Source organism: Stegodyphus dumicola, chromosome 6, assembly GCF_044657685.1.
Source record: "Stegodyphus dumicola isolate Sdum_Otavi_A_Nest chromosome 6, ASM4465768v1".
In the NCBI taxonomy this organism is placed as follows: Eukaryota; Metazoa; Arthropoda; class Arachnida; order Araneae; family Eresidae; genus Stegodyphus; species Stegodyphus dumicola.
Window position 1 is genome coordinate 30,036,989 of NC_140773.1, and position 72,089 is coordinate 30,109,077.

Consider the following 72,089-nt stretch of genomic DNA (forward strand, 5'->3'; position numbering starts at 1 on the left):
CGAGTACGTACGTATGCACAGATGCTACAAAAAATTCTCTTTAGAATTCATTTTAAATCGTGTTATAATTTTTTGGGGGAAAAAGAGTCCTTTATTTTGACATTACTTGCACATGCTACGCATGAATATTGTTAAATTGCATTGAATAGCTGTCAAAATGGATATTTTCGTTGAAATGTGAGACCTGAAAATTTCGCCATTACAATATTTCCTTTTTACTTTGTACAACGAAGTAAAAAGTCTGCTATATCAATTAAGCACTGTTAAAATCCTTGGAAATAAGTACATACGTCCTGACGCCATTCACTGAAGCATTAAACTGAAAGCTCTTCTGTTTATGTAACATTTCGTAAAATTGCTTTAATTCCATTATCTAGGACTCTTCGCAAGAAAGCATTAGGGTTATGTTTGTATACCACATTGTTTGCTTTAGACAATTTGCAGTTTCTTGATCCTCTACAGATCATTCTTCCTAGCCATAATTTTCATATATTCAAGATAAGAATTACCTAAAGAATTCAATAGCATGGATTTTACTGTTATATAAGAACAAAAATAATAATAATAATAAACTGCAGTTTACTTTGTTCAGTTTTGGTTTCGATTCATAAAAACTAAAACGAAATATTTTTGAATAATAGAAACAAATTCAATTCTCTCTAAATTACTTTCCGAAAAGGAAAGTAAAGAAAAAGGTATTGCTAAAGCATAAAAAACTTGTAAGGATTACGTATAGAAAGTACGTTAAGATAATGAATATTACTGCAATTTTTCTTTAAAAAGTGTATCAAATTCATTTTAAATAATGAATTTCGGAATCGCTTGTTTATTTTTATTTCCCCTATGGAAATATTCGCATGAGTAGTATGTTTTTATACTGTCTGGTTCCGGCAAAGTTGCTCCAGAGGGAAATATAAGACTTTCCCTTTCATTAAAATATACAATCAATTATTCTCTGTCTGAAATGAGAAATTTTTTAAGTTGGTGGGTGTAAATTTACTTTACTTAGTCCATGCAAACTATGCATCATTAAAATGGCTGTAATGAAGATGAGTAAGAAATTTTTATCTAAAAAGTGCTCTTTTAAATACAATTTACGATTTTCCATATCGAATATTCTATAAAGTAACAAATTGCACATTAAATTTATATCTTATAGCTTTTAAACTATTGATATTAAAGAAGCTAGAAAATAAAATTCGGTATATTCACATCTACTAAATTAATAAAAAGATAAATTTAAAAAAATTCAAAAAATTTTCATATAGGGCATTACGCCTAAAGGGGCACTTTTTAACGTTTTGTGGGTTACCTTTATTTATTAAATACCATGTTCTTCGCACTTAAACCATAAAAATTCGGTTCCACAGCAATATCGCAAAATAATTTTAAAATGAGCATAACTTTAGAATTTCCGATAAACAGTCTCGCGCGCTGGAGATAACTTTTTTTCGTACAGTGTTGCCATTGGTCGCTTTGAAATTGTTAATCAAAAATTTGTTAAAGATTTACAAAATATGAAATAGATTATAAAAAAAATCCTAATTTGGGCTTCCAGGTGCCCATATTCGTGTGAAACCGCAGGTTATTAAAAATTTGATGGCTCAAGGTAACGTTGTTTTATCACGATGTGAGAAACATACACATATAATTTTACATAATATTTACATAATATAAAAACGTTGTTTTATCACGATGTGAGAAACATACACATATAATTTTACATAATATTTGGTGTTTACATAATATATAACATATATATAATATTTGGTGGCAATGGTGTGAAAAGTGAACCAACATTCAAAGTTTTCAACTCAAAATGCTAAAACGAAATTAATAACCTTTGGGTCTAACACCTTTTGGGCTAAAAAAATATACAAAAAATGGTTAATATTTTTATATTAGTTAACAAGTAAATTAATTCTCTGGATTGGTGTATTGCCTCCCCAAGGAGAAGCTCTCGAATTAATTTGCATTATATATCATTCAGTTATACACAGTATTTTCATTGATAAAGGATTTCCTTACAAAATTTCGTAAAACCCTCTTAGTCTGAACAAAATTTGCAATTGTGAATTATCTCTAAATAACATCATCAATGTATTGCGTGTTTCAGTTTCATGAAGGAGACCTTATATTTCATTTAATGATAATAAGCAAATTAGTACTACTAGTGTTCAGTGATTTTACCACTTAACAGCTAGTGGACCCTCAAAATTTTATGAAAGGTAAAGTAAAGCTCTGCACTCTTTACGAGGAAATTTTTAGACAGTTGCGTCACTCATTATCCCAAGCAAAAATCGCACTTTTTTTAAGTAACTGCATCATGGACATATTTGATAAGCAGAAATATAAATACTTTCAATTAACAGTTTTTTCGTTTCATACCCTTGTTTTACTTACAACTATATTTAAGTTTGAATTTAAATAATTCTCCGACTAACGATTATTATAGGAGTTAATGAAACAAAAATAACTGTAATTTTCACAAATTTGCAGGGTTAGATTCTAATTTTTAAATACAGAACATTCTTCTTCAACCACAGAAGAGCAAATTACAAAAGAGAAGTCATTGATAAGCTAAGATAAGAGATAATAATGAGAGGAAGGACGTCAAGTTACTTGTGCTATCTATTAGTGAAAAGTGAAAGCAAATATGAAATAATTTCCATAAAAGCTGAAGGTTAGCTGGATTTCAAGTGGGATCCTTAATTAGAACTGAAAGAATTTTATGAATGCGAAACGCATCTAGAAAATGTAATTCGCCAACGGAAGATGTTTTCGGAAAAAAAATATCAGCAGAAAATAGGAAAACGTAATATTCGGACCAAAAATTGGAAAAAGAGAATTGTACTCGCTTAGATAATATACTGTGTATGTTAACATTTTTATTGGAAGTTTCCATATCTGTTGATCAGCATATTTCAAGAATCTGAAAATTGCAGCAACCTGATGCATAACTACAGCTATTGAGCTATTTTGTGCCATTTGTCATTAACGGGAAGCATTCTGGACTATCCATGATTTGCAACACTGTAAGAAAAAAAGTAGAAATAGAAGGATTAGTTTTAAAATGCCTAACGTTTGCTAGGGCTGGATAAATTATTTATAGTGGTTCAAAGACATAACATGACAACTGAAATTTTTGTTGGAATATTGTGAATTTAGAATTTAATTTCCCTGTTTTTTTCTTCCTGCATTTTGGCTATTAGTGCTTAAGATGAGTGAAAATCGGGACTTCGATTCTAGCCTGAACTAAAGCATCCGTAATTCTTAACTAAGGTTGTAGAGACATTGGGATTTTTGGACGTAGGCAAAATGAAAACTTAGCAGCTGCCTTCGCCAGGAATCGAAATACGGACCTCTGGAGTACCGGTCCAGTGTACAGAACCACTACACCACGAAGGCATGCTAGGAAGGCGAGAGAAGTACCTTATATACTCCCCCTTTTAAAGGGCGACTGGGGTTTTTTACGGGACCTAACAATCGAATCCTGGGTGAGGAGATCATCATCCAACACCCTTTTAGTTCAGGCGCCACTGCAGAGACATTAGGATTTTAGGAAACAGGCAAGATGAAAGATTAGCAACCGCCTTCGCCGAAAATCGAACCACGGACCTCTGGAATACCGGCCCAGTATGTAGAACCACTACACCACGAAGGCACGCTAGGAAAGCGAGAGAAATACCTTATAAGGTTTTATTTTGGAGGAACAGCTTGTAGAAAAAAATTTTTTGGAGTAGAAAACATGCAAAATCAATGTTCGTGTCAGAATTTTCAGTCACGAATCTTCTACTTCTATTCGGCCATGCTATCAGTTTCAAAATGAAAGCAATCTCTTGGAATGCACTAATTCTTTATCTTACCGACATATGTACTGTACTGACAATAAATAAAGAACTCTAATATGCCATGTAATGAACATGATTAGAAGAAAAGCTGTAAAATATAGAATTAAAGAAAATAGCTCTAGATTGGTGAAAAATTTATGTAAAGTTTTATTTTGTGTTTTATATGAAATCTATGACAGTCTAAGACTCATCGTGTTACTCTTATTACTATTATTATTTATAATTTTTAAAAATAAATATATAACTGGTTAAACTATTGAATAACAGACAACACAATTGGTGAAAGTAAAAATTTAATTATGCTGTTAATAATATACCATGATTTACTTAGATCATAAATATTAATTTAAAAAACGTGAAAAAATATGAATCATTCTTATCATGTAGTGATTAAGCTAGAGAGCTTTTCCGATTTGCACAAATAGTTAGCATTGTAGAGTCATTAGGTGGGCTTTGAAGCAGGAGATGTGACAAATGTGGGATGTCCTTTCCGTGACTCGAACCTGGACCTTCGAATACGCGTCGAATGTGCTACCTTTACACCACGAAGGCATGAAGAAAGGAGGGATAAAATACCTTATAGCATTATGTTCGCTTTCTTTTCTTCTATCAAACTTATAATTTTTTTCTGAGATTTGGCAGCTGAGACTTTTAGGTTACTATAGAGACCTTGTATTTTTGTTTACAACTGTTAGTTTATGATCAATTCTAGCATGAGCTGCAAACGTAAATATTTTCGAAACCTTTGTTTTTTTCTGTTGAATTTTTATAAATGCAAGAATACGTGTGAGGCTCACAATGACATATGTGAAGTTTATGGCTTTGATTGCTTAATAGAACACCATAACTGAATCGAATCATTATGTTAATGTGCAAGTGGATGAAAAAAACGTTAAATTGTATCACACAATTGAAAAAAAAAACATAAAGTATCTTAAACTCGTTAAAAAGCTCGCTATTTGTGTTCCGCATGAATTGAAAGAAATTCGTTTAATGGTATCAAACGTAATGCTGTCGACCTTTTTACGAAGAGAGTTGTCACTGTTGATTAAAGATAGACCGTCTATAATAACACTAATCGAAAAAATCATCGCCCAAGCATGATGAATCAGCACATATAAAATCTAAAGCTTAGTTCCATCCGATTGCATCATGCTGTCCTGTCAATTTGATGGAATTTTAAAAGTTTGTGCATTTTGAGCTGCTTTCAAGCATCCAAACGATCAACTGAAATGTTTAATAACATAATATAGGAAATCCGAGGCAGAAGTCAAAGAGAAAAGGGCAGAATCGGCAATTCATAAACGGATCATATTCCCCCACAACAATACCAGGCCTCATACACATTTATGAATATGTACCAAATTATTGGAGCTTGGTTGGGAAGTGATGGCTGATTCCCCATACAGCTCCGAACTTCTACCTAGGGATTACCATTTATTTAGAAAGTTACATAATTTCTTAAAGGGTAAAAATTTCAGTAATAACGATAACTTCAAACCGCCTTGTTTGAGTTATTAGCTGATAAAGACCAGAAGCTTTATTAGGGCGGAATCACGACGTTACCAGAAAGATGGCAGAAGAGCAACATAATGGAAGATATTTGCCTAATTAAAGTTCATTTCTTGTATTGAAATAATGAGTTTCCTTTCAGATTAATATACCGAGTTACTTTCTTGCCAACCCGATACATTTATGATTACCTTAAATTTTATATTTATATCAAAGCTATTATTCATAATCATAAAGCATACATTTTTATCGGTAACTTCTTAAAAAACTGTTTAAAAGCATAATTTGTTTAAAATATATTTTATACTAAACTTTTTTTGCCTTTCCTTTTATTGTTTATTATTTTTCATTCTTACCCATGCTCTTTAAGCTGACTAATGTAATTGTTAAAATAAATGATAAAAATAACCATAAATTAAAAAAAAAATATGTTAGAAACTAAATGAGAAATTCCTGCAAGTTGGAGTATGCCCATGCATGTCTTTTAGAAGCATGTGAAAACCATTATCTTCGGACATATGACAAATTTCTCTAACTTTACGTATTATCCACACCAAATAGTCACGTGTTTTATAATTTGAACCACTTTTGAAAGTGCAAGTGTTTCGATAACCAGTATTCTTTTAACAATAATTTAGATTTTAGGGAGTTAAAATTTAGCAACTTCGCAGATTTTGCTGATTTATTGCAGTTGAATTTTTGTGCATTTTTCATGTGCTGTTACAGCCTTTTTTCGCAGATCAGAATCGACCTATAATTATGAAAAAACTTAGTAATTACTTCAAACTTAAAAATGTAGTCAATATCATTAGTTTTCTTTTGAACTTCTATATTATCAAAATGTAAACAAAAGTAAATTTTTAAGTTATCAGTTTATCAAGTGGTAACATTTGTTTACTTTTAAATGCAAATTGCTCTTAACACATTTTCATTGAAAATTGATTTTAGACCTATCAAATTTGCTGTTATTCGGATTGATAAAACTGTACATTTATTTCCAATAAATGATTGAAGAGTACCTCTGAAATATAACTAATTCGCTACTGTTTCTTAAAATTTGACGCAAGTGTTCATGCTGTAGAGTTATTATGTTTTTATGAAACAGGAGACGAGAAAAATTAGCAGTGCCTTCGCCGGGGCTCAAACCACACACCTCTCCAATACGCTCCGAGTGTGCTACCGTTATACGATGAAGGCGTGCTAGAAGATGGAAGAAAATACTTTATGTACTCCCTCATTTAAACGGCGACCGGGGATTAGGGAACCCAATCGAAAAAAACCCGGTGGTGACAAATTATTTTCCGCCATCTTTTACTTTTACTACCTTTCGTATTTCAATACTATAGAGGCATTATGATATTTTGAAGAGGGGATGCAAAAAATACGCAATGCCCTCACCGGGACTCGAACCTGCACTTTTTGCATGCGAGTAGAGTGCGCTACTGTCACACCATTAAGGCACACTGGAAGGAGGTTGAAAATAATGTGTATAGTCCCAATGATATGGCAGTTCAAAGCAAGAAAACATAAAAATATCACATAGAGTAATTTTAATACAAATACATTCAGTTTGATTTCATCTACATGGTGTTGTGCAAATAAATTAATGCATTACGCAATCTGATAATTTAATAAAATGAAAGTATATAAATCTTTCTTATAATGCTCTAATTAAATAGTAAAGAAACTAGTGAAAAATAAACTCTGTAATATATTTGTTTAACTAGAAAAATAAAGTCTTAATTATTCATCAGATAATAGAAACGTCTGATTAGACAAACTCTAAAGACAAAGTATTTCTTTTCTTTGGTACAAGTGAGCTCTGTTTGGAAATATAATATTTTTAAGTTTATGGCTTTGAATAAATGAATTACATTTACTTGTGCAACAGATATTAAATTCTTCGAGCGAAGCAAACATTTGAATATTTTACATCTTTCGCTTTTCTGCATTAAAAAAAGGACCGATAGAAAATTAAATCAAAACTTTTAATTAATGCGGAATATTTGGCACGTTTATTCAAAACATATTTTAATCCTCTTATAAAAATAAGGCAGGCATATTTTTCTACACTTCAGTTACCAACATCAAATTCTTTTTATGCCCATTCCTCTGCTTTTCGTGTATTTCAAAAATCACGATAATACATATTCAATATTATTCTGATTTTCATCGAAGCTGCGAAAGACGACAAAACGAAAAGGCAGGTTATGAATTGAAAATATTCCTAGCGCAGCGATTCTCGACAGATTTTTCCGGTTTGCGTTGTTTACATTCTTTTTTCACGCGCATAACATTCATTTTTCCCTCCCCACATCTCTAGGGAAAAATTTGTTATAACGCATTCCGGAATGCTTTGAGCTCCGTGCAATAGCACCAGAATTCTAGATACATGGACGCAATTTATTTCAAGCTACTGACGATTGAATGTTTCCTTGAATTTGGAGAATTTTGCAAGCGTGAGATAGCGCCGTGTCACTTAGATAGGTATTGCCATCTTTTATGCTTTTTCAAGCGAAACGTGCCTGACAGAACGGAATCTACAGCTACTTTACAGGTTATCGATGCTTTTGCAATCTGGTTGATTGACTGCAAAATAATAACTTAGTTGTTTATTTATGATTTTTAAATTGTAATTCTGTTGCTGAAGTATTCTTCCAAATGTGCTAGCATAACGGTAGTTTATGCAGAGTTACTTATTTACTATCGTCGAGATATGACTGTTATTGCAGGCAGCGAGCACATAACTACAAATTTAACCCTCCAGACATCAAAGCCATATCAGAAGCGAGCCCATTTTTACTTCCTTGTACGAAGTAAAGAGGAAGTATTTCAATCGCGAAAAGATTCAGGTAGCATATTTCAACGAAAATATCCATTTTGACCGTTATCGAATGCAATTTAACGAAGTTTTTGCGTAATATCTGTACGTAAGGATACAATAAAAGACACTTTTCCTCCAAAACAATTGTAAAACTGCTTTAAAATGAATTCTGAAGAGAATCGTTTGTGGCGTCTGTACGAACGTATGTACATACGTATCTAACATAACTCAAAAAAGGAGTAGCCTCAGAACGTTGAAATTTTGTATGTAGGACTGCTGTAACATGTAGATGTGCACCTCGTACTTTGGTTGCAATCAGCCGTACCAAACGTATGTAAATGTATTTATATATATATATCCACTCTGTTACCCGGATCGGTGATCTCAGTTTCTTTACTCTTATGTGTTTGTAAATTGTACAGTTTTTTTTTTAATGATTGAATTATGATATTCTTATCTTCCGGTTAAGGTTTTTATGCCTTTAGTAAATCTGTATGGAATATTTTTAGAATTATCAGCAATTTTAAAGTTGTTTAAGTGCCGCAAAGCCTAATAATGGTTTTGATGGAGGCCATTGCTTGTTTACACTTGAAACAGCAGAATAGTGGACTTAAGATAACGCCTTCATTTATTATTGCGAATTAAATTATGCTTAATCCTTTCTGGAATTTTTTCGAGGAAATAGGTGTTTAAGATTTACTTCTTAATTTTAATACATATATTTTGAGTTTTTATGTATTTTTGCTTTGTCGGGAAGTGAGAACTGAATTAATTGAATGAGAAATACTCAGTCGTCTGTGAAAAACTGTTTCTTTTTTGTTTTGTGTTCTTAATTTCTTTTATACATCGTTCTAGCTTTATTATAGTATTTGAATATAATTTGTGGCAACGATTAGATAATTCTTTAAAGGATATAAATTTTGTGCATTCTGAGTTATAATATGGACGAAATATAATTCTGTTAAGTAAATCTAGCGCCAGAGTGTCGCTATGGTAAACAAAGTGAATTTTAAAGAATGCATTTATTCTATTGTGGTTTATGCGCTGTTGGCGAAGTAGATTTAATTCAGTTCAAGAAGTTTAAATGAAATGCAAGAAAAAATTATTATAATTTAATATTCTGTACAAGGTAGTCATGTGGTGTACACATCAGGTTTTTATTTTTCAGAGAAACTGCTCCCAAAATTTTACATCGCAGTTAAGCAAAATGTTACTGCAATCGTAAATATTGTAACTGTAATTGCAGTTGCATTTTAGAGCATCCGATTGATCTTCACATTGAATACGCAATGCAGCATATCTGCTTTCGAAGTTTTGGCTCCCCATACTAGCGAGGTGATATTTATACAGAAATCTAATATTTTGGCAAAAAACTTCAAGGCAGCATATACGCGGCCTGTTTTCGAGTGCCTTTCCCTCTCCGCTCTTAATATGAAATGACGAGTGATAATTTTACTCTGCGGAACGTAAATGAGCGGAGGGGACTAAGTATTTGATAGAGGAAAGGGTTTTGTCGTTAGGTTAGTTGAATAACTACTCTGAATAAATATTCAAAACCTGCAGAAAAATTTTGCGTGTGTGTGCTTGTGTGCGTGTGCTATAGCAAAATTAAATGTTTATACACATGAGCAGTATTTTCATTTTTTAAAGTAACTGCTCTCAAAATTTTAGATCGCAGTTGGCGAAGTGTCGTTACAGCAATCATAAATAATCGTAACTCTAATTATAATTGCATTTTAGAGTATCTGGACAACGCTGCAGCAGTGTGTTAGGAGCTCCTCGTTGAACGAGTTATAACCGCGGTAATATTTGTCGTGTGTCTACAAAGATAGTAACATCGTAAAGGTCTCAACAAGCTACAAATTGTGATGCTTGATTTGTGTTCCTACGTCTTATAATTCCAGAGTTATTGAAATTTTTAAATTCTCATCCATTATTAAGACACAATAACACGCCGAATAAATACTGATTCAGAAGTCAAACAACAAAAATCAGCGTTAATTCACAAAATTTTCACAGGACTAGTTTCGATGGTTTTACCGAACCATCATCTTCAGCTGCAAAACCGCAAATGAACAAGATAGGAAATAATGTTTAGATAAGATAAAAAAGCCTGGACAAGAATAAGCAAGTGGCGCCATCTGTTGGCGAAACCAGAACTAAAACATAATTTCTCTAAAAGCCGAAGGCAAATTTGGATTGGAATTAGGATCGTTAACTAGAACAGAAAGATTTTTATGAATGTGAAATGCCTCTAGAAAATCCAGTTCTCCAATGGAAGATGTTTTTTGAATAATTTTGGCAGCAGAAAAATTGAAAGTGTGATTTTCGGACCAACAGTGTTGAGCAACAGAAGACTTCTGTGTTTCCTTTTTTCTAACATATGCCTCATGTTCTTTGACGCCTCATGTTTGTAAAAAAGGTTAAAAACATTTCTCCTCGTAATTTACTCATGGTTTCTTTTGATGTAAAATCATTATTCACCAATGTCCCAGTGGAGGGTGCATTAAGATGTCTAGAAACCAGACTTCGCGAATTTCATTTCTCTTGCATCGAAATTGATGAGCTAATTTCTCTCACTCAACTCTGTTTGAAACAAACACATTTTGTTTTCCAAAATAAATATTACAAGCAAACTGAGGGATTAGCCATGGGAAGCCCCCTCAGTCCCATCCTGGCTGATATCTACATGCATTATTATGAATCAAAATTGTTTGAAACTTTAAACTTCCCGGCATGGTTCCGCTACGTAGACGATACTTTTACCCTGTTTGAAGGTAATAAAGATGATTTAAATAGAGTTCTTTCAACAATGAATTCTATTGATCCTGCTATTCAGTTCACTTTTGAACTTGAGACTTGCAATTCTCTTCCGTTTCTCGACATTCTGGTCACACGTAACACATCCAACTTCAGTACTACAGTTTACCGTAAACCTTCATCGGTTTGCCTTCCACCACACTTTAAATCATGTCATCCGACTAAACAAAAGTTAGCTTCATTTTATTCCTATGTTTTCCGTGCTCTTCAAGTTTGCTCCTCCAAACTAGCCCTTGATGAAGAACTAAATTATTTAAAAGCAATAGCTATTGACAGGGGCTTTTCACCCAACATTATTAATCAAGCAGTTAAAAAATTCTCATCTCAACACACTAAAAGCCACACTCTTATTTTAGGAGATTATAAAAATTCTGTTGTCATTCCCTTCTTTCCATCAATTAGCTATAAAGTTGCACATATTTTGCAGAAATTTAACTTTCGGGTTGTTTACTCTCCCATCAATAAAATTCCAACTTCTATACTCAAGGACCCCATTCCGGATATGAATTCCTGGGGTATTTATAGGATTCCTTGCCAGTGCGGTTTAATTTACATTGGCCAAACTAAGAGAGCCTTGAAATTTCGCGTCAAAGAACATGAGGCATATGTTAGAAAAAAGGAAACACAGAAGTCTTCTGTTGCTCAACATTGTTGGTCCGAAAATCACACTTTCAATTTTTCTGCTGCCAAAATTATTCAAAAAACATCTTCCATTGGAGAACTGGATTTTCTAGAGGCATTTCACATTCATAAAAATCTTTCTGTTCTAGTTAACGATCCTAATTCCAATCCAAATTTGCCTTCGGCTTTTAGAGAAATTATGTTTTAGTTCTGGTTTCGCCAACAGATGGCGCCACTTGCTTATTCTTGTCCAGGCTTTTTTATCTTATCTAAACATTATTTCCTATCTTGTTCATTTGCGGTTTTGCAGCTGAAGATGATGGTTCGGTAAAACCATCGAAACTAGTCCTGTGAAAATTTTGTGAATTAACGCTGATTTTTGTTGTTTGACTTCTGAATCAGTTCTCATCCATTGTCAACGCATGAGCCTATGTTTTTGAATGAAAAACCGGAAAAAGAAAATGAAGTGCTGCTTTATGCTCCGTCGTTGTTAAGTGATTACTCGCGACCAAATTGCCTTCTGTTCTCAATACAGATATCTGGAGAAAGCTGGCGCATTCCGCTTTCTAACGGTGCAAGAATTGTGTTTGTGGTGTGTGTTTAAGCAGAGTTATAATTATTTTAATGAGAGTCCATAAAGTGTCATTTTTGCGGATTTCGTCTAGGATATCTTGGCTTCTATTTGGAATATCATCATCATTTATCCTCGGCAAAGTAGGTCTTCTTGTACTCTTTATTTCGGTACCCTTGCTTTGAATTTATGTTTATTAGTTCATCTGCTATGCACACTTTTGTGTTATTTTTATAATCCGTAACTCGTGTTCCCCCCTACTAACTTCTTCCAAGTCGAATTTTTCGACGCAGGGGTTGCAAGGTTGTTGTTTTCTCAAGAAGCCCCTCAGGGTTAGCATATTAACAACGACCTTTCCCCTCCACCTACAAAGCGCATGCGCGCTTGGCACAGAACCTGTTGACACCTGTGACCTTATAACTTTTTACCGCGCGGCTTTGTTTATGTTTCGAACTTCAACTTTGTCATTTATTCGCCCCTTCATGTTTATGTTACAATCTTTTTATACTTTATAGATGTAAATTTATTGATTAATGAAATTTACTGATTGTATTATGTACAAATTACTGACTATTGATATAAATTTAATAATTTTGTGTTTGTACTTTCTAACTTTTTTTTTCCCCCTCTCTCTCTCTCCTACTAAAATGTCTGTATTTTGTGGGTTAAGTTACAGGTAGTATAAGTTCTCAATCCAACATTAATTTTATTTCCTCTATGACTTTCTAGTTAAGCTGTCTTCAAGCCTTTTCCCCTCTCCTTTCCCCCTTTAACTGACTTGCCCTTCTTTTTATTTCTCTGATAACTTCGCTTCTATGTAACTTAGCGGCCTCAAACTCTTCTTTTCATCCCCTTGTTATCCTGTTATTCCCTTTTAATTTCTAAGTTTTCTCCTTAACTACATTAGATAGCGCCCTCTTTTCATTTTCCCCTCTTGATACTTTACCTTCTTTTTTTTTTTTTTTCTTTTGCTGACCCCCTCTTTCTTTCCACTCCACCCCCTCCTCACATTTTTTTTTTATATTTTAATTAATCCTTTTTTTTTTTCCGAGCAATTTTTGCAACTATACACTTGTATTTTTAGAATTTTTTTTTTAACAGTTTCCTCTAGTGGAAACACCTCCACATTCTTTCTGTTGTAAACCCGCAACCTCTTTAAGGTCCAGGCTGTCCTATTACTACTCTTTCTGCACTTGCAATTCTCCTTCTGTTCACGTTTCAGCTATTCCTTACATTCTCCCCCATTTTTCATCACTCATCTCTTCTCTTTGCTATCTTTGACTTATTAACATTCTTCGGGCCTCTGGCATACCACTACAACCTCTCGGTTTACGTGTTTATCACTTAAATATATGTGTATACTTACAAAATATCATGTGTACTGCTATTTATTGTGCTTACTGAAACTTTTGTGCATTAATAATTAATTATTTCCATCACACATTTGCTGTGTTGTGTACTGTAACTCTCACTACGTGCTCAGTTTCAAGTTCTGCGCAAGTGATAATTTGTGTGCACTTTACATTGTAATTCTTCCTGCGGGCTCAATTTTAAGCACTGCTCAAGTGAACTACAGTTACGCAGTGGCTTTGTGATTTAGTGTATTCAGTGAATTAGAGACTCAGTGCCTTAGTATAGAGATCTCAACAGCTTCCTAATATAAGACTTCAACAGCAGTGCTTTAATATAGAGATTACAGTGCCTTAAGATAGTTCCTTGTTATAGTGCCACAATTTAGTGCTCAGTATAGTGCCTCTAATTGCCATAATATAGAGATTTCTACAGCATTCAGTGACATAGTCTACACAGTGAAATTAGAGACTTAGTGCATAATTTTAAAGATTCCAATAGCAATTAGTGAATCTGCGGAATAGCAGAATATTTTTTTTTTTTATCATTAGTGATTTCATACAATAGACTCAATGCAGTATGTCTGAAATGCGTACCTCCACACACTGCAGTGATCTAGATTTGCCAAATCACTTAGTTTCAACTGACTTCTCATATAGAGAAAAAATAAAAGCGGTCTTCGACGAGAGCGTACAAATAGCCAATACAGTTCGAGGTAATAAAAATATATTACCACGCCTCATAGCCACTCTAGAGATCTTTCGGGACATCGCATTACGTGGAACAGAGGTAGTCAACAAAGACGTGAACACTTCTGTAATCTCGCGCTGTACCACTAGCACTAACACCCTTTACCCTGAGGTGGTTACTTCAAGTACAAACACGGACTCCCTGCCAGTAACAGCAACTACGCAGGCTCCCAGGAACACCGGGGAAAGGTATAGCCACTTGAAGTCAGCGACAACACCATCAGCGATTGTGCCCCAGAAACCAACCTTTGCGGCAGTGCTTAAACAGTTCAGTAAACCCAGTCTGATCATCAACCCTTTAGGGAGTATCCATCCACGTGATCTAAGAACACAGTTACAGCAAAAGGTTCCACTTAGTGAGATCCCAGTTGTCGTCAACGCTATCAAACCGGCTCCAAAAGGCGGACTAGAAGTTTTTTGTAATACAAACGAGGAGGTACTCAAGTTACAGGAGCACATCAAAAAAGCTGAGGTCCAGGCAGAGGTTCGTCTCAGGCAAAAGAGGCAGCCGAGAATAGCGATCCATAATGTTCCAGAACATGTTAAACCAGAACAGCTCATCGCAGAACTCAGCGCAACAGCAGGTCTATCAGCAAGAGTATACAAACCCCTGTTCCGACTTAAAGAGCGCCGAGCAAACAGAGTCAAATGGGTTCTCGAGTGTACCACGGAGAGCTTTGGAATCGCCATCAACATCAGACGTCTGTTCACAGCATGGCAGGCTCATACTATCACGGAGTTCTTGGGAATCCGTAGATGTTATAGATGCCAGCAATTCGGGCACTCCCAGGATCTCTGCCGCAGCAAGAAACAGTTCTGTGCCTTCTGCGCTGGGTCGCACAACACCAAAGTCTGTCAAGCAGAGTCACCAGCCTGTATCAATTGCGGGGACTGTAACTACCGCAACGGCACCTCCTACTACTTTGAACATCCGGCATACCACCCGGAATGCCCGATGTACCAGAGAGCCGTCTACAACACACGCTGCAACACACAATACTGAAGCTATAACATCTCAGCAGCCTACCAATGCTATGTTACTACCTAATGCGTCTGAAGATAGCAACACTATCTCACAAGAGATCCTACCGACAAATATCGACAACCCAGCCAACCTGATTCTAACTCATTCCTCAGCAGGCTCCATAAAATGCACGCAAATTAATCTCCAACGGGCAGAAGCAGCTAATACGCAGCTAGTGCAGCATGTCCTCGATCATGAGATAGATATCATCGTTCTCCAAGAGCCTTACTGCAGAAACGGCGCAATAGCCTGCCTGCCACTCTCATGGAAGATCTTCCAGCGGAAAGCGCAACTTAATGAACTACCCCCGAGAGCGGCGATCATTTGTTGTAATCCACAATGGTCCCCACTCATTATCAAGCAGGCACGAGATCATGTTGCAATTCTTCTGAATTATAATAACTCCCAGATTATCCTATCATCCGTCTACAGCTCTCCACCAGAAGACATCAGCAGTGCAGTACATAGTATAGCAGAAATACACAGAAAACATACTACCATTCCTCACGTAATAAGTGGAGACCTAAATGCGCACAACGTCATTTGGGGATACCCAAATACCTCACCGAAAGGAACAGCGTTAGAAGAATTTATAATGACAGCCAATCTACAGTTAATAAATACTCAGAACGCCCCACCGACGTTCGACAACTCATACAACAAAGGATGGCCTGATTTAACAATAGCTACAAGTAACATAGCCAACAATATAACAGATTGGAGGGTCATAGACGACGAGAGTTGCTCTGATCATAAATATATCCACTTTGCAATTAATACCGACACAAGCATCACTATCCTTAAGCGCTACAAGATCCCAGGCAATAAACTGCGTGCATTAACAAAGGCTTTCTCGGATACCCTACAGAGTGAAGAAGAAGTAATAGACCAAATAAATAGCCCAGAGGGATTAGACACTTATACAGATCATCTCCTCAATACATTGCGATGTATTTGCGACAAGCTCCTGAAGACTCGCACTGCTAAACGCATACAAGGCATATGCTGGTGGACTAAAGAACTACGCCAATTACGGCAAAAATGCAGAGCCCTAAGACGGCGTCTCCGAGGTGTAATGGACGAAGCCACCAAAATGGCATTGCTGACCACATTCCGCAGGGAAAGGGCGCATTATAAAAAATGCATACTACGAGCCAAAGTCAATAGCTGGCGGAAATTTTGCACAGCTAATACCAACGTCTATGGAATCCTGTATAAACTAGCTACAAATAAAGTTTACAAGCCTGACCAGCTTTATGCCCAAGCAGCCAATAACTCAGACACCACCAATCTTGCAGAAACCACAGCATCTGCTATCCTTAATGCAGTTTTCCCAGCAGATAACCCGGATGTTGATTAAACAGAACAACAGAAGATACGGGACAACCATTCCATTCCTAACACACCAGACGACATTCCCTTCGACTCAGCTGAAATACAGCAAATCTTCCGTTTTCTTCCCATAAAAATGGCTCCGGGACCAGACGGTCTAGACTATGCTATAATAAAGGTGGCTTACACATCCCGCCCTACCTTCTTCGAGAAATATTTCAGCAAGCTCTTAAAATACCAGATCTTCCCAACTGCTTTCAAAAAAGGAGAAGTGGTCCTGTTCCTGAAGAAGCAGAGAATCCCAGATGACCCAAGCTCGTTTCGGCCAATTTGCCTACTTTCGTCTCTGGGAAAAATTTATGAAAAATTACTGGTAAACAGACTTAAATTCCATCTCGAGCAGACCAACTTCCTCAGCCCACGGCAATACGGGTTCCGAACTGGCTTGTCAACCACGCATGCCCTGAGTCATCTTAAAGATAGCATAGAACAAAATAGAGGCAGAAATCTTCACACGGCATTCATATCCCTGGACCTGCAAAGCGCCTTTGACACCCTCTGGTGGCCTGCTATAAAGCAAGCACTTAGAGAGGCACAATGTCCCCAAAACATCTTTAACATCATCACGGACTATCTACATGCACGTAGCCTCATAGTAGCCAACAACAATGGCCTCACTATCAAGCGGCAGGAAAGAGGGTGTCCACAAGGCTCTTGCGCCGGTCCGTTGCTCTGGATAATCACCTTTAACTCCATGCTACAACATGAATGGCCTTTGCACACAGATATTATAGCATACGCCGACGATGTAGCCCTTCTGGTGTCTGGCCGCACAAGAGATGAACTGGAACGGAATGCCACAGAAACCTGCTCGATATTCACGGACCTATGCAATAAACTTAAGTTAACCATCTCTCGGCAAAAGTCCGCAGCCATCGTAATTCCACGTCCTGGCACAAATCCCACAAGACGTCCATGTATAAAGCCACTGGGCAAGAACTTAAAAATAACGAAGACGATTAAATATCTAGGAGTCACTTGGGATCAAAGACTCACCTGGTTACCGCACCTCCAAGAAATACGTACAAAAACATCGACCATCGCAAGGAAAGCCAGGCAATTTCAAGGGAGAAATTGGGGACAAAACCCCCATATCAGGAAACTATTATATCTGACAGTGGCAGAGAGAATAATTCTCTACGTAGCAGTCATATGGGCACAACCAATGAACAGCCGAAAGACCAAGCTACTGACCACAATTCAACGGCCGTTTGCATTAAACATCTGCGGAGGTTATCGCACAACAGCGTCCAGCGCCGCCACGATACTTGCAGGCCTGCTGCCATTACACATAAAGGCAGAGGCTACCTATGTACGAATCACTCATCACAGACAAGAAGCCACATATGCAGGAATTACGTTCAGAACAACAGACTATGAACTCCCTGGCAGTGTGCAACACATCCACCCTGCCATCAAAGGTAGAGGGATCCATGTCAAAATCCAACATCAGCCATCGCACTCCAGACAACGCACTTCCTGTGCGATTACACAACTGTTCACTGATGGATCAAAACATGATCAGGGAGTGGGCTGCGCGTTTGCTCACTACGAACATGGCACACTAGTAAAGGAATGGAAAGGACATCTCACTAACAGCAATAGTATTTTCCAAGCAGAGGCACTAGCAATATTGAATGCGCTACGACATGCCCTCAACCTTTCCCTTACCAATGCGACTTTTTACACAGATAGCATGTCAGTGCTACACCCACTCAGGGATCATCACCACACTTCACCCATCATCATAGATATACAGCAACTTTTACGCAATAATCATCAAGCCCGCTTTAACATGGTATGGGTAAAAGGACACTCCGACAACGAAGGGAATGACGTCGCAGACCGACTGGCTAATGAGGCTGCCAACAACATCCACGCTCAAACTATAAGTGCCCCTACCCCCGTCTCACACCTCAAGAAAACTCTGCGCAACATCTGTAAAGAAAAGTGGCAAGAAGAATGGAATAGTGGCGACACAGGGAGAAGGACGTATAACTTCCTACCAAAGGTAGACACGGAACGTCTTATAACAATAGCCCCACTGACACAGTACATAACGGGTCATGGCCCATTTCCATCTTATTTTATGCGTCATGGCATCTCAACATCTGACAATTGTGTCTGTGGCATGCTAGGTTCTCCCGAGCACTATCTATTTGACTGCAGTCTAACAACAAACCACCACTTACCACATCCAACGAATGATAGAACACTTTACTATCGTTTCATAATCAAACACCCGCCAGCTATAAGGAGCATCTGCGCAGTTGTACAGCAAATCAACGCCCTAGGGCAAGACATTTGCGAGCCACAGTAGCATGGTACTGCAGACAATGTACTCAACTATTAGATATTCGCAGTATGTACACATTCTGTAATACACATTCCACATTCAATTTCGAGCCTCGTGTTAACATCTGCTTTCAATAGCCACCAACTTGCAGATATAATGTTACTGACATGTTTATCAGTGTGAAGCACTGGGCACCCAATGGAATGATGTGTTATCGTAAATCGAAATATATAATATCCGTACAATGCACGAATGTAGTGTATGCAACGAAATATGTAATTCATGCAACAGAAGCCCCTAATGAAAATATGTACATTATGTATTATGGGAACTAAGCATATTTCTGCACAGCACTACTGCTTTACGCACACCTTACTATGTCTTATATGTTTCCTCTGAGTGTAATATTTGCATTTATGTGCTCTACGTGTTTCCATATGTATTCTATGTGTCATGATATGTATTTTCGTGTGTGTTTCTATGTCTTTATGTTACGTAATTACGAGTGTGTTTTTATGCTTTTACGTTTAATTTTGTATATCTATGTGTTTCAGCTTATATGAGTGTTTTAGTGTTTTAATGCTATCCTTTATATTCTTTCTAAGTTACTTTGTGTTATTAACAACGTCCTATGTAAAAACTACCCGACATCTAGCCCCTGTATGGCCATGTAAACTCCTGGTGCAGCTTCACGGGGCTCCAGCGAGTTGCTTCTTCGAGATAGTGGAGGACGTGGGACATATGCCTGTTTACCTATGTTACACGTCAGGCGTCCCCGTCCTCCGTCACCTGTCACCTGTACTCACAATTACATCAGGCAATTATGTTTCAGTTGCAATTCCAATGTAAATGCATATTTTTCTACAATTGCAATGCATGCAACTATAAAGTATTTGTTAAATCTAATTACAATTATGATTACATTATAACTGCATAACCTAATTACAATTATAAATGTAACTGCATGTACTTACACTTAACAATATACTTACAAACGATTACATTTAGAATGCATTTGTAATTGCTGTTACAATGTCGTTGTAAATGCAATTGTAAACTGCAGTAGGTAATATAATTACGTAATTAAGAAAGTAAGTGCCCTTGGTAATTGCAAATGGGAAAGTAATTGCGTTGGTAATTGCAGTTGCATAGCCTAGAGAAATCATGATCGTAATTTTAATTGTGATTATAATATGAAATGTCATTTTAATTGTTGTAATATTATGCAGTTACACTGTAATTACTATGAATTTCTTTTTTTAAATTTCAATTACAATTTATTCAATTTCGTTATAATTGTGAAATAAAATAACATACACAATCACATTGTAATTGTGTAATCTATTTACAATTACAAATGAAACTGCAAGTATATAATCTAATTACAATTATGTTATATCACTGAAACTGGAATTACATTTTAATTATAATTGCATTGCCATAGTAATTATTTTATATTTCTAATTACAGTACAATTACATTGTATTTGCAATACGTAATTTTAATTATATAATTAGGAAAATAAGTTACCCTGTAAATTACAATTACATAGCCTGATTAATATCATTAACCACTCTCTGAATTACATATCATGATTGAAAATTATAAGTAAACTTTAGTGTATACGAAATATTTCACCATTTTGGATAATGAGTTGTTACATAATACAACAGGATAATCGACTATAAGAAAAATATTAGTATTTTACGTCTGAAATCATCGTGCATGTTTCTAATATTGACATAAATTACACCTTGTGAACTGCTCGCATTTTTTCAGTCAAAGTAAAAGAAATGCCGATAAATCCGAATGTATTTAAAAGACTTACTTCCAGCTGTTTATATGGGTCTAAATACGTGTAATAGTGTTTAGCAAATATTTGTGCTTAGGATTATCTTCTAAAGACACGGTAATTTGAATTATTCGTTTAAGGCAAAGCAAGTACAGAGTATATACCCATGAAAAGGAATGTTCCATAGGGGATTTACACTCATGTCCGTAAATTAAGGATAATGCAAAATCAGGCAAAGGAAGAGTTAGAAGCAAAACAAATTTGACTTATTTGTAAAGCTTATTTATTAAACAAAAGGTAAACAGCAAAAAAGATGCTATATGTTTGATATAATTAAAAAAATTAGGGATTTTTCCTCCCTGGACCAAATTACAAAAAAAAAAATTACAAAAAACATTATTACATGGTTGGTATAATTGTTAATACATTGTATGTCTCCCAGACGATGCAATACAGTCCGCACAACGCCTAGGCATGCTGAGTATCAAATTATCGATCTGATCTTGGGGCATATTACACCACTCAAAAAGCAATGCTCTCCGAAGTTCCGGTAGACATGTAGGAGGAGGTTGAAGGGCAGCACCTCGTCGGCCAAGCATGTCCTACACGTGCTCTACTGCATTCAAGTCCGGTGAGAATGCTGGCCAGTCCATACGCGTGATATCCTCCGATTGAAGGCATTCGCTTACGATGTTTGCACGGTGAGGACGGGCGTTGTCATCCATAAACACAAAGTGTGCGTCCATGGCGCCCCGAAACAAACGTACATTTTGTTCCAGAATGACGCCCCGACAGATTTGGCTTGTCATGGTTCCAATTTGAACATGCAGGTCAGTTCTGGAACCCAGAATAATTCCACCCCAAACGAGAACTCCTGCACCACCGTAACGGTGTCGTTCAATGATTTTTTCTTGGTGGTAACGCGTACCTGGAGCTTTCCATATGAAAGTCCGGGGAGAATCAGACTGCAAGCTAAACCTGGACTCGTCGGAAAACATCACACAAGCCCACTGTTGCGGTGTCCACAATGCATGCTCTCTACGCCAGGCTAACCGCACGCGACAGTGAGTTGCAGTAAGTGGAACGCATCTGACAGGTCTACGAGCATATAAACCAATCTGCCTTACGCGTCTGTACACGGTCTGCCTTGAAATTCTCGTACCAGTGGCTGAAGAGAGCTGACGAGACAGGTCTGAGGCTGTGCTCCGCCTGTTTATTTTGGCAGTAACTGCCAAATACCGGTCTTCATTCGGCGTTGTAACTCTGGGGCGACCTGTGCTGTAAAGTTTATTCACATTAGGATTATCTTGGAATCGTTGCCAAAGCCTGGAGATGACACTCTAGCAATTCCAAGTTCGTCTGATACTTCCAGATGGGTACTTCCTGAAATTTGCATATGATTCTTGAAGAAGTGTGTAGTGATTTTACAGGTGATATATTTATTTTAGAGTTCTATTTCCACGTGACTCCGAATTATCCATAATTTATGGACATGAGTGTATTAATGAAGCTCATCTTATTTTACGCTATTGAAAAAATAAGTTATAAAAAATTCATTTAGCCTTTCCGTTTCAAGAAAGGGATCAATAACAGGGTTTAATTATTGTAATTTTTTACAGCTGCTTTCTTATGCTGGTGGAAAATGACTCTGGTTCATGACCATTCTGTATAGCTGCTCTGTGTATCAAACTTTTCAGTAACACTCTTGATTAGGAATTAGTCTTTTATTAAACACACATTTTAAATAAACAATTAAAAAATATTAACTTACAAGCGGACGTACCTACACGAATTATTTTCTGAGGCTTCAGGCAAAAATAACGAAGTATATATTTTTTTAAATGCCTGTGTTTTAAAACTCTTGCAGAAGGTTATGCTATTTGGATTATGGTAAAGCATACTAAAAGGCTTCTGTGAAGGACTGTCTACAGGCTTGTATTCACATCACAGGTGGACACGAAACCACAAAACCACGAAAAGACTCAACCAGACAGGCCGCTTGCTGAGATTCTGAACTCGGATCAAACTATTAACGTTAGGGAACTCTGCTCTCGACTGCTGGTAGGCGTTGAATGCAAATGGTTTTGTATTAGATCGGAGATCATTTCGCATAATTATTGAGCAAATTTCAACTGGCATTAGTAAATTTACCTATGAAATAAGCCTATTTTCAATGAATAGTCATATTTTCAATGAATAGTTTAAATGCAGCTTAACTACAATGCGTTACCAGCTTTGTTCAGTCAGTAATAAATAGCTTAAATTTTAAAGGTAAATGAAAGATCTCATAATTTGCCGTATAGAAATAACCTGAGAAACTGCTATGCTCGAGGGATGGTGGAAATTTAATTAAGCTCTTCTATTTCTAGCACTGGCAGCGGTTGCGGAAGGCTGCTTCTAGATTATTTCTGATTACTTCCTCCGATAATTTCAGAAGCGTGATCATTTCCCCGAGAACAGCATTTTACCTGCATACCATAAACGAAAATAATGCGCCTTCCTCAAAGTGTAATAGACAGCCAATATTGATAAATATAATTGTAATTATATTATAATTCTAGTAAATAATCATACAATTTTATTATAATTATGTTATAGTTTTAATTGTAAAGTAATTTTAATTACAAGTCATGCAATTATAGTTACATTGCAATTGAATTAATAACATTTACAATTAAATGATAAATAAATTAACTGCAAATATAATTACTTTCTAATTGTACGATTTATTGTACGATTCTACCGTTTGTCAAAATACTCCGAGACCGGATTAGTGAAAATTAGAGAAAACTTAAAATGATTGTTTTAACGTTTCAGGTGTTCTACGTAGCTTCCTCCAACTGAATACAACACACAGAATGTTCATGAAGCAATTTGAAACTGTCTTAAAATTTCTTGTTTGGGATTTTTTCAACTTGCTTGTCATTATGGCTTGAATAATCACTGTATCTTGATAACGTACACCTCTCATGCGAAGTCTGATCTTCGGATCGAAAACATTTATGCCGAATCGGGTATATGCAGAGAGTGGTTAAGAGCTGGCACACGTTTTTTGGCTAGAAGCTGTATCACAACTCGAGCCGTGCGTGCAGACGCATTGTCATGAAACAAGAAGTACCTCTCTTTTTATCTTGTTATTTTAAAGCAGGAGAGATGAAAAGTGAGCAAAGCCTTCGCCGGGAATCAAAACCTCTCGAATACGTTCCGAGCGTGTTGACCATTACACCACGAAGGCATGCTAAGAAGGCGAGATAAATACCTTATATACTCCCCCTTTTAAAGGGCGACTGAAGAATAAGGGAACCAATTGCCAAATCCTGGTGGAGAATAATCAGCAAACAGCTTTTTTAGTCCGATCGCCACTGTAGAGACATTGGGTTATTTCATACGTATTCACTGTAGTAAGTAACATTAGGTTGTTTAAGCAGGGGCGATAAAAAATGAGCAATGCCCTCGCCGACACTCGAACCTCGGACCTCTCGAATACACGCCGAGCCTGCTGGCCATTACACTAAGAAGTCATGGTATAAAGGCGGGAGAAATACCTTATACACTATGTATAATTAAAAACTATAGCTCATTAAATAAAAACCACAACTACAAAATGTGCAGAATACAAAAATATGTACTTCTGAATGGTTTCAAATAAAGAACTGAAAATATTCATTACTAACTTCAACGCATGTTTACTTTTTCACGCAAACGTTGGCTTATGTAGTCAAAATACTGCATACCTATACGGTCCAATAAATTTCAGGAACAATATATAACCATACAAAATGGTTACAGTCATTTCAAGTAGAAGCGAGTAGCTTTAAAAAGGAAGAGGGATTTTTGAAGTAATTAGATTCATGCCGAAAAAAATGTGGGCACTGCTTTTGAGTTCCTATGAATAAACGATTTGTAACTGTCAGCTTTTACAGCTAAGAATCACATATTTGTTTACTTAATTATGGCAAAGCACACCAGGGTTAACTGCCTAAGAGAAGGGGCGCCTCCGAAGACTTTCTAAGGGAAAATGTCTCATATAAGACGTTACACATTAGGAAAACCCCGAGAACGTACATGCGACCAACCCGTTCGCAAGAATTCGAACTCGGGTCAAAGTATCAGCGTTCAGCGATTTTACTACTCGGCAGTTACTGGGCTAAGAATCAGGCAAACTCCAGTGTCTGGTAGAGTTTCCATGAATGGCGGTGTACACAAGCTTTTTCCTCTTTCTGCCGTAAGAATAAACAGCCAGTAGAGGAATTCTGAAAAATCTATTATCCTTTTATGTATACTCATATTCTGGTATTATTCATAATAATAATATTTTTCATTCAAATAGCTTTTTTTCATGCAAATAGGTTTGAGCATGTAAATAAAATAAAAATGTAAAAAGAAGCGCTATGTCTGTAACGAAGCATATTATGTCAGTATATGAAAGGAGCTTTGTAAAAGTACTGGTAAAAATGTTGCCCATGTTTAGAAGTCTGAAGTAAATTGATTTCTTCCAAAAAACGTTTTTCGAAAAGCAAATCATCATTTATGGATAGTTAAGTGTTTTAAGAATTATGGAATAAAGTTATTATGGGAAAAGTAAAATAAAAGAATAAAAGAAATCTAAATCTCTTTTTTAGAAATTATTTCATGCCTCCAAAGTTGGTTTCAATAACCCTAAACCAATAATACCTATCCATATTTTTTTTATTTGTAAATATTTATTTAATTCGCATTTCAACCAATTTTGAAAACAAGCAGCAGAAAAGTCTTGGTAAAAAATGAAAAAAAAAATCCATAGAAGAAAATATAATGATTTCAATTCTTTTATAGTAAATATCACATTATAATGTATTTCTCGCACCTTCTTAGCATGCATTCGTAGTGTGGTGGTCTGCACGCTGGGCGCGTATTCCAGAGGTCCGTGGTTCGATTCACGGGAAGGCGCTGCTTATTTTTCAAATTCTCCTGTTTCTAATTAACCTAATGTCTCTACAAAACTACATCATAGTTACCGCTGGATGTAATTAAGTCTTATTTCAGACATTTTTCTTATTTTATGAATAAATCTATCTTTTGATCACTGAACACAGGCAGTTGGACCTAGGTTTTGAATTATATATGCTAATGAATTCATTGTGGGATATTTTCGTAATATTTAGGTCGTATATAACAGTTAGTTTCTTTTAAAAAGCCCTTTACGAAAGCATCCCTTTATTCAGCCATCATATGTTATCTGTCTTCGTGTATTGTCTGCCTGATGAATATGCATACTTTTTTATTGTTTTTCTAAGCTTTCATAATCGCATATTATCTTATTAGACATTTTTAATGTACAAAATTACAATTTATGGAAACCACAGTGGGGGGCTTATTATGATTAATAGAAAGTGCAAATTCGATGGACCATCGGCATCATTTTCTGTTGCAAATATCATTCATTACACCATTTGTATTTGATTCTAGTATGCTATGAAATGAAGGGAAAAAATAGTCTAAAAATATCTTCACAGTTTCGTAAAATGGTATACAGTGTGACACTATTGTATTAAATCTTAATTTGTTACTGTCGAAATCGTAAATTCGGCTGTAACAAATGTAACATATTAAGGTTACATTTGTATAGATTTTATTTCTTAGGCTTCAGTTGAGCTTCCACAAATTAATCTGGATCTGTCCACATAATCGAGAAGTAGGGCCGACGCTAAACGTTTTACCTCCCAATGCAATTTCCACACGTTATGAACAGAATTGCTCCGTGTTCCGTAAATTCTAAATTCTTTGTGATGTCAAAATTCTGTTGCTTGGCTGTTCTTTACATTCTAAAATTTTTTGCCGGCTGCTCGGTAATTCCCGTAAATTCTAAAAATTCTGAAATCATTAAATTTTGTTACTCTCACTTCTTTAAATTAAAAAAAAAAAAAAGAAAAAAAAATGGTTCCATAAATTCTGTTGCCCCGTGTCCCTTCTAAATTCTTAAAATTTGACCATCCGTAAATTTCCTTTCTAGATATTTCTTTAAATTCTAAAACATTTACAGCCTTAAATCTGGTGCCTGGCAAGGCCTGTTAAGAACGTACATAAAAATGCTATCCACGGATGACAATGAAAAAATGCTGAAAAATTTAATAAAACATATTTTTGGAATAATGTTCATCAGTTAAAAGCGCTATGAGAGCTTTGAAAAATATTTCTAATAAACATGCAAATTTTTCAGAAGCAACTTTTTTTTTCTCTTTAAGAAATACCCGTGCCTGATTGCTCTCGAAAACTGTGGTGTTTTATTCATAATCTACATAGAAACGAAGGTTGCCCTTTGGCCTAATGTTAAATTTTATACTTATACTTTTCCCTCCCTTATTTGATATTTCGGAATATTTATTCAAAACTTAATGTTTTTATTTTTTAATGCAAAATAATTAACTATTTGCAATAGTTTAAACAGAAATCCTTCACTTGCACTTATTTAATTAAATTATAACATGCTATTTGGGAATCTCTAAATAATTCGCGTAAAGGAACCCTAAAAAATTGTGAAACGCGACTTTGAAAGCTTTTGTTTAGGATTATGCCAGAACACGCGAGGGTTCTCTGTCTAATGCAGTGGATGCTTTCGTGAAGGATCTTTCTAAAGGAAACTGGCTCGCATACACGTTAAGCATGGGAGAAACCACGGAATTTCCACTTTGAAAAGTAATTTTTTCTAACATTCTATATTCATTTGTGTGTTTTTGCGAGTGAGATTTTCTTTACCATGAATTTTAGTCATTTAATACTAAGCTGTATTTAACTCTTTCACAACCAATCCGCCCGACACAGCCCTACATTTGTAGAGTTCCTCATTTGGAATTCTAAGTTAATGTTGGAAGTGAAGAATCTAAGAACTAGTAAGCGAATAATCGCTTTAGTTCGGTGACAAGAAACAACAAGATAGAAGGGTAACTAACCCTTTATTATTCCAATAAGATTTAACAAAACTCCGCCTGGGAGTGTACAAGCAAAGCCCGCACTTGGACTTGACTAAGAATTTAAACTAAGACATAGACTAAGAATTTAAACTAAAACTAAGATTAACTAAAGAAGTATAGCCGAAGCTATCAAGATTCAAATTGAACTGGCCCCTTAACTTATTTGACTACGAAGCTTAACAAGGGTCTGAGTACGGCCGAGAGAAATAACAGCTTTGAGAGAGAGAGTGCCAAAAAGGCAGACGCGCGTAAGTCAGAAACTCTGATTCTCTCTGCCTCTGTAAGTAACTTCGTGGTTTAAATACCGTTCCTTCTCATTAAATATTCAGCAAGATTCCAAAACTACGTTCTGGCCGGAAGCAGTAAGTTGAAGTTATAAATTTGACAGGAAAGAAATTTTAATTTAAAATTTAACTTTTGATAAAATTAACATAATCCTTACGCATTGAAGCAACCAGAACCGCCCGAAAATGGCCGATATTGTAATTTTGTTTTCTTCCCTTCCTCTAAGGTATACAGTAGCAGGTGCAGTTTCTTTAAATGCATTGTATCAGTTTACTGCAGACAGCTTTTCCTAAGAAGTTTCTTATCTTTTGGTTGCTCGTGACATTTGGTTGTTGATTCTTCTGTGGTACAGTGTGCTTTTAAGCTTTAAACAGCAATAAAAGTGCAGTTTAAAAATTTAAGGATTATATTTATTTTTAATAAATTTATTCCTTCCTATAAGAATAAAGGAAATAAACAAAATCTCAGTCGTGATCATAACAAAGCGAGAAAGGTTTGTTGGTCTTACCTTCAGAATAGTTTTATAAAGAACGGGGTCAAAGACTAATGGAATCTTTATTAGAAAGTATTAAGGATGTCATTCGAAATCTTAACACCTATTTGCTGCGTTAATGGATGGGGAGGAGAGGAAATTGCTGTGAAACTGGAAAAGAATTTCAGTATCAGGTGGTTTGGTATTTTGAGGATACAGGTTAGCGAAGGGTCTGTATTTCAAAGAGTTAAGTTGTACAGTTTTATAATTAAGTTATACAGTGTTATGTTTAAGTTATGAATCAAAATAATATTCTTGTAAATTTATTGCAGATAATTCTTTCTGTCAAAGATAATCAAACGAAAATGCACCATATTTCACAACTATGCCTTTTATTTCGGGAGCTGAGAGATATCTGTGACTTTATATTGGCTGTATGCAAATGATTTTTTTAACGAGAACACAGACCGTTGTAGCGCAGGATTATGATTGGGATCATCTACCGCTCTAAAGCACCGTGACCCGCTCTAAAGCACTTATCCTCTAATTTAGTAATATATTATTTATCATTTACACATTACTTTCAATAAGAATTAGGCGTTTTAAATCTTCTAATAAATTCTTAACTTGTAAAAACGTTTGATAGCTTGAAATCAGGTAAGCAGTTAAACTACACTGATTTATTAGTTTGTGAAGGTTTATTATTGTGATATTCATATATATTGAAATTAAATTTAGACATTTATCAGCCATCCATTTACGAGGTTAGCACTGTACTAATATTGAAGAAATATACTGCTAATACCTGGAATTATTTGTTTTTACTAAAACAAAATTCAAAAAGATGTTTTTTCACAAAATTAAGTGACGAAGTATTTTCATTTGCTTTAATTCACACACCATTTCTATTTCCATTCAAATAATATAAGCGACTTGATTTGCTTAAAAGAACTCAATGTACGCAGCCAGTTGTAAGCAAGGTATCCTGAAAAAATGCAAGAAAAATATTCTTCGCTTGAAGATGAACTGATAAAACCTCACCACGTTTGTTTAGCCTATTTTTAGAAAACGATTACTTGCTACAACTGAAAAAATGATCACGAAATAAGCAATAATTGTTGTTGTTACACATGGCCTTTATTGGAAAGATCAATCCAAATATATAAAATAGCTCAAGTATCACACAAGAACAATGATATGTAATAAAAAAGAACAAACATTTAAAAAAGGTAACAGAAGAAATGAACATGGGAAAAAAGCAAAAGTTAAAAATTTAAACAATAAGCGAAGGAACATAAGAGATGTAGTCTTTACACGGAGTTCATGAACCTTATGGCATTCCAGTATAGGTTGCTTATCTCCTGAGTTTTCTGAGACTCTTTATTTAGTTCTGTGCATGTAAGAAGATGCTCTGTGTTTATGATGCCCGAATTACAAATTTGGCATGTACTAGATGGGAGGATGCCAATTTTAGTAAGATGATCTGCCATGCAAGCGTGGCCTGTTTGCAGTCTGAAGTTTGCCACGTCCTCTTTACGGGGTAAAAAAGCCATGGGTATCAGCAATAAATATATGCAAACTTTACGGGTATAAGTAATAAATGTTTTGTTTATATATATTACGTACATTTCTTTCTATCAATGTATTTAGTTCATGTGTGAATTGAATTCAGCGAGTCAAGTCTAAGATTACCTGCTTGGCTTGAATCACCAGTCCGCCATCACTGGAGTACAGCTGATTGGTCTATGATTCTTCGTTGTAGACTGCAGGCAAGTTTTTCTAATGTTGCATGTGATAAAACACTAGTTTTTTATAAACTTTGTTTATGATAGCCGGGCTTATAGATCGCGCATATCATATTTAGAATTTGTAGAATAAAGAAAAAGTGAAGGAAATACTGTCCTGTGTTGTGTCAATTATTCAGTGAATCCACAGTGAAACGTTTATAGTGAGTTTACTATAGTCCGCATATTTGTCGAACAGAATTAATCTGCATAATATGCATACTAATTAAAAATAAATGCTTAACTATTTAAAATATATGTATTTTATTTATCAAACTAGTATTTATATTGCTTAACACTTTAATAAGACATTATATAAAAATTTTTATAGATTACTTTCAAACCTTCCAAATACAGGTGATTCAGTTACTTGCAGGCAATACACCTAACAACATCTATTTGAAAAGGCAGGATATTATTTATGCTTAAAACATGATAAATAACCAATTGCCTAATATTTAATTAGGAAATTTCACATAAATATTTGTATAACGTTTTCGTGTGTCCGATTGAAAATTTAAAATTCTAATGTGGTCATCACATGATCTTCCATCAGTTCAATGATAAGATACGGAACTGACGGAATAGAAGAAAGCATTCATATTTATTTTTTCCGATGGATCGTTTGCAAATAAAAATCTCATTTCCTTATAAACCTTACGGCTCGATGTTAACTATAAGCAGCACTCGTTTTTTATTATTCTATTCTATCATACAATGGACAAAGATAACATTCTCATGCACATATCTGTTCTCGGGCTTTGATTTGAAAATATCTCCTCGATATTTTCATCCTGTGGACATATAGTGTTTTAGACTCTCGTTTAGCAATGACTGAATAATCAAAAATGATTTAAAAGTAGAATATCTTTAAAGTAAAGCAGTAAATTGATTCAAAACTTTAGGAAATATTTAATTGAAACTTAATATATACCATTGAAAGTGATCTAAATCAAACTCTTATTTTGCTCTGAAATATAATTGCAAAGAAATATTTATGCAAATTGTTTATAGCATGGCAGGTATATTTCTGACTGCAGTATTTGATTAAGTTGTTTTAAAACGGGAAAGCAGGGGAAGGATAACTACCTAAAGAGAAGGGTTCTTTCGCACAGGCAATTTTTAGAGGAAATCATTTCGTATTTTTTAACACATGGAAACTAACGAAAATCTATCCACACACAAAAAAGCTATGAAAAATAACTCTGCTGGCAGTTTCTTTCGTATAGCTAACACAGGACGAACTACCGGTATTCAGTGGGTTTTAATCCCCTAGGAAGTTGGGGCAAACTGCGATTTTGCCTTTTGTCGAACCTATAAAACTGTTTGCATTTAAAAAAAAGCGTCTTATTAAGTTTCTATAAAATATTCTCGCAAAATACTCTATTTTGCGGAAATTTACAGCTGGATGTATGTGTCTGAGAAAAAATGTCTACAACTGTACTATCTAACATTCGCTTTAATAAATAATAATTCAGATATAAAGATTGATTCCATTGCAATGAAATATTTATGGATAGCCTATAAGATGTATTGCTGGATTTCAAAAACAATCCTGCTTAGTATTTTTTGTTACCAAACAAATTTCTACTGTGTCTTTGCAACAATAGATGGCGCTACTACCTTCAATTATGGTTGCTATGACAACGAAACTTTCAAATATGTGAGTTCTGTTTTCTATTCTTTTTCTTACTGCTACAGTGCTTCGAGTGATGTGTGCATAAAATGATGTGTCGTCAGGTGGACGGCATTTCTCCTATTTCAAAGTGTTATGTAAAATAAATAATTGGTACAGCCCGCTTTGTTTTTGTAAACTTATTCTTAACCAAACCCTGACACCTTTAAATATTTGAAGGGAAATGTAATAAAACACTCTCTCTTACATTTCTCAAGCTTTTATATTCTTTATATGATATCTGATAAGTACGATATAAATTTTAGGTTTCTAGTTAGCCTTTTAGATAATTTAAAGCAATAAAATTTACTTGCCAAAATTTCGTTTTTTTATCGGAGAACAAACTAAGGTAAAATATTTTATAAATAAAGTCCTAACGATATTTTTGTTAATATTATCTTATGGCTATATTTTCATTTGCTTGAGGAGATCTATACGCAGAGGGCTACGGTTCTGAAAGGGAGAATATAACCGAATAATTTTCAAGTTAGTATCCCTATGTTCAGGCAACACATACGTCGAGTACAGCTCGCCTTCCTCCTATCCTTACGAAGGTGAGCTTCTTTGGACTGTGTGAAAGTAGGACAGCGTTTTTTAAGTCCTTTTTCTAATATCTATTAAGATATAGCTCACTTTAGTTGTATCTCTTACTCCGCTTAACGTGGAGTTTAGGCAAAGGATAGACTTTATTTCCACATATTGCCAGAAACTCATGTAGATAAGAGTTCACTGATTCATTGTTATTGTTATCAACATGATTCCCATTATATAAACGAAAATATCATAATATAATGTGTGTTAAGAACTGAACAATACAGAGATATCACGTTACCAATTATCCTGCAGAATTACTGATAGGATATTATTTTTCTTATTACGTTTCATTATTTATTTATTATTTTATTTATCTTTATTATTTTGTATTTTAGTTTACTAAATAAATTGCAAATTTTAATTATAATTTTGAAATATATTTAGTGCACCATATGAATCTCTATACAATGATAGCCCCTCCCAAAAGCAATTGCTTATGCCAGATATGCTTCCTTTCCAAGAAGTTGATAACTTAAAATTGTAAAGTTAAACATGATAGAAAATAAATAGCAATCACAAAAGTTTTCTCTAATCATAATCAAAAGATGATTCGCTATATTATGATGAAATTTCAACATAAAGATAGGTTTCTGAGCAAAACCTTGTGAGAAAAATTTGGAAATTCGTCTTGGTATCATATTATTATTAGTATCATATATATTTGGTATGATATGAAAATCTGTCATATTCAAAAATAAATTTGAAATTATTTATCTTATTATGTAAGTGATTGCAAATTTAAAAAATAAAATATATCAACTTGAAATGAATTTTATTATAAAAATACCTATGTTTGTATATATACAATTATAAAATATATATATATATATATATATATACATTTATAAAATGTATTTATATATATACAATTATAAAATTTATTTATATATATACAATTATAAAATTTATTTATATATATACCATTATAAAAATACCTATGTAATACCTATGTTTTTTTTCTAATCGTATATTACATTTTTGTTTTTTTCTAATCGTAGTTTAATGGTTTTATCATTTTAAAAACTGTCCCTTTTTAAAAAGAAATATATGTCGAATGACATAAGGAGATAACATATAAAGAATGGTCATCGTAATAAGCAATGAAATATAATAGAGCTATTCTGGTGCCCTAATGATTAAAACTTCTCTTATAAATGTTCCCTAAATTTTTTAAATTATGTTATGATGATACGAAATAAATCAAATTAACCTAATGTAAATTTGTGTTTAATAAACTATTAATAATAATAAAATATATCTGATACTTTATCGAATTTCACAAAAGTTCTGGTAACTTTAAAAATACAAAATAAAAATTTAATTATTTTTTCTTAGAAGTTTATTAAATGCAGATTTAATGACGTTGTTAAATCCTCAGGGAAACTTTAATTTTCAGATTTTCTTTATTTTTTATTTGTTGTTGAATATAATGGGCCTTATATCATTTGCTCATTATGTCATCCATGCATATAATTATTACAGATAGTTATGAAATAATGGCTTATATCAGTAGTAATATAGCGGTCCCTTATGGGCTATGTCTCATTAAACGTGAACTAAGAACAAAGAGCTTCTTTCTTTTTTATCACTAAAAACAAGTGCAGCTCAGGCGATGTGCAAAATAAATCCATTCTTGTTTACTGGAGGAAATTTGAAGGAAATGACGTCCAATCGATGCTAAGTACTTTTAAATAATCTTGATAAATATTTGAATTACTTACTCTCAATCGAGTAAGGGGCTATAAAAACCAGAAATTCGAGGGGAAAAACTGCAAATAAATATATAAAACAAAACAGCAAGAAATTTTACAGTTTTTTGACGGAAATCCGATAGCTTACATTTCTGAGATTCGAGTTTCATTTTCTACAGAAAGCAATGCCTTTGTCTTAGGGCTGAAAATGCGATAACGCTTTTGCTGTTCCTTTAATACTACAATCAATAAGGGTAAGCACGTGACTTACGCAGTTTAGAGCCAGATTTCAATGGCAGGTTTCTTTCCTTTGCAATTTGAAACGAAAGTCGGGACTTATTTTTCTCTCTCACAATCGACTTCACTTTTTTATTAAATAAATGATTTACATTAAATGAAATATTAATTAAGACAAAGCAGCAATTTATTTTTTCTTGTTTAGGAAATGTGATATTTGTTTTCTTTATTTTCTTCAGTATTAGATTTAGAAATTTAGTTTAGCAAACAAGGACATTTTTACGATAAAAAGTGCCTTTCAGTATCAGTCACTTAAAAGAGAGTTAGTATTGAAAGTAGATATCAGTCACTTAAAAGAGAGTTAGTATTGAAAGTAGAATTAAGACCTTGTTCAAAAGAACTCAAACATATTTCCACAAAAAGTGTAGCTCTATTATCGTCAGTAATAAAGAAACATTAGCAGTAATAAATAGGTATATAGAATAATGAAGTACTTTTTGAAAGAAGGAGAGATGAAAAATGAGCAATGCCCTCACCAGAACTCGAACCACGAACCTCTTGAATGCGCGCCGTGTGTACTGGCTATTACACCACGAAGACATGCTAAGAAGGCGGGAGAAATATCTTATATACTTCACATTTTAAAGGGAGACTGGGGATTAGAGGACACAGTCGCCAAATCCTGGAGGTGGAGCATCACCATCCATCCCCCTTTTTAGTTCGGGTGCCACTGTAAGGGTCGTTAGTTATTTTTTGAAAGCAGGAGAGGTGAAAAAGTGAGCAATGCCCTCCCTGGGATTCGAGCCACGGACCTCTCGACTACGCGTCAAGTGTGCAGGCCATTACACCACGAATGCATTCCAGAAGACTTAAGTGTATATATTACATTCTAGCTCGTTATCCCAGCCATTACGATTTTCCATCTGTCTAATTCACTTCAAGTTTTCTAGATTTTCCCTATGAAAGAGGAATGATAAGAATAAACGTAGCTGATTAACAGATTAAATTTTGTAAGATATATTGAACCTGACATTAAACACTTATCTAAAAACGTTTAGATATCTTGAACTCGACATTTTTCTTCTTCTTTTTCTAATTTGCCTTTTTTCTAATACTTCCAGGTCTTAAGATGTTAGGCAATGTTTGGTCTCAGGACTGGTGGGAATGAAGACTTTTTGGCATTTTCCGGCGTAGAAGGATTACATTCTGATTTTACAGGCAGCGACATTAATGATACCAACAAAATAGAGAAAAATTAATGTGCATTAAAATAATTCGTTTTACTTTCTAAACTTGGAGTTTTCAGAAAGTAAATTGATTTACCAAATTCAAATGAATTTCAATTAAGCAAAAGGAAGTGCAACAGTTTATTGTATATTAGAAGCACAAATATAATTGGCTATTTATAAAACAGTGTTTTCATGGCGAATTTGCAAGCTAATGTAAGCCTTCTATTTAAGAACTTCTTTTTCAAATATTTGCTTGAAATATTGCAATACAAAAGGTAGACGAAGACTTCTGACTTCGAAATTCTGTTAATTTTAAACAATATATTGGAACATAGTAATTCTGTTAATTTAAACAATATATTGGAACACATATTGGAGCAAGTATGCACCACGATATAATTTATTCAGTTTAGGTATGCCGAAGCCCAGTAAATTATAAAAGAGAAGCAAAAACTAAAAAAAAAAAGAAATATGCAAAGTGAACTTAATGCCAACAATTTTCTTAAAAATTCATAAAATGATAAGGTTTTGAGCAGTGACACATTTAGTACCAAAGTTCATGACACGAATTCGTGTTCTCTTCCAAAGAACAGATTCTATTTTAAAATTTATCGAATACCCAACAGTGCAGATTTATCCATTTCCTGCGACATTTAACGAAAGAAGACTTATCCGAATACTAAACATTTGAATTACGACACAGCGTCTCAGAGTATCAGTTTTACAGAGCGTCTTACAACGACAGGGAATCGTGTACTTAAAGCGTCTGGTACACCAGTCAACCGACGTGTTGACGCAGTTCTACAGGAGCGTTTAGCTGTTACCTATTCAGCGCCGTTCACACTGGGGTTTATCTGAGCTAACGGAGTCAGTTCCCTGTGTCGACTAGCTCCGCTGTGCCTGCAGTTCAGATTTTTCAACTTGCTGCTCTATGGTGAAAAACTGGTTTTGGGGATGGGTCGACTACGTTAGCAGTGTGCGTTAGCTCAGATAAACCCCAGTGGGAACGGGCCTGAGAGAGGAGAACAAAAGCTGTAACTTGCTTTAAGGCGCCACTTTAACCAATTTCGTGGGTATCGAATCCGGCTGTTAAACCAGTGGTATGATTTGAATTCCCAAGAAGAGATGGTTATTTGTAATTGCCAATCTTCTATTCACGGAGATGTGATACCGGTCGACTCCTGGGGAAATAATTCGTGGATTTAACGATTAACTGTTAGATAGGTTAGGGTTTCTTGCGGATTCTTAAGGCCCGTTCCCACTGGGGTTTATCTGAGCTAACGGAGTCAGTTCCATGTGTCGACTAGCTCCGCTGAGCCTGCAGTTCAGATTTTTCAACTTGCCGCCCTATGGAAAAAAACTGGTTTTGGAGATGGGTCGGCTACGTCAATTGTGTTCGTTAGCAGATAAATCCCAGTGGGAACGCAGCTTTAGGGAGCAAATATAACAGTCCTCAAATCCCGTGCTTTGCAATCGGCCGCACCAAAAGTATATAAATATACTCGGTTCAGTAATCTCTTTCACAAAGACCTGGATATCAACCCAATTCACGACCAAATCCTAATTTCTGCACACAACTTCTTTGAAGATATGAGAAATTCTCCCTATGAAGCTATTAAATCGCTTACAGACTATGACCCTACTATTGAGCACGTAGTGAAAAGACCTCGAACGATCCACCACAATTCTAAGTGGTGGTAGTGTATATAATGTAAAAAAAAAAAAAAAAAAAAAAAAAAAAAAAAAATTACTATTACTCTGCAGTTACTATTCAAGAAAGATGAACTTTGCAAAGTTAGGACTTTATTTTTCATCGAAGAATTCTTCGTTTTACTACTTATTTAACGAAGATTTTTACTTTTACTTTTTACTTTTAATATTTCGTATCGTGTGTTTTAAAATCAAAGTTCGTGGTAACACCAAGTGCTTACTCTCACTCATTAGCCCTAGTGAGCTACATGACCTCATTTTCGCTATTTACAATTTCCTATTCATTTAATGATTATATCGCAAGTTTAGAAGATTTTCAAGTGTTTCAAAAGACATAGGACTCTTAAATTCACAGATAGATGTTGCTTTTACTGCGTTCGAACTTTATTTATTTCCAAAAACTACAAAAAACTTCATTTTTCGAGCTCTGACTCCTCGACCAATCTAAATGCCGGACGCTGATCACGTGTTTCTGCTCTTCTTGACTCACGCAGAAGCTTAGACTTTCATTTCGCTTCTCGCCACATTTACGTATATAATCACCCATGCTATGCGATGATATGCAATTTAGCAAAACTTATTTTATGAGTTCTCTCATTTATTGATCTCGCCTTCGGGCGCGGTGTATTTTTAAATACACCTCTTAAATTTTTAACTTTATGGCCTATGGTAAAATGATAATATACTAGTAAGAGCTCCTAGTAGCTAAAGCCAGCAGTAAAGATATGATCCAAGATCCAAGATCTCTTTCTTTATTCTTATATGCAAATTGCGCACCAGTTGCTTTAAAAATGATAGAATTATGTTGTTCTTATCTTCGGGTTAACGTTTTATGCCTTTAGTAAATCTGCATGCAATATTTTTAGAATTATTAACAATTTAAAAGTTGTTTAAGTGCCGCTGAGCCTAATTATTTTTGTAGTGGCAGCAATGTTTGTTTACATTTGAAACAGCAGAATAAAAGATTTGTTGCTAATCTAGAGAAGGTAAGCTTCGCAAAAACAAAGGTAACGCCTTCTTTTATTATTGTGAATTAAATCATGCTTAATCCATTCTGGAATTTATTCGATGAAATAAGTGTTTAAGATTTACTTCATAATTTTCAATATAGCTATTTTGAGTTTTTTTTGTATTTTTGCCTTGTCGCGAAGTGACAACTGAATTAATTGAATGAGAAATACTGAATCGTCTGTGAAAAGCTCCTTCATTTTTGTTGTTGTTGTTTGCCTAATTTCTTTTATACATCGTTTTAGATTTATTATAGTATTTGAATAGAATATGTGGCAACGATTAGATAATTCTTAAGATGATGCAAATTTTGTGAATGAAATGTAACGCTGTTAAGTGAACCTAGGGCCAGAGTGTCGCTACGGTAAACAAATAGAGTGAGTTTTAAAGAGTGCAATTATTCTATTGTGGTTTATGCGCTATCGACGAAATAAATTTAATTCAATCCAAAAAGTTTAAATGAAATGCCAGAAAAAAATGCGTATATTTTATTATTCCGTACAAGGATGTCATGTGGCGTACGCCTCAGATTTTGTGATTTGATCTCATGGTAATATGATTACTTTCTTAGCACACGTCTCGACTTTATAATTATTTACAAACATGATTGGGAATTTTAAGCAACTTTCATTGATATCCCTGTCTCTGTTTATTTATATATACGCAATACAAGTACTCGAATAGTATAACTGAAACATATTAAATGTTCTCAGATATCCTGCGAGTTCGTTCGAATGACTTTAGTTATAAAGTCTTTAGTGAATTTAGTATGGGTAGACACTAAGTTTATCTACAATAAATAAACACAAATTTGATAAAATTTTTATTACAGATCTCTATAATCTTATTTAAGTCCTTATACTAAATCCTTAGAAAATACGATAATATATTTTATTCCTTTGTACCATAGAAACCAATATATACCTCATATCAAGCATAAAAGCACTGTTTTTTAAAATCATTAACTATAAGCTATACAACATTTTTAAATGGAAAATTTTTGAGTAAGAAAATTCATAATATTGAATTAAATTTTTAATAAATAAATAATCGCAGTATTCTAATAATATAAATTCATAATAGAACATTGAGTCTTTCAATAATATAATAAAAGCAAAACAGTCTTTCTGCTCTTTCACTCTTCCATATTTTTAAAGATTAAAGGAGCATTATTACTACTTGTCTGTAAAGGAATGATGAACTCATTAGTTTAAAAATATTCTTTGCACTGCTAGATCCTTTATCTCACGTTATATACTTTTATGAGATTTCAGTAAAAATAATGTTTTCTCTGAAATTAATTAATTTGTGTGATGATAAAGCCCCTTCTTGAGAAAAATTATGGAAGATCTCTCGAACAGACAAACATTCTGTGAACGCTGTGAAGAACAGCTTTAATTAAAAATTTAGTTCTAGTTATTTTAGAAGTAATAAACATTTTGAATTACACTTTTTGATAAAGTGGTTTATGAAATCCATGATCACGTAGAACAAAAAAAAAAAAAAATATATATATATATATATATATAAAGATTCAAATGCTAACATTATGTTATCGATATGAAAGTGATTTTCTTATATAAACGGATAATGAGCTTTCAATAGATTATCATTGCGGAGCACATAGAATATACAGCTGTTAGAAAAATAATAGTTAAGTTTTAATAAAGAACTTAAAAAGTAAATGTTCTAATAATTATATTATTATGTTATTTATAAAACACATGTATCTACAACAGCAAACGAGTCTTCAGTTGGCAATTTAGATTTCGAATACTTTTACGCAAGAAATTTAAAATTAGATTACAATTTCGGAATCATTTACATCCTCTCAAATTGCATCATATCTCACTAAATGTTTCTAGCTCTCTCTATATGTATATGCAAAGTAATCAGCTAGAATTTATCATGCTCATTTACTATCAAAGAAAAGATGCAACTAATGTGCTGATTTCAGACAAGGTTTTGTAACTGGATTCCATATACTAATCTCAATAATTATTAGTTTTGATGTTTTTGAAAAATGCTACATTTTGGCTAATAGAAAAGCGGCCTATTTACAACAATAAAATAAAACCAGGGAAAATTAGAATGTCATTGTGTTTTTACAGCACTGTAGTGCAAATTACTTTAAGAACTATCCTAATATCAAATCTGGGAATATGGTTAGTTGTCTGCTCCATTTAAAGGCATAAATACTTGCTGCAATATTCTTACGCAGGATTTTACGTCCGTGCGCGCATACTTGCTGCTGATGTTGAAATAAAAAGCAAGTTACAATTTATATATTTTCTCATGTACCATGGGTTAGCATTTTATAAGGAAATGCAAAAGTGAAGAATATAAAATGAAGATTTTTAAGAAACGATTATTGTTACCCGCATTATGTGCTCAAAATCATACTGCAAAACAAGCCTCTAGATTATAAAGATAGCTGCACATGTTTTCAGTATTTAAGCCGAAATCATTGAACAGGCAGCTGTAAATACGTCGTTCCTTATCTTCTGATTGGTAGTTATATCTTTCTAAAAAGTGTCTTTTAGTTTTTCGCACAGAAAAAAAAATCTAATCAGATTAAATTTGGTGAACGGTCTGTCTAAATATAGGCCTCTTCGTCCAGTCAAGCGCTTCCTAGACAATCAGTAAAGGTAAGTTATAGTATGTGTTCTAATATGTAATTGACCACCATCATGCTTATATTACAGATACTTCCAAGACTGCAGTGAGAGATCTGCTAATGTCTGTGAAATTTCGTCTGACAGAAAGTTTTTATTAACAAAGGCTTGGATAATGATGGTTAATTGCTCCACACCATGCATTTACACTTCATGGATGCTGATGCTCCACTTGGAGTGACCCAAAGTGCGTGTTTCTGCAGATTTCGAGACCTTAATTTTATTTTGCTTCATTACAAAACAAGATAGCTGATAAATTTGGTGTATCATGTATTAATGCCCATGTACAAATGTTAACACGGTTTTTTAAATCGTCTGTATGTGGCTCTTGATGGAGAGCGACCTGACCTTATGAAGATGGAAAATTTATATGGCTTGATAGATAGCAATAACAGCTAAAGCGTTAATTCCACCCTTCTCTCTAGACCCTCGTTCGTTCACTGCATGCTCTGGAGGAAGTTCGACGGATAATCCATCATAACAAAGAACAACAGCTTCACACGGCCTTTGTCTCAATTGACCTTCAGAGTGCCTTTGACACCCTTTGGTGGCCGGCCATTAAACAAGCTCTCCGCTCATCTCGATGCCCCCGTAACATCTATGGCATATTTGACAGTTACCTCCAGAATCGTTTCCTCCTGGTCCCACACAACAACGGGACAACAATCAAACAGCAGGAGAGAGGATGCCCGCAAGGATCTTGCGCCGGCCCAGTGCTCTGGAATCTAACCTTCAACAGCATCATCTCCACCAACTGGCCACAGCATACACAACTAGTTGCCTATGCAGACGACGTTGCGTTTCTAATCCATGGTCGCACCAGAAACGAATTGGAACACAGAAGCACTCAAATATTACAAAAATTCAGCTTCCTCTGTCAAGAACTCAAATTAACCATCTCCACTGCCAAATCAACCGCTCTTATCATTCCCAAGCCAGGCACCAACCCAAGCAGAAATCCATGTATTAAACTCCAACAGAAAAATCTAAAAATCGTCAAAGAGCTCAAGTATTTAGGCTTAATATGGGACAGAGGCCTTACATGGATCCCACATCTACAGCAACTCAAAATTAAGACACAAGCCATTGCACGCAAGGCCCGTCAATTTCAAGGTACAAATTGGGGACGAAACCCATATATTAACAAGATTTTGCACACGACAGTGATTGAACCCATAGTCCTGTACGCTGCCGCAATATGGGCGAAGCCGATGCAAAGCCGGAAACGTAAACAACTACAGACCATCCAAAGACCTTTCGCACTAATGATGTGCAAAGGTTTTCGCACCACAGCAACCTCTGCGGCCATCATCCTTGCAGGCATACCGCCACTATATCTTAGAGCCGAGCAAGAAGCTACAATAACCAGAGTCCTGCAACTACACAAAGACGCCACCTTCCACGATACAACCCACAGTCCGACCTTATATGAAAACCCTCGCCTCACCCAACGCCCACACCCAGGCATTCAAGGAAGAAACTTCCGCATCACCATAGACAACACTAGCAATTCTAGTATTCCCAACGCTACGTACGTCTACTACACCGATGGATCCAAGATTGAAGACGGAGTTGGTAGCGCCTACATTTGCTACCACCAAAATGATGAACATACCCGTTGGAAGGCAGCACTTCGGCACTTCAATAGTGTGTTCCAGGCAGAAGCCTTGGCCATCCTCAACGCCACCAACGACATACTAAGTAACGGCTACCACCAAGCATGCATCTGTACAGACAGCCAATCTTCACTCCTGGCGATTCAAAACTTAAGCCACACCTCCCCAATTATCTCCGAAATCCAAAAGCTACTCTCTGTAAACCACCAGCAACGCATTCACCTCACCTGGGTCAAGGCGCATGCTGGTCTAGTTGGAAACGAGGCAGCAGACACCCTAGCCAAAGAAGCCGCCATCAGTTCTGAAGTTCAGCAAATCCGTATCTGTGCACCACCATCGCATCTAAAGAGGCTTCTCAAAGAAGACCTACTCAAAATATGGCAAGAGGAATGGAACGCGTGTGACACCGGACGACGGACCTACAATCTCCTACCCAAAGTCTCTCTATCACGCCTCATAGCTATACCCCAACTCACCCGGTTCATAACGGGACATGGTCCCTATCCAGCGTATTATTATAGGCACAACATCTCCACTACAGATGCTTGCGTGTGCGGCCAACTTGGATCACCAGACCACTATATCTACTCTTGCCCACTCACAGCAGACAACCACATTAAGCATCCCACTCCTCCTACAGACGCCTTTCAACGGTTCATTATTAAAAACAAACCTGCAATCAATAAAATCTGTAAGGTCATTGACCAGCTCGCCGCTATGGGCCAAGATATATGCGACGCTGCATAATCCCACAACGTCCGCCACTAACAGAAGTCAACATGAATATCACCCTGTGCTGCTAGCATGTCACCGCGCTCGGCATGCTCATATACTCAGCAACCTATGCCCTCCACAAATATATATTCGCCGGACCTCTACGTGTCCCCCATATCAATGTCCAGCAATCACATGTTATTCCCATCTTATGGCCCCTCGTCTGTAAACACACCCCACAATGTACAGTATATGTGATCAATGAGGCCAAATATGTATCTGACATGTGGTATATGTGTATTATTATTTTTAAGTGTGCTTTATTTGTCATAAGTCTTCAGTGTTAATCAAGTGTATCCCTCTCCCCCCCTTTTTTTTTCCTCTGCGTGTGTGTTTTCTGTATATTTTCATGTTTTGTGTTTTCATACATTTAGTACCTAGCTCTGAGCCCCTCACCTGTAAATCCGTCCCACAAGTCTCATACCTGTAATTATGTAATTAGTCAAGCAATGTTATTAAGTCGCCCCTGTTTGGCCATGTAAACTCCTGCACCCTTAATAAGCTCCCGGTGTGGACTCTTGAGGCCGCAGGGAATTGTTGCCATTAGATAGTGGAAGGCGAGGGACACATGCCTGTTTATCTCTGGTAGCCACCAGGCGTCCCCGTCTTCCGTCACCTTCCTACCTACCTAACTACCCTCGTTCGTTTCTGTCATTTTTGTTAAATTGCCTAAGAAGATTTACAAATAATTGTCGAGAGCGCAAAAGTATTCTTTCTACATTCCCCATACGTAGTGCGTAGGGCGGCTGTTTCAGCAGTGGTAAATGCCAACTTCCAGCATGTCTTACCTTTATGAATTATCACAAAGTAGTGAAAAGAAAACGTCATTGAAACCAATGTAAATAAAAACAAACGCAGGCAAACATATAAATATCTAAGAAAGTAAATACGTTGTTAAATGGGATATTCTATTGTCAGCATTCACAGTTTTGATCTTATGATTGGAACTAAACATCTTGAACCATTTCAAATTTTGTACTACTCATACATCTCAAGTTTTATATCCTGATGTCAAAAGGATTATTCTACGTGAAAAAATACAATTTTATTAAAAAACACGCAATTTAGCAATTATTAAAAATCCGTGTGTGAGCTCAAATTATGAGCTGTTGTGTAAACTCACATTCTGCGAAATTGGATATCAATAGCAGCTTTATTTCGTTTATCCTAAAGATTAAAACTACATATTTTTTCGTATAAGATATATATATATATGTGTGTGTGTGTAATAATAAAATTCCATAGTCAAAAATACACTTAAAAATCTAACTGTATGTTCTTGTCATTTTTAATGGCGACGGTCTTTTATTTGAAAGTACGTGGAATTAAATCCACAGCCCCGTAGTCAAGTTGTTTTTCCCGCCTTTTGTACACGTACAATTATAGAATGTTCTGGAAATATTTAAAGCGAACTGGATTGGCTGACGAGGCTGACCTCATTTCTTGGAAGCTCCGCCTTTACAGAGGCTATAAAAGGACTCGCAAAGGAATAGCGGGGGCTTTTCTTTAATGTAACGATGCAGTAAACTTCATACAAAAAGTTATTAGTAATTCTTTTTATTTACTCCGGATATCTGATTTTGTAACTGCTATTTCTCCTGAATAATAATAAATGGATCCTGTTTTTTAAACTTATCGTCTGATAATTTAAGCTACGACTACATTTATGATTCTTCAACAATCTGTTTATTCCGGACAAGAGCTGGTACATCACACACATATATATACAACATCTAGAGATAATAATTAAATGAAAATTAAACGACGAAAGGGTTAACAGTCTAACAGAGTGTGTACATCAAAACTGAAACAAAAACAATTCAATAAATAACATAATAAAATTAATATAAAAATCGTTGAAAATTCATTGGTCTTTTTGAAAGAACAGCAAAATAACTTTCAACAGAGGTACATTTCAGAATTACAAGTAGATTTTAAACAATGCAAAACAAGCAATTAAAAGGAAGTAGCAATAAAAATTAATTTTATTTTAATTAAATTCAGAATTATGAATTAAAGACTTTTAAATGTGGAATAAACAAAAAAAAAATAAATAAATAAATAAAAATAAAAATAAAAAAAAAATAAATAAATAAATAAATACCTTTCCTTAAATTTTAATTTAGCAAAGATATAATCTGCTCCAACATGATCTTAAAACAATAAACAGGTTAAAAATAAATATGATAAAGAAATTCTCGAGTAAGAAACCAGAAAATTAGAAAACCCTTTAAGAAAATTAAAAAGTAATCGGCTAAATAAATATCAAATATATTTCGAACCAATAACAAAAAGCAGATTTTGTAAAAAAAAAAAAAATTGTAAATAAAATGTTAAAATATTTTATGTCACATTTTTTTTAGAATTCTAATTTATTTAGCAAACATTTACTAAAAGTAAAATAAACAGAAATGTTATCATTAATTACTTCCTGTGCTTCGTAACAGTAACAGCAAGTGAACATTTCAAAGGGAATTATTGGCGAATGCAGCTGCAAAATATGTTCTGGCTCAGACTTGCGAAGCCTTCAATCAAAATCAATGTTTCATGACATCTGTCATTTGTTTTGACACATCTTTGAACTTTTAGCTTAAACTAATCATTACGAGTTATAACTATTTTTTAAATTTATCTGCAGATCGAAATCAGTTTTTATTTCAGTTGCATACCAACCCACTCTAAAAGTAGAAATCTCAAGCAAAGATCGAGCTGCGATTGTCCGTATTGTTAAGAATTTGGTATTTAAAAAGCTAATGTTAGTTCAATTATAAATTAAATGGTTTTATTTCTCGCGCAGTGCAGCGCGTGACGAATATTAAAGGAAGGCTAAGCCGGAAAATTGAAAATACAAGAGCGCGTGCATTAAATAAATAAATATCTCTTTTTGATTTCGAGAAAGTACTGGAAAATTCTAGCGCGTCATTTTAAAATCTTATAAAAGGAGGAAAACATCTCAGTTCGTAGGAGTTGCTTAGTTTGTTGTTGTTTAGAAAACTGCTGTTGTTGATTATAGCGAATTCGCGGATTAGCGTACTTTAGCTGTTTTGAATTACGTTCTATTGTACATTTCAGTAGTTAAAAGATAACTACTGTGAGATATTGTAATACTGCATGATAATTTGAGAAAATGTAAGCATTTTTGTTCTGATAATAATAAATTTTTGTTCATTTTTCATCGGACTTGTGCATTCATTTCATAACGAACCCGTACGCACGCAACAGTATTGTTACGGTTTTTGTATTGAACTAGCTATTTTTAAATAGAATTATTTAAAATTGTTTCATATTACCGTGCAATGCAGCACGATACTTATTTGAAGAGAAAGCTACGCCGAAAAAAATTATAAATACAGGAGCACGAGCATTTAATGAGTAGATATCTCGTAATTGTACTCTTTTGCTATCCAGAGAAATTGAGAAAATTCTCGTGCATGTAAAAAGCTTATAAAAAGCTGGAGGAAAACCTCTCATCTCAGTTTTTTTATGAATTGTTTTTGAAAACCTGTTGTTGTTTACTGTAGCGAATTCGACGTGAAATCAGATTAGCTTTTTCTGTTTTGAATTACGTTCTGTTGAACGTTATAGTGATCGTTACTGTGGAGATATTGAGATATCGTACGATTATATCTGAATAAATTTAAGCATTTTGTTTTTATTTGTTGTAATAAGAATAAATTGTATTCACTTTTCATCGGACTTGTGCATTCAATTTATTGCGCACCCGTATGTACGCAACAATACATTGATGCATTAAAATAAAAACGAAATGGTGCAGAACAGCGCAATTATGTTAGCTGAAAAAAACTTTAAGTGGAACAGAATGGTCATATCAAGAATTTGGAAACGTGTTTCTGAAAATATTTTTCAAAGATGGATATGATAATATTGGTTCTTTGAAAAAATAAAATGGTGGATGTAAATGCAAAGATTATTGAGAAAAAGATGAAAACTTAGACATATTCTCTTAGCAGAAGACGCACCACAAAAGGTTTATATATAGCCTTTGATAATGTTTCTCTCGAACCACTGGATAATATTTTTTTTTTCAATTTCAGCACGTTGTGCTGGAAGTAATGAATAATGAATGCTCCAATAATTTTAAGCTCACTCGTATAGGTAAAGTAAAATTTCGCAGCCAAGTTTAAAATTCAGTAACGAAATAATTAAACATTCAGAAGCTATTTAAACACTCAAAATAAAAACTGAGTGTAATATTCTTAATTTTGGTTTAATTGATAATAAATGGTTGAGTTCAAGATTTATTTGCTTTTGCAACTATTATTAGGAAGATGGAATGCAATTCAGAAAAGCTTCCAAATTGAGGAAAAACGAAAAATTATATAAAAATAGGAGGCTCATAAACTGAAATGGAAAGTGGAATAATATATTAAATATAAATTTAAAACGGCTATCTGCATAAAATTGTGATAAATTAAAATAAAATTCAATCAATTAATTCAATTTAATTAAATCGCTACCACATACATCAAGACTTTAATAATTTAATATCCTAATTTGAAATTTCTAAACTTTTGTTTAAATGTATATTCACAAAATACGTTCAAACTAAAATCTTCGCATCATTTCAGGAGCAAAAGTTTGTATAAACATTTTATCCTGCAATCTAGTTTTGAATTTGAAAAATGTTCTAATATCTTAGGTAAGGGAGGAAGTTTACTTAAAATAACTACAAATTACTTTCGCAGGAATGAGAAAAACGTAGTACGTATTATTGAAATTTGGATTAGCAAAACATGCATCAGGGCAGTTTTAAATCTGATTTAATCAGCACAGCACAAGCCAAGATTGTGAAAGTAATAAAAACTATATATAAAATTCCCATTTTATTATAATTTACATTATGTTTACCCTCGCTATAATGTTTTTAAGCCATCTTGCTGCATTTCAATTTAAATGCATGTTTTAAACCATTTAGCCCATAAAGTTAAAAACCATTTAGCCCAGAATAACAAGAAAACAATGATTGTAATCAAATGTAAAAATATGAGACGGCATAAATCTCCAGCAACGTCGATGAATTACCGACATCACAAAATAATGCACGAGAAGAAAAATTGCTGACATATATCTACGGTTTTCTTTAGTACGAACGAGATCTATAATCCATACTGGTAAGAACAGAAAATCAGGTGATAACACATAACTTTCTTTTTTCTACCATCAGGCGAGTAGCACGATATTGCGTTTTGTGGCCCTGGTAATAGATTTTGCTTTATCTATCTCTGTGCCAATTTGTTTCGTGAATCCGCGGATTCCTTTCTGCTAATATATGAAAGAATATAAATCTAATATTACACTAATTAAAAGCAATCAACACATTTTGCGAAAATAAAATTTTATTTGAAGTAAAGAAGTAGAGATATACTTTACTATCTGTTATTCCATTTATCGAGGGAGATATGTTCTGGTTATTAGAAAATTTGAAAATAAATTACTAATGCTTTGAACAGTTCTAACTAAAACCGTTTATTGCAGGCTTTCCAAAAGAAAATGAGCTTATTTTGCAAAGTCGTAAAAGTTTCCTTAGGCAAAGTATCATTTATCCGCTAATGAAGATATTTTCTTAATTAATTCTGCATCAGGTATGTTTTAATTTTATTTCAGATAAGTGCTTGTCTTAGAAGCTTTTAAAATAGTTTACAGATATATACCATAATCTAATACAGGTTTTAAACTGAGAATTCATCAAAATTTTTCTTTCTATATTTTATAGTACTATATTTTTTTATAGTTTATATTCCATTTGGTTCAGTATATTGCTTTATAGAAAATAAGTGTGATTCAGATTCGTACTTTTTTAACAGGGAAATATGAATTAATGTCTGTGAATTTGCAGGCAATGTGGCAGAAAGGGTTTTAATGAATTCTGATTGAAATTATTAATTTTGGAAATACTGAAGTTTCCGGATGATAAAATACAATTTAATTTAAATTGTGCTTTGAAAAATTAAATTTATTTTCAGTGAACTTACCAGTAAATATGCATGTAAAATATGATAATAAGAGTGATGTTATGCGTGTAGGGTTCTAATTGAGTTAGTATATTAACTCAAAATATTACATACATTATTAGGCAGCTCTGTAATACAAACATATCGTACCGTATTGACAATAGAATAATAGCTCCGTCTGAAATAATACAGCAAACTCTTAAGAAGGTTTTAAGTATCCTTTTAATTTAGGCTTGAACTGAAAAGAAAGCACAGCAAGTAAAACATTTAAAACTTTGCCACTTAGTTTTTAAAATAACTTTTTTATGTTTGGACGGAGGATGTGAGCCTTTTCCCTCTATTATAACGGTTATTTGGTTTAGCGTCACGTCTACCATTATCTAGTGCACCTCAATGCAACCAATATTGTTACTGATAAATAATTTGCAAGGCTTTATTGTAATGCAAGCTATTGGTGCTATCTAAGCTTTGCAATATACCTTTGTATATATATAATAATTTGTAATAACTTTGTAATATTTGTATAATGTCATTTTTTAAAACTTCTTGAATAAAGAATACCTAAAGGTTATTTATATTGGATACTTATCCAAAATTAATTCAAATTACCAGTTAAGAACAAACCTTAAGAGAATATTTAAGTAACTATTAGAAGTTGGTTAATCTGATTCATAATTGCTCGATATTTTACAATTGGTTCTTGCATATTAAGCCGACGAAACACATTTACTTCTATTAATTATTATTAATTGATTTGAAATTAATATGTTTCCCTTGAAAAGGCAACTAATTTACGTTAACAGCAATAATTGATTCATTTTTCCTTAACATTTTCGTTTTTCGCCGTTTTCATAAATTTAATTTTAATTAAAAAAGTTTATACGTCTTGATAATACTAAGAAATTCTTTTACAGCACTGGTCTTTAAGTTCAAGTTTTATTAGGTTTCATAATTTCGTTTCTTTTCTTAGGAGATAATCAGAAAACTGATCTAATAAATTTACACACATAAACATACATATATATGCAAATATCATCCCTTGGAAAAATGTGTATAAATACATATACTTCATATTTTAAATTGCCCATATTTAGCTTTTATAATGCGATTAGTCACCAATATTGCGAAATATTAAGAAACGTGTATCAAACGTAGAGCACGAATTTCCTCTAAATGTCACACACATTACAAGCTGAGCTCCGTCTGAGATAACCACTGACCTGACTTTGTTGTAAAAGTCTTACAATGTTAATAATCATCCTGGCAGAAGGGATTATTTCTTCCGTATAAAAATATAAATACACACTACAAGTTAGAAATTAAAATCCTTATTGAAGTGTAATGTTTACTAGGGATTTTAATTTAATCAACCTGAAGTACTACAGATTCGTTATTGTGTATTGATATCAAACGCAATCTAATAATACTTGCATTAACACGTATGTTCTTTATAAGTGCATAAGAAACAGTCTGCATGAGATGAAAGTTAATAAAGAAATTCCTCTGAGGGTTACTAATTCCAAAGTGTTTGTAATAAACTTTGGAATTAGTAACCCTCCAAGTTCAAACATACTTGGAATTTCGTAATTATATATTAGTCGGACCAATTCAGCAGTCGGATAAGTTAATTTATTCTGTAAATTAGAAATTCTACACTTTGATATATTCCATTTGAATGATTTCCATAAGATCAACATTTATCACAAAATCTTGAATTACAAGAGTATAGAATTTAATCCAAATTCTGTTTGTTTCTCTGTTTTCTTTTCTTTTACATTCAAAATCAAAAGAGATATTTCCACTTCGTGTTCTTAACCGATAGAATTTTTTTTTCTTTTCTAAAATGAACTTGTTGGAAAAACTTACTTCAGATTTTCACATAGAAAATTCAACTGAGTACTATATTTTATAGAACATACTTTATTTATACAACGTAATTGCGTTTATGAAATACGCTACCTGATATGTCATAAATTGAAAATACATAATTTATGTCACATTCATGATAATTATCTTGTCTGTTTAGCTAATATTAGATAATAATATTCAGTTAGAGAGTTAGAGATAGCTTAGTTTAACTAATGATCTGGACATAATAAATTGCATCTATTCATAAAAATACTAAAATTATACCATAACGTTCATAGAAACTTAAAGCAGTGTATAATATGTCTTTTATTAATACTGTTCATAACATCGCAGAGCAAATGAATAGCTTGTCAACGCATTTCGAACTACGTCCATTGAAATAGGTCCATATAAACATAAAAATAAAAATCGCTTCATCTGAAATATCTTAATTTTCTTTTTAATTATTCTGATATTTTTGACTTTTTTAAATAGATGTGAAGATGACAAAGTAATTCATTCGGTTTGTTTTAAACAAATATTTTTCTTTGTATAATTTTCCTTCACATGCTTACATACGTAACACATACCTAGAATTACGGATGGCGGTCATTTTGACTCATCTTTCCTGTTTAGTTGACGGCTTACTCTCTTTGGAGTAGCACCGTTTTGACGCCATTTCTTTGAGTTTCCTTTTCATTTTCGTGTCAGGTGCTATTGAACAGCTGGCTAGAGCAGAAGTGAGACTAGCGTTTCCTAAAATAACCCATATGAGTTTATATTTCTTTCCTGAATGTTTTAGTAATTTCTTGGCCTTTCCTGTGCCACACAGCGATCTTAATTTCGTTTGCTGATCGGCGAAGCAGTTGTGGCGCAAAAAATCGAAAAAAGCATGGAACAACCCTTAATCCTGTAAAAAAAACAAAGATAAATTAAATATGTTTAAAATTATGAAAATCAACAAAAAGACGAACAAATTGCAAACGATGGTACTGCGTGGAGAAAATAAATTATTTCAACAAATTCACTTGGAAGCTTTCCACTTCAAAATGTTCTGCGCGAAGATACTGGGCTGATCGTGAGAAGAGAATCGTAATTGATAAGAAGACACATAGTGGAAGGAATCATGTATTAGTCCTAACATATTGCTTAAATATAACAATGAACAGAAACCGAGGCAAGTCAAAAGTCGGGAAACCTAGACTGGAGCTTGTCATTAAATGAGCAAGATACTTTTATTGTTCTATCATATCAACCTGGAGTTTTGCCTGCAAAAGGATATTCTTTTTTAGATTTTGCGCCAAACCCTGGGGCTCAGAATCAATTAATGAAATAATTCCTAGGGACAGATCCTTGCAAGTAATGAGACATTTGAACTCTGACTTGAAGTCAATTAGATCACAAGACTACAGAAGTGTTCCATTTGTTTTTACTTTTTGAGATATGGAATACCAATATTGAGAATTGTTATTGTGTTTCAGAATAGAAGCAAATATTGCAATTGATAAACAGTCGTTTCCTAGAAAAATTAGATGCCGCTTCATTCAATGTATTCTACACAGCCCGAGAAATTCCTCATCAGGTGTTGGCTTTTGACGTAAAAAAAAAAAAAAATACTCCATTAATGGACATATTTATTTTTGGAAAAGAAAAAAGCAGATGAGTTGAAGAAAGTTTTGAAAGTTTTTAACAATTGAATAATCCTTTTTAAAACACCAGAAGATATGTTGTAAGGATCTTAAGTTTTACTAACGTTTATTTTATTTTAAATCTTTACTATCACTTCTTCTTTTCTACTTCCGGCCAGAATTATAAGCGTTAACTTATTTATGCAAAATTTGTCTGGCGAACGCCAAGTACTTAAGTTGTGGCTTTTTGCCAAGCGAGAGAGAGGAAGGAGTTAGTCGAAGCAGGCCGCTTACCTTAGAAGTTTTACTCAGTTGCTGGTCGCCTTCCAGGCCAGAGGTTTAATCCTCTTGATAATTTTAAAGGTATTGTAGTGTTAACAGTTCTCTGTACTACATAAGGCTTCCTGTTAATATAAGGCCAATCTTCCACGTTTATTATTTCAAAGTTAAATTAGAGTTTAGTTATATTTTTATATTCTTACGTTTAGACCACAAGTAGTGGGTCTTTGTATTCCGAAGTACGGAAATTATTGTAAAGAGAGAAAAATAAAGGGTTTTGTATACCCTTCTTGTGTATCCTGTCTACTTCCCACAGTTATTGAACATAGCTTTAGTAAGCTCTCTGTCCCGAGTCAGGTCCTTGCATAAAAAGGCAGTCTATTTTTCTGAACTGGAAAAGTTAACAAGGGCGTATGTCCAGTCCTGCCCAACATGTCAAGCCGTTAATTATATTAATTTCCGCCCGGCCGGGTTTCTAAATAGTATTAAATCCGAATTTCCAAATGAAATAATTGGCATCGATTTATTGGGCCCTTTCCCAAAAAGTCAGTTAAATAAAAGTAGCTATATCCTTGTTATGGTTGATCATTTTAGTAAGTGGACCAAAATTGTTCCCTTAAAACGAGCCTCCGCGAAATTAGTTACTGATTCTATTTTAAATAAATATATTTTAAAATACGGGGCGCCCCTAAAAGTTATATCGGATAATGGTCCTCAATTTGTAAGTAATGTATTTGAAGACATGTGCCAAAAACTGGGCATACGTCATTTAAAAATGGTCCCGTATCGGCCGCAATCAAATATAGCGGAACGGGTCAATAGAAATATACTGAAAATTATCCGTAGTTATGTTAACAATTTTCATAAAAGCTGGGATAACTATGTCAATGAATTTGCTTTCGCCCTTAGGACCGCAAAACATGATACAACGGGCAAAACTCCTGCTGAGTTATTTTTAGGTAGAAAGATTATAACGCCGTTAGATAAATTATTTTATGTGCAACAAAGAGCCCCAGAATTTAAAATGGGTGATATAGAAAAACTAATTAAAGAAGCAAAAAAGAATACTGAAGTAGCACAGAGAAAACAAAAGCTGTATTATGACTTGAAACGACGAGGAGTAACTTATAAAGTATTGGATGAAATATTAAAAATTAAGCATTCACTTTCTTCAGCACCAGAAGATAAAACTGCCAAATTTTTTCCACGATTTGAAGGACCATATGTCATAGAAAAAATAACTCACGCTGTAGTAGTGTTAAAAGCCAGGAATGGTGAAACCTGCTCCGCAAACATTGATCAAATCAAATCCTACTATGATCGTAATAAAATGCAAATATTTACAGATCTTTTGCAGGATCCGGCACGGCAGACACGGCAGGAACAAGGTCCAGAGTTGGAACAACGACAAGTACAAGGGCAAGCCATTAAGAGGCAGGAGCAAGTGAAAAGAAAGTTTCCCCGCGGGAAAATTGAAGGTAACAAGAAAAAGAAGCCGTTCCACAGTCCAGAAAAGAGAGCTCACGAACACCCCCAGAATGAAGAAGGGAGAAGGACAACGTATGCAAAGAGAGCCAAGAGAAATGACGGCAACTATAACCCGGCTCTAAAACGGAAGATCTACTCATCCGACAGGACTCTCCGCAGCAAATGTCCCCGAACTGCGGAAGGGCCACCAGCGGCGGAGGAAAAGTTACAAGGAAAATTTGAACGGCCAGCAACGAGGTCCAAGCAGGAACGCGAAAGAAGTTTCCCGGTTCCGTCAAGACCAGCTGCCATCAAACGGCCAAGACCACAGGCAGAGGTGAAAAAGAAGGTATTCAAGGGTGACCGAACTGGAGAAAAAAGAAAGCATCTAGAGGAAGGCACTGAAGGGCGAGCCCGCACAAGAAGGAGGATAAATCAAACGAGAATCTACGCTACCTTCCAGGACTGGGCTCAGAAAAGAATGTCCGAATATCACAAAGATAAGTAAAATTTTATGTTACTTTGCAAACTTAAGTTAATCTTTCATTCTTACTGCAAGTGGCAGATTTCAAGAAGTTTTACCTCATGCGAGGTCTACCTTTATCGCCAAAAAGGCGAGAAATGAGTTGTTACCGATATTGGCATTATGTTTTTCAATTACTCGCGCGTAAAACTAAAGTTGATGTATAATAGGAATATGTAAAGACTTAAATATTGTAAAAGTTATTGTATAAATTTTATTTAAAACATTCTGGCAAGAAAGAAGTTTTAGTCTGAAAGACTTTTTGAAATGTAGTATTTCAATGTAGAAAGAATTGGCACTTGCTTTGAAAAGAATAGAAGTTAACAATGTACTACTAATGTATGTTTTCAAATGCGTAAAATTAACGGCATGTTAATATGTTCTTATATACAATGTGAACTGTTATTTTAAATGTTAAGAAATACCGTGATATGGTAAAAGTGAAAGTAATGTTAAAATTCTTTTTTTATTCGTGTGACTGTAAAAAGACCAAATCATGGTGAATATGTGTTAAAGGTTGAATGAATGTAGTTAGGCTCTCTGACGCTACACTTCAGAGTTAGCCACTTTCAGAATAGTACCTCAGGGTTTAGAGTTGAAGTTAGGGTGTGTTACGAGGTCTTGGTATGTTGAATTTTAACACGCTAGTGTTTTGATTGTAGGAGGAAGTGTTGAACACGTATACATAAACACATTCGTGTTTGGTGTTCTTTTACAACACATGTCAGAGAGCACGGGGAGAGATAATTAAAATAGTCAGGAATGAAATAAGAATGTTAAGAGAAATATAAATATGCATGTTACTTGCCATTTCATTGTGTAACATTTCATTAAACTAGTTTTCCTTCCAGATCTCTGGAAGGAACCAGATTTGAATAAAAGCTCCTGTTTAGATGCAGTACAGATGAAAAATTGCGTGTCCTTGGAGCTGCTATTGTAAAAACAAATTTCTTTTTTTTAAATTTCTAGTTTCTAGTGAGAAATATTTGTAAAAGATTGGCCTCGCGTTAGATTCTAGAGTTAAAAGTTTTCAACAACGTCGTTTTAGACCTTAGTTTCAAACTAATTAACTCTGGCGGGAAGTATGTAAGGATCTTAAGTTTTACTAACGTTTATTTTATTTTAAATCTTTACTATCACTTCTTATTTTCTACTTCCAGCCAGAATTATAAGCGTTAACTTTTTATGCAAAATTTGTCTGGCGAACGCCAAGTACTTAAGTTGTGGCTTTTTGCCAAGCGAGAGAGAGGAAGGAGTTAGTCAAAGCAGGCCGCTTACCTTAGAAGTTTTACTCAGTTGCTGGTTGCCTTCCAGGCCAGAGGTTTAATCCTCTTGATAATTTTAAACGTATTGTAGTGTTGACAGTTATCTGTACTACATACGGCTTCCTGTTAATATAAGGCCAATCTTCCACGTTTATTATTTCAAAGTTAAATTAGAGTTTAGTTATATTTTTATATTCTTACGTTTAGACCACAAGTAGTGGGTCTTTGTATTCCGAAGTACGGAAATTATTGTAAAGAGAGAAAAATAAAGGGTTTTGTATACCCTTCTTGTGTATCCTGTCTACTTCCCACAGTTATTGAACATAGCTTTAGTAAGCTCTCTGCTCCGAGTCAGGTTCTTGCATGTTCCCAAAGAAAGTAAGACGGAACATTGAACCTGATAATATTACTACTGAAAATTTTTAATTTCTTTGAATACAATAAAAATTCAGAAATAAAGAAATAGGGTATGGTAGCATAATCAGTCGAGCGAAAAAAATATCTTTTTGTAATTCAAGGTTATGAAGGATGTACTCTAAAAGCATTATTAAGCAACGTAATATATCTGTCACATACTATCAGGGAACAAGGAACAAATATTTCATCCTCATGAGTTCATTTCATCCAACTCAGGACGTCAAATGATAGAAAAAAAAAGACACATGAAGTTATGAGCTTTTACTACGCAGTCAAATATTGAATAGATATTTTTGATCAAACGGCTGGGAAATTGCTCGTCATGTATAAAATTCGACATCAGGCAGCACGTGGGATTTTTAATGTTCTTAATTTATGTATTATAGATGCGTGGATCATCAATAAAATTCGACATGAGGCAGCACGTGTGAATTTTAATGTTCTTAATTTATGTATGATAAATGCGTGGATCATCTATAAAATTCGACATCAGGCAGCACGTGTGATTGTTAATGTTTTTAATTTATGTATGATAAATGCATGGATCATCTGTAAAATTCGACATCAAGCCGCACGTATGATTTTTAATGTTCCTAATATGATAAATGCGTAGATCATCTATAAAATTCGACACCAGGCCGCACGTGTGATTTTTAATGTTCTTAATTTATGTATGATAAATGCATGGATCATCAATAATAGACACATTTATATAAGTATTAGATGTCGATGGGTACATTATAGGTATATTAGTAGTTAATGATTTTATTTTATATGTGGTGGAATAGCGGAGAAAAATTGAATTTATTCAAAGAAAAGATCCTCTTGTTCCCATGAAAAGTAAACAATAATGTTTCTTCTCTGAATAAGGGTAAACAATACCAAATTGGCCAAAATAAGACAAAGAAAGAAATCTAATTTTATGAAAAATGCAATAAATCTTTGTTTGAGCCTTGAAAAGAAAGAATTAATAAATTAAGCATTTCTGTAAATTGCAAACACCAATAATTTGAATTTTATTTCATGTCTAATATTCTATACCCTCATAACCCTGTGTAATTGCTTTAAAATAAGGGAACATAAGGTACAAATAAATTTTATAGTTTAATTTGATGGAGCGAATTTGATATTCTCTGTAGCCAAAATTATTGCTCGCACTTATTCGCCCTTTAGTTTGGATTCTTAGAATACTTCGAAAACTGTCCTTCGTAACAAATTCTTTAATAACGCTTTAAGTCTGTATAGTTGTTCGAAATGTTGAAAAACTATCCCCGATCACAACCTCCGTGCTTTCAAACCAGCAACTGAACTTAATTACCGCTTGATGCATTGTGGTATCTTCTGCATTCGTTATAAAAGTAAGCTTTGATAAAGTTGAAACAAATTCCAAAATATCTACAGTAAGCAACAGTGTCTTATTTATTTGTCTTAATTTTTATGTTGAAATTTTAATTTGCTTTTTGAATCGAATTGAATTAAATGGCTTTTAAATTTTCATGCTTTCGTTGTGTTATATTATTTGAACTAGTTTATAAATGTAATAAAGAACTCTTTTAATAGTTTTATTTCTTTCAGAAGTCGCCTTCAAGTAACTTTAATGGTTTATAAACTACCAGGGAACTGTCTATTGGCTTCGTAAAGATTATGTACTTAACCTTTTATTTGTACTGTTAAAAAACGAAGCATTTTATTTCCATTATACTTTTCTAAAGAGTCTTTTATTTATAACAGATAATCCTGAATATTTCTTTCAAAAAGAGATTAATCCACTTCAAGGGAAAAAAAAATTGTGTAAAGGTAAAGGACAAGATAACACACGCATTTAAAAAAAAGAGGTTTAAAGGCAATTTTATCTTTAAGTTACTAAAACTAAGCGAGAAGCCATCTTACATTACTATATTTAAAATTACTACTATTATATAGCTGCATTATTCTATCTTTTAAAAGAAGGAGATAATAGTAACGGCTTAAGCCGTGTTGTCAGTCGCAATTTTTCATATATGTATTTCAGAGAGAAACAAAAACAAATATCTACCAAGCTTATATGTAGAAAAACCGGTATTTAAATTTAATAAAAATAAAAACGCATTTTTTCAATATTTTTATTCTTAAGAGAAATGAAACTAATTACTTTTTACACTTTTTGTTGAGTCTTCGAGGGAGAATATTTTATGAAAAATTATTTAAATTGATTATTTTCTAACATATTCTACAGCATCCTATTAGTTTCGAGTACTAATTGAATGAAATTCCACTTTGAAAAGTATCTGTTACAGGAAATTATATATTATTATTACATAATTATGCGAAATGTGAAGGATAGTTCTTATAATTCCTTTGATATGGAAAGCGCAGAAGTAGAAACAAAATAGTAGCTCTAAAGGTAATAAGCAATTTTTTAAACTAAAGCTTTAAAACGTTTTCTTGATTTAGGAAAGCTAGTTAAGGATTTGGCAAACTTTTACTAGTATTACGGCAAAGGAATGCTGCAAAGTTACACAACATCTCCACCTATGTATACCAAAATTATGTGCATAAAAAAACACTAAATACTTTTACACAGTCTTGTATTAATATGCTGTCAGTGAACTAAATAACCATTATAATTTAATAGCAATATATTAATAAGACTCTAAATAAATGGTATAAAATATGTTTTGCTAAATTTAACATCAGAATATATAGTTTCTAAATTTTCCTTTAATGTCTATTGAATGTATAGGGAAAATTAATCCATTACTGAAAATTTTTATTATTGATGGCAATCCCCCTGGTTCGAACATAACAGAGATCAAATCTACAGATCTGATACGACACGTATTAGAAGGTAGTATCTGTAGTAGAGCTTGCCTTTGGACACAGAAAATATAATAGAAGTAATTTTGTCCACTTTCTTTCGGGACAAAACTGGGACAAAACCCAGTTGGGGCAGCCTTTTAACATGCCCGGGAATAGTCTAAAGACGGAAATACTACCGGAAGTGTTTATGTGCACAGGTTGACTTATACTACTGTTCTAAGGAACTAGCAATTTAAAAAGTAGTGAGAGTGATTGTGCAATGCATGAAAAACAGAATAACATAAAATAAATTAAAATGCACAGTAGGGACTTATGATTGTAGGGTTTCTCATTATTTTTGTCTAAAGTAAATGTCAAGGAAACTTGCAAACTTCTGAGCGACATATCGCTAACTTCAAACAATTAAAACTCAGCCTCGAGAAAGTTTAAAATACCCTTTATTTCAATCAAAACAAGATGAACAGTTGGCCCCTTTCTCCGGCTTACAACAAAGCCTCCACTGGGGCTCAAACTCAGAATAAGAATTAAGAACTAAATTATAACCAACTAAAAGACAATTAGCCAAAGCTAACACAACGTAGTTGGCCTTAAATATTTCACGTATTTGGCCCTTCATTTAAACTAGCGTGGGAATATCAATAATATACGGCCAAGTGTAACAGCTTCAAACGAGATTTAGCCTCGAAAGCAAACACGCGCTGCTTAATATTACTAGCTAGTAATTTGAACCTTTCTTAAATACTACATCTAACTCATTTGCATTCAACGCGATTCTAAAAACTCATTCTGGTAGAGAGTTCTAAGTGGAAACAACAATTGATAGGAAAGTGACTTTTAAATTAAAATAACTGTTATAAAATTAAAGTATACCTTACCTGATGAAGTGACAAAATTTGAATGTGCAGAATATCATTCATTTATACAAATTATACATAAAAATAATAATAGTGACGATATCAGTTAAAACAGAAACACTATATGTTGGGAAATTGAAGCAAATTGCTATCACATTCATATACTAAAATTGAGCAAGGTAAATTAAGAAACAGCTAAAATCACTCATTTAACTTGAAAGATTTTGCAACTAAGAATATAGAACTTGCAGAAGAATTTTATTTTGCGATGCCTGGCGCATCTTTAAAATGCAGAATTGCTTATTCTTTCTAAAATAACTTTAAAGAAGAAGATTGGAAATGGGGTACAAGATGGGGTAGAGAAATAATAGTGTTACTGGTTTTTAGACACAGATAGAGAAACCTTAGTAATGTGTGTGGTTAACCCTGAACGTAATGCAAGCTTTACAATTATTTTGCATTCTGTGTATTACAATGTCCAAGAGTTCCTGGGATGACGGATAATATTCATGTTGTGTAGCGAATTTAATTTAATTAAGTGATTCATAAAAAGAAAAATTTTAATTTGTAATTATTCAAAATTTGAGCTACACAAGTTTGGTTATATTCTTTTTTGGCTTATTAATTCTAGTGTGATATATTTTGGCTTTCCGAGTATACGCGAACTGCGTCTTCAATCCTGTACACGCAAACAATGGACTTAGATGAATTTTTTCACGTAATAAACTGAGTTTTTCATGTCAAAAATTAATTCGATTTATTAGTATTTAATATCATTAGTTGCAGAAAAATTAGCTCTTTAATTTGACATAACTTTCGTTTTTCTAACTTTAATTGCATTTCAGTTATGAGCTTTAATTAGTAGATTTTTTTCGTTTGCTTGTGATTTCGGTAAAGCAGGATGAAATGCCCTTTTCCGGTTAAAAGTCACTTTTTGCGAGTTTCAGCATTCTTTCGTTGGGACTGTTTACAGGGTTGTTGAAATTCCAGATTCCCCTTCCACAAGGCGTGGTTATTTTGGCGAGGGTTTGGCGACATAGAATTTCCGTTGAGATTTCAAAGTAGTGGATTTGGCGAGTTTGCTAACATGACGGATTGCTGTTGTTGCTACTATTTTAACTTTTGGCGAAGAGTGGGTTATGCGAACTTGGCAGTCCGGCGTCCTTCCTTTTAACGGGTTGTTTTGGGGGACGAGCACACTTTTTGACACGTTTTTTGGTATCTTGAAATGCTTTCTTATGCGGTCCGAGGTGGCAGCCGATTCCGCCGAGAAATGGATGGAACGCCCGTGGGACCTACGGCCCCTAGGCTAAGCGCCTTGAGCGCGGGGCGAAGGTTTACCTTCTTGTCTCTTCAATAATTCAAAATTTTCCTTCTTCAATTTATTTTCTTTCATGTGTGAAAAAAAAAATTTAAATCCTTACATGATCTTCGAAGAAAAAAAAAAAAGAAAAGAAAAGGGTGATGAGTGCAACCAGTTCTCAACCGTCTGATTGCCGCTATACTCTGAATTGAAAAATAAATTTTCACCACCAATGTTCCTGAGATCTCCTAGATATTGACTCGTCGTTTCCCTCTGAGAATGTCCGAAGTTGTCTGAAGAATTTGTTCATCATAAGTCTCCTCGTCTCTCCAATAAGGGACTGATCAACTGAATTGGCCATTTGATCCTCTTCGTTCATCATAAATCTCCTCGTATTCTCCCCATCCGGAGCTGCAATATTTACAAGAAATTCAACGACTCCATACATTCGACGAACATTTTTTTTCTCCTTTCAACAGCAGCAGGTCTCATGAGCTTCAATGGACATTTGTTTTGGGTTGTCTTGCCTTCTACTCAATTACAGATAAGTTCTCCCTTTTTTTTTCCTTTGTTTATGCTTGGTTAATCAATATTATAGATTTCTGCTGTAAAAAAAAAAAAAAAAAAAAAAGATTGAATTAATTTAATTTGTTCAACCTAAATTGTTGTAAGTGATAATTTTATCCTAAGTCTATAGAAATCATATTTTTCCTTGGTATATCGATTAAATAGAGGCATAATAAAGAATTATAGCCTTATTAAAATTTGGTAACTTAACTTAATAGTTTTGAAAAAGAAGTTCTTCAGGAATTGTTTAATTGAATTTTTGTTTGTATTTCTCATTGGTGAGGTTGATTAGTAATAGTGCCTTTATTAGAGCATTCTCGCTCTCAGTACTAACCTGTTTGTAAAAGTGTAAAGGTGTCACTACATATCTTTATCCGGTAAAACCATATTTATTTAATGAAAAAAATATAGAGAGAGGTTAAAAATTTGCTTTAATAGTGGTTAAATGATGGCATTGAGTGCAATATTATGAAATATTATTTTTGTTTTGAGCAATTAGGTGTGAAGTGGAAAGTGTAACTTGTTAAATTTATTTATTTTATTATTTTGCTCCCCGGGGAGGGTACTGTTCATAAATTTATAGTATATTTTTTGGTACGTTTTGCCAGTTTTTGCAATATTAAATTTAATAATAACTACAAGGATGTTATACATAAAAAGAAAACGTAATTACTCAGAAATGTCGGATGTGTGAAAACAATAGTACAACTTTTGTTGAATATATTTAGATTTTTTTAACTAATGGATATATCAGTCTTTTGCTTTAATAGTTAAATAAATAAGTTTTTTTTTCTAGATCATTCAATGGTTAAATTTATTTTGTGTGTTCATGATTTTTACCAGTCTTTTACTCAAATTGATTTAAGTGTTAATTCGAAATAAACACAACGCAAGATTTTCAACTTTATTGTTACTAGTATTTTTCTGTGGTAAGAGTATTTTGGTGTTATGGTCAAATTAGTAGGGTACCTCTTGGTAGCTTGGGGAAATATAAAGAAAAATTCAAAACAACTATAACATTCACAAAGGTAAGTGCCTTGAAGATCCTGGAGAATGCAAGATGGGATTGCGAATGATACATGGTGGCATTATAGTGCGTTATCAACATGTTCTATCAGATTTAAATTCGGAAACTATACAGAACACGCCATTCAGGACATCCCTTCTTCCACAAGGTAATCGGTCACTAGTACGGGAGGATGGGGACAGATGAAATACCTTTATGTTTAACATCAAGGATGGGGACGAACATTATCTTCCAATAGGAGGAAATAATTACCTATAACATCTCGGTAGATATTCCATTGCATTTAAATACAGTCACTTTGCTGACTACTTCATACCCGGGATTATGTTGCTCTTAAGATAATCAAGCAGCAGTGCAAAACGATAGGGCTCGAGCATTTCTGTTCATTAGAAAGAAGGTATTAACAACTGCACTCCTAAACAGCTTAATATAGGGGTCAGAAACCTATCTCTCCATATTTCAGGATTCTTATTTACACTAATAAAAATGTGAAGCCATTCGATCAACGCCCGTACTATATTCCACTACATTTTCATACATGCCTTTCACGGGTTTCCAGCTTATTAGACACGTTTTACACTCATTATATTGTGATACGGCTGAAAGGCTAGATTACACAAAAATGAAACTCATCAATAAAAAGAACTCGAATGTAATCCGTGGTACTGTAAACGTTATTATTTCTGCATTCCCTGAAACCGGGTGCATTTCGAAGCCGAAGTTAATGATGGTTTCTTTAACAGTTTTTACGTTAACACAAATCATGGTTTCTTTGCGTAAAGTGCTTATTTATGCAAACTTTCGCATAAAATATATCTGAATATTTCAGCTCATTTAGCTGCAGCGAACTTCATTACAATTTGGGCTGACTTCAATTGCCTATTTACTTTGTCAATAATTGCCAATTAATATGTTTGAGAGTTTGTTGGAATAGTTTTCCGACATACTCAGGTTATCTGCATGCATCAACAGTGGCATTAAATTGTTTAAAGATTTTTGATATGACGCATTTGGCTATCTTAAATTTATATAGACTTGCGACAGACACTGGCTCCATTTTCTCAATAACCGGCCACTTTTTAGAATTCGTAATAAGCTTTCTCAACGTCGCATTTCAATTTGCACATGCGAAACTTTTATACAGCTACTTGTATAGTCCTTGAACTTAGAATTTAAATTAGCCATTATTTACATATTTCTGTAGAGCAAACGTAAATGCTATTGGATTGCATGATAATGCTGATCTTGAGCGAGCAACAAACTATCATTCAATATACTTCGCTTAACAGAATTAACATAAAGTACCTCTTCATACTTGTGTCGTTAATTTGCGGACAAATGTACATGCTCTTATATAGTGTGCAATTAGAGACAAAAAAGGCTAGTCTGTTATTAAATGATATAATATGAAATAATTACGATTAAACTTGGATGGTACAAACATAAAAGTATAAATACAATACAAGTACGAGCCAGAATACTAGCAACCTCTGTTTAGGAAAATCGAAAATTAAGAAAATTGGAAATTATCTACTGTTTTAGTAGAAATAGCGGTAACAAATCAGGATATAATGCCGTATACTAATGCGCAGATAACTTAAATATAAATTGGAGATATGGATTATACGGTTAAAAAAGCATAAATAATTAATTATGAATTCTGAAACACTGCGGATACAAATATAATATGCATACTGAACGGGTGTGAATCTTAATATTTATACAGTCCAACCAAGTATGTAAGAATGTTTAATATACGTATTTGCCCATCTGTTAAATAATGTGCCGACATCATTGTTGGGTAGCTAACATCATTGGCATGGTCAGGTGCTACGTTTTTTCAAGGGACACTTAGGCACGTAGTGGTGGGCGTATTTTGGCTCTCCACACTCACATAAGTCACTGTCACGTTTCTCGAATCCTTATCAATACTAGGGGAATGACCCGCTGTCAACAAGGAACTGAGTTGCGTTAGTGATGTTTAGATCTTTGTAATCTAGATAGATTTGCAGGTATTCCAGATTAATAGTGATATCCGTGAAAGTATATAGACTGTTTCGTTCGTCGAAATAGCCATGAGGGACACTCTTATTTCATCACTCCTAGGTATTTAAATTATGGGACTACTGTATATGCAGGTTTGGACACTATCAGTACTGGCGTGGATTGCCGGATATCTGCTTTAATAAATTCGAGCACAACCGTCTCTGTGACTGATATTGACAGTTCATGCCATTTTGCATAATTGGTGACTCTTTCGCCTAACTGGTGACGCTTAATTTGACTAATATTTCTAACTGTCACGACAAAATCATCTGATAGCAATCGCTTTGGTGTAATAAATGTTGCTTCTGCGTTCAAACGAAGAGATCTCGCTTTGTCCTCTCTATCCCAGCATCTTTGCTATTTTTCAGCAGTTTGCGCTTGTTATAGATTTAGCCTAGGAATAAGATGTGGCACTCTGATAGTATGTGTACTAACATTGCATTGGCACCCTGCTTGGTTAAAAATTTACTCTTGTGCGTGCTCTGAGATTGATAGTATGAACGTTTGGACTTACTGAACTAATGGAGTCGTGCAACGGTTGCCTGATTTTGCCTCTAAGCTCGAGGCTGAGGCATATTTAATGCCTGCCTTTAGGGCCTTAATATTTCAGCTAAAGACTGAGTTGAGATTACATAGTTTTCCCTTCAATTCTCATATGAGCTGTCTAGTTACTACGTGACAAAATATAATTCCTATCCTATTCCCATCTTGGGAAATGTACACTTAGAACCAGGGTCCAGGGTTGTCAAAGTGACATATTTTTGCTACTTTGAATTAAAAAGGATGATAGGTGAACTTATGAAATGTTAATTTGATAAGAGTCAGTATAGATATGTATTTGATTCCATCTCTTGACTGTCTGCGATTATTAGCGCACTCTCGCATTAGCAGTCTGCCTTTACATTAGTAAAATGGTGGAAGGCTCGATAATGATCTTAAGAAGGATTTTGATGTGAAATATTTTGAGAAGGAAAAGCCTTTATATTGTACGTAGGCACGTGCCATGTGCCTCATTATCATATATGCCTCATTTTCTGTGATCAATTCTGTTACATTTCTGTATATGCAGAGAACTTCTGAGATGTAACCAGACTGAAAATGATGTCCGCCAGAATAGAAGGACAGTTTCGTTCACATACTTTTGGTGAGATAGCCATGAGCAGTCTTCTACAATCGCCATTCCTAAATATTTTAGCTACAAGTACCCGCATATGGTATGAGACAACCGACCTGTTTTCCTCCGTTGTTAACGTCATTCTCTTTTGTTCATGCCAGTTCATGCCAGTTCTAGTACCTGAAAGGAAAGTAATTTTTTTAGCAGGGATAAACTGGGCTATATCTAAAAATAGTTTTCTTACAAATGATTCCCCTGGGTACATCATTCCGTTCGAATTCTCGTGTTATTTGGATTTCTTTCCTCATTTTGCTTCGCTGCTTTAGCATCTTGAACTAACTTAGCTATGATTATGCAAAGTAAAGTGACGGAATCGTTTCACAATCTCTTGTGAGTGAGTCTTCCTTTGAGAAAATTTAAGAAATTCTGTAGAAAGAACATTTTAGTGACTGCATTTATTCTACCGAAAATGATACTCATGCTGAAGTAGAAGATGAAGCTTCAAGCTCTTAGAACGAATATTTTATTGGTAAATCCAAATTTACCAATTAGATCGAAAAGAGATTTTGAAGAATCGGCTTGACTCTGAAAACGCTAACATAAATCATTCAGAATACACAGTGAAAGGCAAAACCAATCATAGCATCCAAGAAGTGAAAACATATCGATTTCAGTATTAACGAACCGCTTAGTATAAAACGTAAAGAAATTTGTAACGATATGCAATGAGCAACAGAAAATTATATCAAGTCTTCTTTCCATCTATATATCTTGCATATGTTTTCTTTCCTTACTCCGTTTTTGTATTACTTTACATGTCATGTTAACGAGAGTAAATAGATCTCCAGATGAGAGCTGTTAATCCGTATGCCCTCAACCATATGGCTGCATTTTGTTGGGCGGATTGTTGATCCATTGTTTCAGTACCATAGGAGTGGGGTTCAAAACTGTCTTCCCGACGTGTTCTTCAATGAACGGCGCAGGAGTTCAAAATATAGTCAGCTAAATCGATATGAAATGTGTCCTACTAATAAAGATAGAACGAAACGATCTATTTACCAAAATGTAAAAACAAAATCATTTGTGTGGAGCATCAATACGCCATCTGTGAAAATTGCATAAATTAACGTAAGTAGCATTCATAGTAATAAAATACTTATTTCGTTATTTTCCACTTATTATAATATAGCCCTTTTATTTATGATTTTTAAATTGACAGAATGGGTCTTAGATACACGAGATACCCAGTGTGAATTCACATGTAATTTACGCGCGAGTGCTGTGGAATCAAATTTTGAGACTGACCTATTTGCAGAGTTAAAAACTATAAGTGTTCTTGCGTATCGCAAACGAGATACTTTAATAAATTACAGCACGGCCACTTTTGTGCGTGATATTGAGAAATATGCATATTCGCCTAGCTGGTCACTATGTTTAGCCACGTTTCAACTTCCTTTACCGAAACATGCAGAGTAATATCACTCACGGTAATGATAAAATTCATCAGCTTAACAACCATTTCGTTGTAATAAGTGTCGTTATTTTCTGGAAATATTGTACTAATCACCAGGTTTTCTAAGGTTGAACCAAGATATCAGCCCTGTGTTCAATCCATGATGATGTAATGCTTCATTGACATCTAATCGGTTATAGCCTACATTTCTTGTTCTTCTCTTGATTTTGAGTCCTGCCACAGTACTACGATTCATATTTTTCTCGTTCGAGCAAGCAAAATTTTAATAGATTTGAATTTGTTAGGATACAGCTTAACTATTTGTTTACTTAGTTTACTGAAAGAGTAACTTAACTGACAGAAAATGACATTTCATACAATTGATTGGAACAAATACTGAAAATTCAGTCTATTACTCTTTTTGCGAAAGAAAAAGAAATTTTAAATAAAGCTTTAAATTTTAATGAGAAAACTCATACTGGAAAAACAACTATGAGCAGGAAATCAAAATTAAAGGAAATTTCAGTCTGAAGTATTTTCAAGTTCTCCTTGTCTCTAAATGCCGCAGGCGTGTTAACATCATCTGTTGTGAGTTCAAAATCATGGCTTTGCGTAAGCAGTGCAACAACGATATTTTAATAACGAGTAAGTTTTAATGTAACTTTCCTGGTTTCGTACTAAATTACCAAATATAACCATTCATTCTATTTTTGCTGAAATGGCGGACTCTAGCCGTTTATAGGAATTAGACACTCTTGATGCCCGAAGCTGTGGTGTCTTTATTATGGATGCATCTAACAAGTGAAATATCTTTGCCTCCTATGACGAGACGTCCAAATTACCGCTATTCCTTCTCCGGGTTTCGAGCCAAGGCCTTTCGGTACGGCAGTCAGAGCCACTAATTACTTTTCCGTCTGAGCCGCAACTCATAAGCTTGGAAATTTCTACCCGGAATTTGTTTTGTAATTGACCTCGGTAAATGTCACAGGGTATCACTTATTTTTGAAAAGTAACATGCTAGCCATATCCAAAAACTTCCCCCCTGTGGCAGACCTAGCTATTATGAGGCTTTGCACACTGAGGCCGGAAGAGGTGGTCACGCACCAAATAGGTGGGCTACCGTTTCCTCCTTTGAAGGGACAGACAACTTACATCCATCGGTTACAGCCGAAAACATCGCGGACGAAAACGTCGCGGAGAAGACAACGCAAGGGGAAAACTTCGTGATACAAAACATCGCGGGAAAAACATAGCAAAGAGAAAACATCGCAGTTCTAAAACATCGTGATACAAAATATCGTCGTCCAAAATAAAGTGGTTCAAAAATTTCGCAGTTTGAAAACATCGTCGTCGAAAATATCGTGGTAAAAAATAAAGTATCGACAAATCATCGCATGACGATAACATCGCAGGCATGCTTTTTTCAGGCTTTAATAATTTTAAATGGATATTTCCATAATGATTTGTGAGCGCAAGATGGAAAGAAGGATAATTTTTACGTTCATAATTTTTATTAACTAATAAATTTTTGCCCATCCATCTCATCTCAGGAATTCGAAACTGGGCGCTTCGGTATGACAGTCAGTGTCATTAACTATTTTCCTGTCTGGGCGGGCATATTCTTTATAATTAAATTTAAATCATTTCGGAGCATTTCGTGTCAACTTTAAAACAATTTAAGTTACTTTGTAACTTACATAGAAACAGAAAGAACAATATAATTATTCAATAAGAACTATTGTAAAATGTAGATTGTCATTAATAAAAAAATGGAATACTATGAACTTTTCAATTGAAAGTAAAAGTGCTTATGTAAACGAGTGTGGAGAAAATATCTAATAAATTAGCAGTTGAATAAATATGAATATGAAATACAACGTTTCATTTAGAAATAAAAATCTCTCACTGTCCTAGAAAGAAAATAATTAAATTGTTTTTTTCTAGGTTTAGCTTTCTTTTACGTATCATATATGCCTTAATGAAGTATGTACAGCATAAATTAAATTTTGAATTTATTTTAGCATCAGAGCTTAAATCATAATTGAATCTAAGGATGCAATGTTCAAATTAAAATTCTAAATTCTGTTTGAAATGTGTCTTTGTAAATGTTGTGAAAAAAGGAAATGAATGTTCAGCAAATTTTAATTAAATTTCCAGAGAAATTAACTCACTCATTAAAAAAGTTTTTGCTGAAATGCATATTCTCTCAAATACCTTAATTAATTTTTTCACCCAAAAGCAAGTTCAATTAAAACAAATTTAAAAAATTAATAAAAGAAAGAAGCGAATTTAAGAACTGTAATTCCGTTATTTTTTCAAAAGATCCTTTATTTTTATTTTACAAACATAAAAAAAATATTTTTTTCAATTTCTGTTAGAAACTATAAAGTATGTATTTTTCTACCTTTCAAAGTTTCAAACTATATTTAGCTTTCCTATATATAAGCGGGTTTACTTCAATATTGAAACAATTATTAATAAACTGAAAAACAAATGTCTCGTAGTATATTTTTGTATCTATGAACAAGCGCGATAAACAAACGGATTTGTAGCCCACCAGCGGCCGAGCGGTAAAGTCGCTGAACACTGGTAGTTCGGTCCGAGGTTCGAATCCCGCGAACGGGCTGGCTGCATGGGCGTTTTCGTGGTTTTCCCCATGTGTAACGTGTATACGAGCCAGTTTCCCTTAGAAAGTCCTCCACGAAAGGCATCCCTCCCCTTAGGCAGATAGCCCTCGTGTGCTTTGCCATAATTAAATACACCACACCAAAACGATTTGTAGCAGAAATCTAAATGTCTAGACTAACTCAGAATTCAGTTCATTCGCACATTGGACGAAGGCCAAGGCGTTTTGTTACGGAGTACCTTTGCAAATAATCGCAATTACCTTCACATCATTGTTAATTGAAAGTGAATTGAATAAGCGAGAGCAGTCATTGAAGGAAATAAAAGTAAAGCCGTTGAGACTGAAGTTGAAAGATAGGGTTTAAGAGGTATACGCATAATAGTAAAATCTAAATAAAGCAGTGGTTAAAAATGAATATTGTTGCGTGTGCACGGGTTCGTAATAGATTGAATGCATAAGTCCGATAAAAGGTTAATAAATTTCATTCTTATCAAAAGAAAGGCAACAGAACGCTAAAATTTGTCTCAGAGATATTCGTACAAGATACGTTTTCTCAGAGATATTCGTATTCACAATATCACGGGATATAATCAGTAGTTTTACTTCACTACTAAAAACGTTAGAATAGAACGCAATGCAAAGAGAAAGCTAATCCGAACTCATTCTGAAATCTCAAAAAAAAAAAAATAAATAAATAAATAAAAAAAAAAATAAATAAATAAATAAATAAACAACAGCAGCTAACTAAAGAACAACTGAGCTCAGATTGACTTGACATGACTTGATATGCCGCGAGTAGCTAGCACTCGTCATAGCTGTGTTCCGCTCAGTTGCAGTATATGTGCTATAATGACGCTGAAATAGAACATGCATAATATAAAACACTCAACAGAGGATCATAACGTGGAAGACAAAAAGGCCCCGAAACATGACAGGCTAGTAAGCAAAGCAGTAATCGTAACGAAGTACTAGAGTTGCACTCTGCAAGGATGGCGGAGCTATCAAGCATGGTTATAAACAGTTAGTAAGAAGTAGGAAACTTAAAGTTCCATATCATTGAAATGATCTACTGAATATAGTGTTAACTGTTGCCTCTCTTCTTGAGATTTCAGTTTCTTAGTAATAAATTCCAGAAATGTACTGAAGATACCAGCAAATTTTCCAGCAGAAATATTTGTCTTGGAAGATGAAATAGAAATCTTGGAAGGGTAGAGACATGCACAGAAGTGCTAGAGTCAGATGATGCTTTCCTATGTTTAGGAGCCATCTTAACAGGCTTCAAAGTCTGCTCAGGAGCAGGTTTATCTTTAGGCCGTATCTAGTAACTCATAGCAAAAGTAAAAAACCGCTCAAATTTAAGAGCAGATTTATTTCTGAGGAAGCTTTTAAATTCTCTAAA